At 48.1% G+C, this 71048-nt stretch overlaps 1 protein-coding gene across 2 annotated transcripts; it reads left to right on the top strand.

Moving 5' to 3' along the window:
- Positions 1 to 38482: 38482 nt before the first annotated feature.
- ZIC3 (Zic family member 3) lies at positions 38483 to 49009 on the top strand. Of its 2 annotated transcripts, none has more exons than XM_026479695.2 (3): positions 38483 to 39539; positions 40662 to 40825; positions 48860 to 49009. In XM_026479695.2, the coding sequence occupies exons 1-3, from the start codon at positions 38483 to 38485 to the stop codon at positions 49007 to 49009; spliced, it is 1371 nt and encodes a 456-aa protein (XP_026335480.1). The 2 variants fall into 2 exon arrangements, with proteins under 2 accessions (XP_026335480.1, XP_026335479.1); XM_026479694.3 differs by lacking the exon at positions 48860 to 49009 and adding an exon at positions 41650 to 41829.
- The last annotated feature ends 22039 nt before the right edge of the window (positions 49010 to 71048 follow it).

Raw genomic sequence — 71048 nt, 5'->3', positions numbered from 1 at the left:
CGACCTGCCAGGTGCTCTTCTAACAGCTGCCGACGTGTGTCAGCTCGTGTAAGTCTCCATCCAACCCCGGAAGTTCGGTCCTGTTATCATCCCCATTTTGCGAATCGGAAAAGCAGGGGTTCGAGAAGCATGGCTTACCTGAAAGCACACAGAGGGAGGCCTGTGAGCTCACTTTGAGCACTGAATTGCCCTAGAGCACCGTGCTCTGGCTGTTGTCTAGCCGTGTCCCTCCCACGGCGCGGGGCATCTGCAGGGCCAAGGGAACTCCCTGCACCCTGCTTCTAGACAGAACCCAGAGAAGCCGGGATCCCAGAGAGTCCTGTTCAAATGACTGCCAATGCACTTCTCGGGCCCGAGGGGGACTCGGCCTTGTGTCTGTCCACGTCAAGGCAGCTGGCCAAGCTGACAGTGTGAGCGCCCTAGCTCTGAGGAGTGATGGAGGGATGGCCGTCTGCGGGGGCTTCGGATGAATTTGGGATGCTCTGGCAGAAGGGAGGCGTGGTACCCAGGGTGGGAAGGGGAAAGGGGCAGGCTAGAGGTCAGAGGACTGGCTCTCCCCGTGTGGCCGTGGTCCAGCCTCGAGTTCCGAGGAGCACAAAACTTGTAAATTCCAACCTGGCCTTTCAGTTTGTCATAAAGGTACATTTGTCGGGAGAGGAGGATAGAACAGGTCGTATTGGCCCGTTTGCTAGCTTTTCCCTGCTGACTCTTGTCCCAGCCTCTCGGATGTTTGGCCTGCACCCAGATACACACAGAATACAATTGGACTGTCCTCCCCCAGGGATCTCCTCGAATGCCACTTCTTCCAGGAATTCCTTCCTAAGGGCAGGAACCAGAACTAGTCTGCCTCTCCCCTTCTCTTGCGTCAGCCTTTCCCCCAGCCTGCCCGGCCACACTGCCTAAGCTCCCCCTCGCTTCCCCCCAAGACTGTGAATGAAGAACTGAACCTCGCCCGCCTGCCAGCCGCTCCGAGCCCAGCACCGTGTCTCCCCACATGCGTGCCTGGAGATGTTCGCTGAGTGAAAGATGGGAGAGTAAAGGCAATGCCCTTGCACCGGGCAAGGAACGAACCTGAAGCAGTCAGGAAAGTCCTTGGCATAAAGACGGGTGAACTGACAAGGGTTTCCTCTCTCCCCCCTTTTTAATGGGAGATGGCCACCATACAGAGAGCCGCGGGAGGATCTTGAACTCGCAGCCACACTGGTGTCCTCCCCACCCACCCCCGCCCCGCTCTCCACCCCCATCCTGGATGACTTTGAAGCCAGCCTCAAACACAGCTTTTCAACTGTCACGACGTCGGCCTGCAAAGCGAGAATTCGGTACCAGCAGGCCCAGTTGAGCAAGCAGGGGGGCAGATTCACCCCGGCGCCGGCAGAGGCCGTGGGCCCGGGCTCAGGCAGACAGGGCAGCCTGTGTGCGAGCGGCGAGCGGGGAGGCAGGGGAGGCAGGGGAGGCAGGGGAGGCAGGGGAGGCAGGGGAGGCAGCGTCCTCCTCCCACCCTGCGGCTCCGGGCGAGGAGCTGGGGCCAGCCTGGGGCCGAGGCCGGGCCGTCCTTCTCCGCTCGCTGCAAAGCCCGGACTCGGGGACTTTAGACACCTTTGTGCACATCCGTGCTGACTTGTCTTAATTCCGTCAAAGCCTTCTCTCTCCCCTGGAGCTGTCTGGGAACTCTGGTTCATTGTTGCTGGCAGTTTTTTACTTCCTTTGTGCTTAACTTGTTGAAATACGAAAGGGGTTGGACAGTGTCAGACAATATGGCCCCCGTCACGCCACATTTTACATTGAAATCATCTTTAAGGGCTTTGCTCCTTGACACAGATGGTCTCCATATCCTAGGAGATGGTCTTTTGGCACGAAAATGAAAAAGCTCTGCCCCCTGTGAATCAAGAAACTTGGCGAGTTGATTCGGGCTCAAGTCAAACGAACACGTCATTGTCCCCGGGCCTCTTCGTTTGCTCCTCCTGTCGGAGCGGGTTTGACTCCTCTATTAAACGCGCGGCCCTGTTTGCTCTGCTCTTTCCCACCTCGCGCTGGGCCCCCACCTGCACTGAGGTTCCGCCCCTTTTCTAAGGCCCCCCCGCCCCGGCCCGAGGCCACGCCCCCTCCCCGGGCCCTCTCCGGGACCCTGTGCTTCCCCGTCCTGTGTGCGGCTGGTGGCTGGGCCGGCCCTCCCCAGCCTGTTGCCAGTGGCTCTAGCTCCGCGATGGCCACCTCTTGGGAGCCTCGCTTTCTTCTTTAGTGAGCTTTTTGGCTTCTTTAGTAATTAATGCCTCCCTTACCGTGGGAGGAGTGAGCACATCTCTAATCACCCATTCCGTTTCTGCTCCTGGGGCTTAGACAGCGCCTGGTTGTACTTATTCCCTTTCCCCCTATTTAGGTCCCACTGATGCTTTCCCGCTCTTTCTCACGGATTTTCCAGCCACTGGGCCAAACTGACATCAGACACTTCGTTCTCCTGGAAAACATTCCTTTTCCACCTCACTGGTGTATTCCACACTTCGCCTTCTTAGCATAGATGCCTCTGTAATGTGGCCAGGGACTTGGGAACAAGATCTGTAAAGGCTGGTCCTCACTACTAAGCTCCGGGAGGACAGGGATGGCATCTGAGCAGTATATTGTCCCAAAGGAATTAGGATAAATGAAGGAGTGAACATCCTAGAATCAATTTAGTTTGGCACTTCTTCTATTCTTCCACAAGTTGACCTCTTAGTACTCTCTTCTAGTTTTATCTTGTTTATTATTATGACTCAACCAATTGTTTCTTTTGGAAAAATTCCCCCTTTTCCACAATTCCATAGACTTCACGTCAGACACTTCTTGATTTTGTTTGTTCTTCAGCTATTATGTTTGTCTAGATATTGCTTCTTAAATCCGCAGTTTTAGGGGATCAGTGGATACTTGTTTTCACAGGGAATTTTTTTCCGTCTGACTTTTATAGTATAACCGATTGGATCAGCTGTGCTGCAATGTAAAACATGCTTTATGTAAATTAATCATTCGATACTGTTTTTTCGTAGTCTCTATAACCCTCTAAGTTCTCTTATTTGTATGCAGGTATGCCAGTGCATATATGTGTGAGTTGCATTATAAGAATTATGAAAAGTACAAATTCAAGGAGTTATATGGACCTGAGAATGAATGATGTTTGAATTTCTCTCTTTTTTTTTAAAGATTATATTTATTTATTTGACAGAGAGAGAGACAGCCAGCGAGAGAGGGAACGCAAGCAGGGGGAGTGGGAGAGGAAGAAGCAGGCTCCTAGCGGAGGAGCCCGATGTGGGGCTCGATCCCATAACACCAGGATCACGCCCTGAGCCGAAGGCAGACGCTTAACCGCTATGCCACCCAGGTGCCCCTGAATTTCTCTCTTGCTCCCTTTCTTGTTTTAAGATATTAAGTTGAACTTTCCAAGTTTAAGAGATTCCAAGAGGAGCAACCCTGGTGATCTCAGAAGCATCCATTTCAAAGGTTTCTTTTCCCTAATAAAGACTAAATGCAGGCGGTTGGAATCCAGCTACTGCATTTTATGTTCAAAGGTCAGACTTGGACTAAAATCCTCGCCGTGCTCATCATTCAACCTGTGATATTGAGAAACATGCCTTACCTTTCTAAGCCTCAATTTCTTCAGCTATGAAACGGGATCAGCAAACGTGCTTACGTTCTATGCACCGATACAAAGAAATGACAAAGATTAGCATATAGAATAAAGATCCCCCTTAAATGAATTCCAAGAAAACTAACAACCCAAAAGAAAAATGGGCAACGTAGATGACGGATGGAGCAGCGATTCACAGAAGAGCAAGTGTGGACGGTGAATAGGTAGAGGGTACGGCACTACCTCTCCCTAGTGACTGCGGAAATACAGACGAAGACCACGAGAACTACGTGGGCGCCCGTGATCCAGCTGGCAAAAATATTAGAGTCTGGCCATGTAAAACGGGGTCAGGAGATAGAGAAATCGATCTTTTCCCATGTTACAAATGGACTTGTACGTGTGCAGACTGTTTTGGCTGTATCTCGTAGCAGATGTTCATAGCACGTGAGCCAGCAAGCCCGCTTCTCGATGCCTGTAAGAAGACACGTACAGGGTTGTCCACTGCAACATTGTAATAGCAAAGAACTGAAGACGTGAGAGCACAGACCTGGAGAGAAAACGCCCAGCAGCAGGAGGATGGCTGCATGACGGTAGCACATTTACACAAAGCAATACTACCTAGCGGTGGGTCTGGACAAACTGAAGCTCCACGCCACAACCTGGATGCATCTCCAAAACCTAATTTTGACCAAAAACCCACCTGCAGCAGGAAACACCTGGTGTGAAGGCATCTCCGTAAGGTTCAAAAACATGGAAAACAATACTGTATCCATGCAAGGTATTACTTCGGTCTATGTTGTGCAGACAGAAAGCCTGCAGTAAGATTATAAAGACACGCATGGGAATGATACACAGCAAATTCTAGAAAATAGTTCGCTCTCTGGAGTGGGAAGAAGGGAGAGAAATGTGACCACGGAGGAGCACACAGGAGCTTTCAACGACCTCTCTCCTGTTTTATTTCTTGAGCTGGGTGATGGGTACAGTTGTGAATTATCTTATTGTCTCTGTGTCTGAATACGTTCTGAAATGCTTAAATGTTGTAAGGCTTAAATGAGGAAATGGATTGAAAATATTCAGCACAGTGTTGGGCCCCTAGTGAGTGCTCTATCAATGTCAGTTCACTGCCACCCTGACCCCCTCCCTTCTTCCCCCACCACAGCCTTTAAATTGCAGGTGTAAGCCTTGGTCAGTATCCTTTGGTGGTGACATAAGACTCCGAACACTTGAGCCTGCTTTAGACAGTCTCGCCTTCCCCTGCCGCTTCCCTCCCCCACCCCCATATTCTGAGGACGTTTGTCCCTTAGAACTGCAGAAAGTAAGTTTTTATGAGACTTACACCAACTTTACTTTCCTGCCTTACTTGAAGATTGAAAGTCATCACATCTCCTCTGAAAGGGCCCCCAATGTACACGGCCCAGTGCCCCTGATACTGTTTGTGAAATGTCTTGGTTACCTGTTGCCGTGTAACAAACTATCTGTAAACTTAGTGGCTTACAGAAACACCCACGTGAGCTGCTCATGACTTTTGCACTTGGACTGGGCTCATCTGGGTGGTTCTTCTGCTGGCCTTGACAGTGGTTTCTGGTGGGGCCGCATTCGGCTGTTGGGGCAGCTAGGGGCCTGGCTCAGCTCCCACGCCGCCATGGCTGAGACTCTGTTGCTCTCCATGGAGTCTGAGGGCTTCTCCCTCTCCACATGTTTTCTGCAGCAGGGTAGCTGAACATCTCCCACGGAGGCTCAAAACTTCCAAGAGCACGAAACCAAACACCAGCCAGACCCTAAAAGCCAGAACTAGCACAGGGTCGTTTCTGCTGCATTTTATTGGTTAACTCAAGCCCCAGCCCCAGCCCCGATGTGAAGACAGAGAGCTAGACAGATGGGACTCATCCACCCAGCCTGGTGTCTCGAGAGAATAGAGCTGGGCCCTCTTGTCTGGCCCCCTGGACCACGGAGGATGACAAACCGCAGACAGCACAGACCAGAACACCACCTGCCGTTCCACACGTCCTTCCCTTCACTCCAGGCTCACGGACACACTTCTCTTGATTTAGAAACTCTCTTTCAATGCCGCACGCATATATATTGCACGATGACTGGGTGCTAGGCACTGCGCCGTCCCCTGGGAACTCCAGAATGAATAGCAGTGGTTCACATCGTTGAGGAGTTCATAGCGCAGCCAACAAAGAAGTGGGGTTAGAACCTATCTTCCCAGCTGACATGAGGTGACCTCACGGACCAAAGCAAAAGCTGGGAGACATCCCGGCTAGATGACGGCCACAATAGCCACTTGACCTAACAGGCTGAGCCCTCGGTCACAAAAGGGCATCTGATTAGTCTAACAAGGCGTCATTTTTGTAAGGGCACAAGGCTGTTACCAGCCGGTGGCTTCATTGTTTTTTATCAATGTTGTTTTAGATTCTGCAACCATAAGCTAGCTACCTGTGCCCTAGAGGACCTAATACCGCTTGCCTTGCTCATAATAGGTGCCAAACATCGATTTTTAAGTCGAATTGGATTACTCAGTGATTTCCGTTAATGTCTAAGAAATGTTGTTTTACTCCATGGGATACTTAGAACAGTACCATAAAAAAATACCCAGTAAGCCTCTAAAGACACATAGATACACACCCATTCATACATGTATACTATATAAAATAGCTATTGGTCCTAGATTATTTTAGTTTGCTTTTAGCCAACTGCATTTTTTAAAGTTCCCAGACACTTCCAGCAGCAAATAGGCACCACTTGTACCCCACAGCTAATCACTCTTAATTCTTCCAGCAGTCATTTTGATAATATCAGACATAATGAAATCACTTATCAGTACCGTGGGTCTAATTCCCTCTATGCAAAATAGTCCATTTTAATTCAGGTTTGGAACCCTTGCCAGAGCTCTTGAGGCTGCTCTTTCTATAGGGTCATTACGGAAGGAAGTTTATTTTTATGATAATAAATTCTTACACAAATAGATCTCGCACAGTAACACACAACCCCAGCTAGCTTTTCCCAACAGTTGTCAGGGGGTGCCATCCTGCTCCATATGACCTGACTGAACGAGAAGCTGGCAGTTTCTGAACAACACCAAGTGTACCGATGCGAGTTGTGAAGGTGACTCCTGGGTCCCTGAGAATCTGTCACCGCGACAAGGATTTAGGTTAAAAGGAATCTTAGTAAATCAGATATGAAGAGGGATGCCGGGCTGGCTCAGTCCATAGAGCATGTGACTCTTGACCTCAGGGTTGTGAGTTTGAGCCCCACATGGGGTGTAGAGATTGCTCAAAAATTAAAATCTGTTTTTTAAAAAATCAGATACGAAGAGACTGAGGGCAGAGCTGTTCCTATCTCTAATGTAAATAAAGATCGGAGCACAGCACTTTTTTTAAGGCATGATTTTTCTTGGTGGCTCGTCTGGCATCATTAAGGCCCTTCGTGTGGTTTTCATCCACCGTTGGGATACTCAAGAGTGTTATGCTATTTTCACTCTTGAAAGCGACATGAGCTTGGTTAATGGAAGACACAAGGTGAATCCCCAAGGATCTGCAACTAAAAGCATTACTTACGAGAGAAATCAGTCTTCTATTTGGGTTGGAGAAAATCAGCAGAAGACAGGTGCTGAGTGGCCAGGAAATGGAAAGGAAGTTGAAGAAAGGAGCATAGGGAGGGAATGAGTCAAAGCCATCCCCATGGTCTTGACCCTTCTTCACAATGGGATCCTTTCTCTTGTCCGGGCTCTTCCTTGCACACACGGAAGCTGACAGCCTAAAACCGCAGGAAGAAGAGTGGCAATGCTGTTAGTAGCTAACGGGAAAAAATGTCCAGGCTTGCCCCTGGATGAGCCAGGTGCTCTGTCTTTTCGCATAAAACTTGGAAAATAAGGACAGGCACAGTACGAAAAATAGCTTTGTCTTTAAGTATCTAAAGAGAAAAAAAGACCAAATGACAATCTTAAACTTGCTGTGAAAGTGTGTTTTATTCATTCCATGTTCCTGTCTTGGTACATCTCAACCTCACAAATGAATTCGTGCTCTATCGGTCCCTATTCAGGTCAGAATCCTTGGACTGAATTCACAGGGAAAAAAATTCAGCCCTAACTCTCTTGAATATGTTGTTGTTGTTTCACTCAACCAGACCTGTGATTCATTAACTGCTTGTCATGTTTTGATATGCGGATCAGGAATTGATCAATAGCTGGCAAAATTTAATAAAAGGAGCTCATTTCTGGAGAAACGAGCTCGTTGCCATGCCAACTATCGATCTTCCCTGATGGAGGAGGCTCGGCAGTCAGTCACAGAACGGGCCCTGTTAGGCAGGCCCTACTGTCCGTCCAGAGGAAATCACTGGGTCGCCAACCTCAGATGCATTCCCATGAATGACTTCAGGTTCACGGCGGCGAGGACTTGGGTACACATGTTGCAGGAAAGGCTCTGCCTCACGATTGCATGAGACACATCCGTTCCATCGAGCACCCGAGAGTCTTGTCAGATGGCTGTCTGGAAGGCACCATCATTGAAATATGGCGCCGTGTTCTGCTTGTGCAGTGTTTAGCGTCTTATAGCCAGAAAGAGAGAGAGAGAGAGAGAGAGAGAAGGAACAGCTTAATCTAAATCCGCTTCGTGTTTATGAAATGTAAATGCAAAGAAATCTGTTTACTCTGTGTCATTCTGTGCTCACTTCCTAGGTGTGAGGAAGCTTAATGGTGCCTTTATCAAAGAGGGATCTGGGGCTGTCCTTCGTTGCGTAACATAAAGGCCAGGGGGAAAAGAGAGGGAAGAATAATCAAAGAATTCTTTGAACTTTTTGAAACTCTGAAAACTCCTTTAAAGTTAAGAAGTCATCAGAATATTTGAAAATGTCACAGATTCTAATTTGAGAAATTCCATTGGCTTGTATAGGAGTGAAGACAAATTTAAACATAGGGATGTGTTTTACTATATCACTACCAAGTGAATAAAGTTCTTTTGATATTTGTTCAACAAACCCTTGTTTGAGTGCCCACAACGTAGAAGGCAAAGCTCACAAATGGAAGACTGCTACATGCTGCCCATGGTTCTGGAATCGTCCTGCCTGCCCTATGTACGGAGATGAGAGGCAGTTGTCCTGTTTAAGCTTTGTCCAGCAAGCTTCAAGTCTCGTGGGCCTGATGTTTCCCTCCCCAGGAACCGAAACTCAGGAACCAGTTCACGATGGTGAGACAGGCCCACACTCAACACAGAACTAACGCTCACATATACGGTCAATTGTTTTTTGGCAAAAGAGCCAAAACCATTTAATGGGGAAAGGACATTCTTTTTTTTTTCTTAAAGATTTTATTTATTTATTTGACAGAGAGAGACAGCCAGCAAGAGAGGGAACACAAGCAGGGGGAGTGGGAGAGGAAGAAGCAGGCTCCCAGCGGAGCAGGGAGCCCGATGAGGGGCTCGATCCCAAAACCCTGGGATCATGACCTGAGCCGAAGGCAGACACTTAACGACTGAGCCACCCAGGCTCCCCGGGAAAGGACACTCTTTTCAACAAATGGTACTGGGAAAACTGGATACTCACATGCAAAAGAATGAAATGGAAGCCTTACCTTATATTTTATATCAAAATTAAAAGATCAAAGACCTAAAGGTAAGACCTAAAACTATAAAACACTGAGAAGAAAACATTAGAGGAAATCCTCATTACATCTAAACTGGCAACAACTTCATGGATAGGATATCAAAAGCACAGACAGAAAAAGAAAAAAAAATGGAGATGCCTGACTGGCTAAGTTGGTAGAGCATGTGACTCTTGATCTTGGGGTCATGGGTTCGAGCCCCACATTAAGTGTAGAAATGACTGAAATAAAATAAAACTTTAAAAATACATTAAAAATTTTTTAAAAAGAAAAAGATAGATAAATGGGATTTCACCGAAATTAAGAACTTTTGTGCATTAAAGGATACTATCAAGGGGTGCCTGGGTGGCTCAGTCGGTGAGGTGTCTGCCTTCAGCTCAGGTCATGTACCCAGGGTCCTGGGATGGAGCCCCTCATCAGGCTCCCTGCTCAGCGGGGAGTCTGCTTCTCCCTCTCACTCTCCCTCTGTGCTCTCTCTCTCAAATAAATAAATAAAATCTTTTTTTAAAAAAGGATACTATCAAGAAAGCAAAAAGACAACCTACTTGATGGGAGAACATATTGGCAAATCATATATCTGGGAAGTCTTTAATACCTGGAGTATATCAAGAACGCCTATAATTCAACAACAAAAAATAAACAACCCAATTCAAAAATGGGCAAAGGACTGAATATACATATTTCCAAAGTAGATACACAAATGGCCAATAAGCACGTGAAAAGACGTGCAACATCATAATTAGCTAGTGAAATGCAAATTAAAACCACAATAAGATACCACTTCAAATGTACTATGAGCACTATAATAACTAAACACACACACACACACACACACACACACACACACACACGCAGAGGAAACAAGTGTTGATGAGGATGTGAAGAAATTGGAACCCTCATAGATTGCTGGTGGAAATGTTAAATGGTACGCCACTGTGGAAAACAGTTTAGTGGTTCCTCGAAAGGCTGAGCACGGAACTACCATATGACCCGGCAATTCCACTCCAAAAGAATTGAAAGCAGAGACTCAAATAGATATTAGTACATAGCAGTATTATTCACAATAGCCCAAAGGTGGAAGAAATTCAAGTGTCCATCAACAGATGAATGGAGAAACCAAGTGTGATATATACATAATGATGGCATAGTATTCAGCCATAAAAAGGAATGGAATTTGTTACATTGCTACAACATGGATGAACCTTGGGACACTTTGCTAAGTAAAATAAGTGATACACAAAAAGACAAATAGTAGGGGCGCCTGGGTGGCACAGCGGTTGAGCGTCTGCCTTCGGCTCAGGGCGTGATCCCGGCGTTCTGGGATCGAGCCCCACATCAGGCTCCTCCGCTATGAGCCTGCTTCTTCCTCTCCCACTCCCCCTGCTTGTGTTCCCTCTCTCGCTGGCTGTCTCTCTCTCTCTCTGTCAAATAAATAAATAAAATCTTTAAAAAAAAAAAGACAAATAGTATACAATTCCACTTATATGAAGTACCTAGAATAGTCAAATTCATAGAAACAGAAGGTCGAACAGTGGTTACCGGGGCTGGAGTGAGAGGGTAAATGTGGGATTATTTAATGAAGACAGAGTTTCAGTTTGGGAAGATGAAAAAGTTCTGGAGATGGGTGGTGGTGATGGCTGCACAACAGTGGGAATGTTTGGGACGCCTGGGTGGCTCAGTCGGCTAAGCATCTGCCTTGGGCTCAGATCGTGATCCCACTGTCTTGGGATTGAGCCCCGCATCGGGCTCCCTGCTTGGTAGGGAGCCTGCTTCTCCCTCTGCCTGTGCTTCCCCTGCTTGTGCTCTCTGTCTCTCTCTAACAAACAAATAAATAAAATCTTAAAAAAAAGAACACGAATGTACTTAATAGCACTAAATTGTATGTTTAAAAATGGTTAAAATGGTAAGTATTACGTTGTGTGTATTTTACCACAATAAAAAAAAACCTTGAGAGATTTCCTGATTAAAAAAATAAAACCCAGAACCAGAATCATCTGCTATCATTCCCTTTTCTAATTAATATCGTCAGCAAAGACACATTTCTCTACTTCTGTCCCAGCGTCCCATGGTGCTCTAATTGTCTGCTGCTTTCTCTGTCTCCCCCACCGCTGTGGGCATCCTGAGGGCAGAGGCCGGCTTTTCTTTCTGACAGCGAGCTAGATGGGAATGTGGGCTTTGGGTTCAGATAGGCCTTTGAGTCCAACTCCAAATCTGGCTCTAACGAGCCGGGGGCCTGAAGCAAGTTCTTAACCTTCTCTGTGACTGTGCTTTCTCACATGCAAACTGGAGATTGTTTTCTATGAGCGATCCCAGGGGCCTGGGTGGCTCAGTGTGTGAAGCGTGTGCCCTTGGCTCCGGTCATATCTCAGGGTCCTGGGATCGAGTCCTGCGTCGGGCTCTCTGCTCAGCGGGGAGTCTGCTTCTTCCTCTTCCTCTGTGTGCTCTCTCTCGTAAATAAAGAAAATCTTTACAAAAAATAAAAAATAAATGAGGCGATCCCTGTAAAGTGCCTGGAATCATAAGCATTCAAATCGTCTTAGTTATAATAACATTAATTTTAACAATTAAAATGAAACGATTTTTAATGTGAAAAACTAATAACTTTGATAAGTATAATGATTTATATTATAATTATTATGCCCATCACCTAATGCAGGCCTAGCGTATAGCTGGATAGTGGCTGTGTCACAGGGGATATGTTTCTACCACACTGCAGTTGCCAATCGCAATCAACTCTTTCCTGGCCTGTCTCCCCACTAGACTGGCAGTTCCTTGAGGGTGAAACTGTCTTACCTTAGTATCTGGAGCATGTTGTCTAGTGCTTGGTACACGGAAGAAAATCAATACATTTCCCCCCAGAGCTCTTCTCCAGACCCGGGAGGTCTCGTGATTATTTTTAATGAGAAATGGCATTTCCTTGTTCATGCTTCCTAATTAGAATGTAGCAGTACAGAAAGTCATGTTGTATTTGCCTATTTACTTGTTTGCCTCTGTCCTCTAGACCGTGAGTGCCTGGAGACAAGGGACTGTCCTTCATTCATCTTTGTGTCCCAACATCGAGCAGGGCCTGACATATACTAGCAGGTGCTCAGTGCATGTATAATGTATGAAAGAAGTGGACTGAAATCGGATCAAATGTTTGCATTTTCCTTTATTAAAGAATTCTTACACTGGGGAGGGCCAAGTCCTGGAAGAGTGCTTGGCATAGAGTGGGCACTCGGTGAACACTCTTGAATGAATGAATGAACCTATTCCCTCCCTATACAGATGGTCAGTGTGAGGTTTGGGCTTTTCCTTTCCAGAGAAGGACACCGTAGAACGTTTCTTACTCAACATCTTGTAAGCGTGTTTAAATGATCTCCTTCTTATCATGAACTTAGGCTTATACAAATAAATAGGAATCTGTCCATGTTTTCAGGTGATAGAATGGAGGACGTCGGAGATGATGAGGGATTGAGGGGATACCAACAGGGAAAATAATAAAAACCCCAAGAATTCTCCGTCTCAAGGACATTAAAACAGCAGACAAAGAGGAAGAGAAAGAAAAAACAAGGAATGGAGGAGAGAGAAAACGCCTGGATGTTTGCACTTTTCTTTAGAATGATGGTGCTGTCTTACCATGCTGCTCTCTGGCTCCCCTGCGGTCTCCTCCTGCTGCAGGCCCTTAGAAATTGTTTTCAAGCTTGCTGGCTAGTTCACACGCTCTCGCTGTTTGCAGTGTGGGGAGTCTAAGTTAAAAACAGTCCAGTGACTTGAGTCTCTCCTGCATAATTGTCTCTGCCTTCTGAGTTCTATATTGAGTGCTCCCGACTTCCTTTAAAAAAAGCACTACGAGGGATGCCTGGGTGGCTCAGTCGGTTAGGCGTCTGCCTTTGGCTCAGGTCATCATCCTGGGGCCCTGCGACCAAGCCCCGCGTGGGGCTCCCTGCTCAGCGGGGAGTCTGCTTGTTCCTCTCCCTCTGCACGCCCCCCCCATGTGCTTTCTCTCTCAAATAAATAAGAAATCTGTTCAAAATAAGTAAGTAAAATATCACTACGAGATTGCCTCGAGTGGATGCCTTCCTTGGAACGCACTTGACCATCAGGAGCAGTGAGTCACTCTGTCCTAGAGTATGTGGCTCTTCCCCACCCCCAGCAAATCCCCCGATGTGCGGCGCAGCCAGGGGGCAGTTACAAGCAGCAGTATGGGGCTCAGCCCAAACTTGCTGCTCCTGGTTACGCAGGGCTGTCAGCTGTGTCTGCAGGCAGCCCCGCGTGGCATCCATTCTCCATGGCTGATCTTGCGATCCATCCACGGTCGGGTCAGGCCTCACAGGGACCCAGAATTTAGCTCCAGTGACAGGTTAAATCCTGCTAGAACAAACTGTGTGGGCTGGTGCCAAATTCCTTTGCTGTACAGGAACTCGACTATAATAAATAGTGCTTGAGATCCAGCCGTCAGTGGGACTTCCTGCCATATGGAGGTGTGTGTGTGTGTGTGTGTGTGTGTGTGTGTGTGCGTGTATGTGTGTGTGATGATATTTTGTAACACCAGTTGACCTGCATCATTTGGGGCCCCGCCGGGCTTTCTTTCTAAGCATGAGTGTCTGAAGAGGGCTGGTTACTCAGGCGATGGCTTTGAAAGGGTCCTTTCATCCTTCAGTACTTGGTAGCAAAGGTAGTGGCGAGATACACAGAAGTGGGACTTGCCCGTTTGCACAAAGAAGAGGCCTGTAAGGATCTCTAATTAGAAAAGGCAAACGAGGTGTCAGTTTGTCAAAATATGCCCAAGTAAGACAACAACGCTGAAACCTTTAGGGAGTTACAAAGAAATTACACAAATGGCATATCCTTCTGTCTCACGGGCTCCGGGACTGCTGAGCCCATTACCGCTCTGCTCAGAACTCCCGCATCTACGAGACCTTGTCTTTGCTCTATGCCATTTAGCACCTGAACATCATCTATTTTTTTTAAAAGATTTTATTTATTTATTCGACAGAGATAGAGACAGCCAGTGAGAGAGGGAACACAAGCAGGGGGAGTGGGAGAGGAAGAAGCAGGCTCATAGCGGAGGAGCCTGATGTGGGGCTCGATCCCATAACGCCGGGATCACACTCTGAGCCGAAGGCAGACGCTTAACCGCTGTGCCACCCAGGCGCCCCCTGAACATCATCTATTGTCCCAATAAGGACAGCTCTTGGATCCGGGCGCAAGGCACACGCTGGGCTACATTCTGAGGACACAGTGAGGAGGACCCAGTTTTTATCCTTCTGTGTGGTGCTCCCGGGCTGATGAGGAGGAGAACCCGGGAGTTGTGATCTGTTGTGATTTGTGGTGCAGAGAGGGCACACTCGAGATACTTGACATTACTCATTGCTTTCTTTTCAGATACACAACCAAGCCAATACCAACACGGAACCTACATGCACGCTTTCTTTTGATTTGGGTATCTACTCTGCGCTTCCTTAAAAACGGGGTTGAACACAGGGAGCCCCACTGCAGTCATCATTTCAGCCAAAGCCTCCCCTGTGTTTTTAGCTCCTAATTTTAAATGTCTGAGAAGTTCTCTTATAGACACCGAAAAGAGATTTAAAAAAAAAAAAAGAGCTTTAAAACATTTCCTCAGCACGGAGTAGGTGCTGGGTGCCGTGGTAACACTTCCGTCAGTATTATTCCTTTTTACAAATGGGAAAAGGGAGGCTCCAGAGATTGAAATCACGGCCAAGGTGACACAGTCAGTAAGCGGTGGGTCTGAGAAGGACCCTGCGCTTCTTATCAACTTACAGTGTAACGTCATTACCAGTTGGTATTTCTCCTCCCGCGACTGGCACAGGGCATCCCAGATGGGAACTCGAAATGCCTTTTACCTAAGGAAATAGGTGAGAAGCGGTAGGTAGGCGTGATGGGGGCAACGTAGAAAAGAGGCAGGGGATTAAATCACAGAGAGAGAAACCAAGTCAGAAACAGCTGAAGGAGCCGAGATGCCCTTCAACAGATGACTGGATTAAGAAGTTGTGGTCCATATATACAATGGAATATTACTCAGCCATCAGAAAGAACGAGTTCTCAACATTTGCTACAACATGGACAGCACTGGAGGAGATAATGCTAAGTGAAATGAGTCAAGCAGAGAAAGACAACTATCATATGATTTCTCTCAACTATGGAACATAAGAACTAGGATGATCAGTAGGGGAAGAAAGGGATAAAGAAAGGGGGGTAATCAGAAGGGGGAATGAAACATGAGAGACTACGAACTATGAGAAACAAATTGAGGGCCTCAGAGGGGAGGGGGGTGGGAGAATGGGATAGACTGGTGATGGGTAGTAAGGAGGGCACGTATTGCATGGTGCACTGGGTGTTATACGCAACTAATGAATCATCAGCCTTACATTGGAAACCGGGGATGTACTGTATGGTGACTAACATCATATAATAAAAAATCATTAAAAAAAAAAAGAAACAGCTGGGGCGCCTGGGTGGCACAGCGGTTAAGCGTCTGCCTTCGGCTCAGGGCGTGATCCCGGAGTTCTGGGATCGAGCCCCACGTCAGGCTCTTCCTCTATGAGCCTGCTTCTTCCTCTCCCACTCCCCCTGCTTGTGTTCCCTCTCTCGCTGGCTGTCTCTCTCTCTGCCAAATAAATAAATAAAATCTTTAAAAAAAAAAAAAAGAAAAAAGAAACAGCTGACCAACGGGAAACATGCCTCCTCCTTCCTCCACCCACCGAACAGATTCCTGTGTTTACAAAGTGGACAGAGCCATTCCAGGTGTCAGTGATTGCAAATTGGGACCCTGGAAATTTAAAGAAGCCCTGCCTCTTCCAAGCTGGATGGGAAGGGACTGTTCCCAGCCAAGTACACTTCTCCAAAATTATATTCACAGCAACTATCTGGGTGTGCAGCCTGCAAAGCCGTGCCCGCTAAACTCCCATGGCCAAGGTCACGTGATTCTACTTGGCACCAAGGGCAAAACCATGGTATATTTAGAACCTTTGCCCTCACCACATTGTTTCTTCTTCTCCTCAGCAAGTCCAAAGCAGAGGTGAGCCCAAGCGTATATTCTTTTTTTTTTTTTTAAGATTTTTCCTATTTATTTGAGAGAGCAAAAGCGAGAGCAAGAGTGAGAGCACGTGTAAGGGAGAGGGGCAGGGGGAGAGGGAGAAGCAGCCTCCCCGCTGAGCAGGGAGCCTGATTCAGGGGCTCAATCCCAGGACCCCAGAATCATGACCCGAGCCAAATGGCAGACGCTTCACCGACTGAGCCGCCCAGGCGCCCCGCGTGGATATATTCTTCTTGAATCCAGTGAGGCTGCCTTTCAGAATACCCTACTGTTCGGTTGAATAGAAACAAGAGCCAAACTACAGTCACCTCATGCCAAAACAGTTGAAAATTCTCTTTCGTTTCTCCACACACATGTTCAGACTTTTTGACACAAGGAAATGTAACAGCTATTAAAGCACAACTGAAAATATGTTGTGACTCAAGTGAGGATCACTTAAAGTTAGGGAGTCACTGATTCCAGAACGAGCTATTTGAAGTGCATAGTGCAGAGATTTCAGAACTTAAATTATTCTTAATTGTGGCAATATTTCTTGGGGGTCGATATTTTCACTTAGGTGGAGGGGCATTTGGGGACAATAGAGTTACTTAGCCCACAACTCACAAGCTAAAATGGATGTGCTCCTGCCCGAGATACCAGTCACTATCAGATGGCTCTAGAAGGTCTGGGAGACAGGTGCACCCTCCCTTGGAAAGGATGGAGAGAAAAGATCCCACCTGATTTTTCACCAGGGAAGTTTCTGGGGGAATTAACACCATTCCCTGCAGTCAGGCTAACCAAGGCCAAGCATAACCACGGGAATTTAGAATCATTTCCCCAAAGCATAAAATGCCGTCCGGGATAGGCTCAGTTACAGTATATATAGACCCTTCGACGATGGTTAACAGATTGAGCTGGAACCTGGGATCATCAGGACCCTAGGACAGAAGCCAGGGCATCCTTCCCAGGCCACTGCAACCTGCTTCTAGTTTCTCTGTTAGGCTGATCTGAACTCTTGAAGTAATGGATCATCATAGCGATTTCTCACCTCTCAGGAAAAGTCCTCTCTGCTCAGAAATAATCCAAAGAGCCTAGAAATAGCATGTCCCCTCTCCCCTCAGCCCCATTCTAGCTCCACCCGACTATTCTCTCAATGCTGTCAAACTGGATCTTGACTGTGTACAGGACAGATCCTTAGGGAGGAGAGGGCTTGTAGGGATCATGGAGCCCAGCTGTCTCAGAATTACGCCTGAGTTCAGTAGAAAGCCAGACAGCTTAAGGGACTTGTCCAAGGTCACTTGGCCAGTTTAGGGTACCCCACTCAGATGTCCAGTGTTCCACTCCACCACCTTCTTTGTCTTCAGATTTCATTTCCAGGGGCTCCTGGCCAGCTCAGTCAGTAGAACGTTCGATTCTTGATCTCAGGGCTGTGAGTTTGAGCCCCACGTTGGGCGTAGAGATTACTTCAAATAAATAAATAAAATTAAAAACTTTTAAAAAATCACATTTTCAGGACTGCTACAGGCAGAGCTGAGACCCAGGACTGACTCCAGGCACCAGGAGTCACTGTCATGCTTCTGGCTGCTGTGTTAGGGGTGGGAGTTGAGCTGTTGAGAATTGAGCAGCGATTAAGGAAGGGAAAAGGAATGGGGTTGGAGGAGCTCCACACATTTTCCCAACCCCCCACCGTGCAAGTAGCTCAAGGCCAGCCCAGTGGGTCCCCTCTCCCCACCTTCTCCTTCCAGTTCCTCGGGTGGCATTTTGCGACCCCTCCCACACATCTGGGCAGCCACTGAACATCCTCTTCTCCTCACTACACCTGAGAATGCATTGGAATGGAAATGAAGGGGAGGGCAGAGTCTTTGTGTTGGTCCACATCCCCTTGGGGCAGGGTTTTTGGCTGCCCTGGGCAATGATAGGCCACTGGAAAAGGGAACGTTGGCCGCTTGTTGGAAGGCAGTGCCAGCGTGGCTCTGGCTAGGGTCTTTACTGACAGTCTCGGTTAGGGCATCTCCAGGCGGCAATGGAATTCTCTTTGGGGATCTGAGGGACAAAAAGCACTTGTTATCAGTTGGTATGGATGCGGGTAGGATAAAGTGCTGTGATCAGAAACTCTTGTTTGGAAGGGGTTTTAAAAGTAACTTTCTACTTTTTCTCCAAGCCCCCACAAACAAGGTGAAGCACATTAACCCCTTCTAGCCATTTTGCCTGCTTTGACACATTACAAAAGAAGACACTTCATCAGAGATTATCTGTTAGCCACTGAGTGGCCACTACTATGTGTCACTCACTCTATTTCATTTAATTTACTTGAACACTCTAAAGATACGCACCATTTTAACCTCCTTTCACAGATGTGGAAACTAAGGTTTAGAGTTCATAAGTCACTCGTCCCGGGTGAAGAAGCTAGTTCGTGGCAAGGTGCAGAGATTCAACCCTTCCTGAAGCCCTTTGACCACGCCTGTTCACTGACCACAGGACTTCTGAGAAAGAGAGTGAGGGAATGAAGTGTGTGTATGGTGGAGGGAGAGACACACAGAGAGAGAGGTTTCTTATTGGGGTGGAGAAGTCAGACTGGATTCCCCATTATCTCAGTTTGCACAGAGGGTGGGAGCCAGTTAAAAGTTTGTAAGCAATGGGACATTTTGAGGTGAAGCCAGATGGGCCACTGTCCCCCAAGCCAGGTAGACTAACAGTGGAAGCCATTGCTTCCCCCATAGCACCCTTGAGTTCTTGTCCCAAAGCCCCTCAGGACCTGGGTGTGCCCAGCAAGCTTGTCAGGACTAGAGCAGTATTTATTCACTTACTTAGTCGGTCCTCCACACCCCTCCTGGAGACACTCCGGTGAGCAGAAGACTTCAGGCTTTTCCTGCTTTCACCTTTCCAAAGCAAAAAGGTTGTGCCCATTTGGCCGCGCTGAGTGCCGGCTGCTTGGACGCAGAGGCTCGGAGGCCCGTGGTGGTGCGAGCATGCACACCGCCGCAATTCCCTCCCGGACGCTCCCTGTGCGCAAGTCTTCTGGAATGTCTACCCGCAACTGAGTGCAGGACCTCCAGTTTACACCTGACCCCGCATTTTGCAGACCCCAAACTGCGTGTGGCCCCAGGTGAGTTTGAAACAGCAATCAGAGTAGCTGGGCGCTCTGGAACGGAAGGCATTTTCCAAACAGCCTCAGTCACCTGGAGCAGCCACCCACAGGCAGCCAGGAGCGCCGTGTAAGTCTCCCAGGGACTCTGCGCCAGCCAGCCCCGCCTCTGCGGGCTCCCGACTGGGCCCGGTCCTGCTCCAGACAAGATCAGAGGACTTCCCGGCTGCGGTCCCTACAAGCTCGCCTCCCACTGCTTGGGCTACTGGCATCCTGCCCAGCACCCCTGAGGACAAGGACCCTCCAATCTTGCCTTAGCCCCCCCAGGATCAGCTCATTTCAACAGTGCATTGTATTTGACAGTATCAAAGACGTTTTCTCCCCTGATTCTGACGTCCACCCAGAGGAAGAGGTAGGTGATTGTCATTGTTCCCAATTTAAAGAGGAGAGAAACAGAGGCGATGTGACTCCCCCAAGGACTCCAGACCTATACCTCATATGCCAGGCAGTTGCTGATGTCAGACTCGGTGGCCAGTTGTGTCCCCCACCCAAAGCCTCTCCAATTTGGGCACCCCTCCCTTCCAGCCTGGGGAGGAATAGAAGAGGTTAGGGACCAACAACACCAGTAAGAGAGGAGGCTTCATACTTGGGTCAAGTTTGGTGTGGCTTACTAGATTGTAAACGCTTGGAAGCAAGACACTTCAGCCCCATGCCTCAGTTTCCTTATATGTAAGTTGGGGGCTAACAGCACCCACCTCAAAGGGGTGTGGAGGGGATTTCTTGAGACGGTTTGCATTCAGCACCTTGTATTTAATAGGTGCTCAATAAATCGGGGCTTTCTTGCTTTCCTGGAACGCTCTGAACACTAGGTCGTGCAAAGTTGTTAAGTCATTTTCTAAGTGACTGACAAGTCCAAGGTGAGGTGGGGAAGCTGAGGGAGGAGTAAACTTTGATCTGGCAGGGGGCAGATGTTCACTGTGACAACCAGTTGGCACAGATGTAAGTCTAAAAGAATTCCAGATGCAAGGGGCCAGTCGGTGCTCTGGGCAAACAGGGCTGAACCAGCGAACGGCTTTTTCCGGGGTGGGGGAGGGCGGACTTAGGCGGAGAGGAGCCAGATTGAGGGCAGTGGGAGGAGGGGCAGTCGCGCCCCAACCTCTGAGGACCGTCAGGCCTCAAAGCGCAGAGCACCGAGTGTTTGCCGCAGGCGAGCTTGGTCATGATCGTCGACCCCGGAGAGAGCGTGGGACACGTTCTTCCCACCTGCCTCTTGGAGGGGGTTGGGGGGTGGGGGTGTTCGGGGGTGTGCGGTCTAGTGCGCAGCGCCGAGGCTCGGGAAAGTGAGACTGGGGGAAGACGCCGAGAGGCACAGCGGTCGGGGCCGCGGTGGAACGGCCGGGTAGTGGGGGCCATGAGGTGCGGGACCAGCATCCTGCGGGGCGGGGGCTCACCGGACCGGTGGAATCTTCACCTGTTGCCTCTCTCCGGCGGGCAGGGCAGAAGAGGTCCCACGGAGAAATGGTCACAGCGCCGGGAAAGGAGCTGTTATGTCTGGTGTGCTCTACCTGCGCGGTTTACCAGCTTCTCGGCCAGCCCTGGAGAGAGTCAGGACCTCGTCGGCAGCTCTTGGACTGCCCGGAGCTGAGGTCATCCTTGGTTTCTTAGCAGGAGCTTGGGTCGTCTAGTTTTTACAATCCCCAGGCAGCCCAGAAGCAAAGAGGCTCTTCTGTCTCCCAGGGAGGGGGGCACGGGCAGCCCCTTTGGGACAAAGTTCGGGGAAGGCAAGGAAAGGGGGGGAGGCGAGCCCCTGCTGCTGCAGAGGACCGTCTCTGGCCCTCGGGATCGCCGGGCTCAGGTACTAGGGTGGGGTGGGGGGGCTGCACCGCCAAGCCCCCAATTGCTTGCTGCAGTGGGACACTTACGGCGTGGCCGGGGCTTGGGACAGGGAAGGTGATAGAAGATGCAACCATTTAGAGGACAGTCGGCTCAGGAAGTTTTTAGACTTGGGGGGCCGGGTAAGAGGAATAGGCAGGAGCCCATCCATTTGCCCAACAAACATATGGTCTGTCCCTGTCCAGGGCAAGAGCCCAGGCACTGTGCCGGATGCACTAGAGGGAGGCTTCCTTTCACAATGGGGGAAATTGAGGCCTGGAGAGGGGCCAGGATTGGCCCAACGTCAACTCCGAGGAGCCTAGCTGAGGCTGGAAGCCAGCTCCTCATTCCCAGTTTGAATGATGTGTGACGCTGCCTCTTCTTTCAGAGGTAGACACCACACACCCAGTCATCCCCACAGCCTTCCCACCCTTCAAGTGAAGGGAGATATCGAAAGGGCAGAGGCCACCTCGCCTGTCCCGGCAGCAGCCAGTCTTCCGCGCTCCCTGGTCCGAGGCCTGGAGGGCCGGACGCTCCTCCGGGTTTGGCCTAAGACAACAGCGGGCTCCCGGGCGGTGGCGGTGCAGGCGGGCTCTGCGAGCCGGGGAGAGCGCGGCTGCTGGAGGTGAACGCTCACGAAGGCTACTCGAGCAGGGTTGTGGCTTCTCTCTGGGCTCCCTGGCTGGGCCTTGGGGCCCTCAGCAAGGACTGGTTGAGTCCCCAAGTCGTGGAAACAGCCCAGGAAGGACTTGCGTGGGGGAAATTAGTCCGGGCCCCGGGTGGCGGGCGGCGACCGCTTGGGTCAGACCCGGCGCTGGCTTGTCTTCCTTTGGGCTCTTCTGCCAACGGTTCGGGTAGCCAGAAGCTTCCCCGAGCACAGCGGCTTGCCACCCGCGGGCGCACCAGGGCTTATCTCCCTGTCGCGGCGGTTAGCAAGCCGCCCATTAGAGCCGTCGAGTTCACGCTCAAATTGCTTTATGCCTGGAAACAGAAACCTAAGCGTTCACCCTGGATTCCTGGAGCCACGATGCAATATAAAAGAAGGGTAATAACGTGTTAGCTGTAGGCAACAATTCCCTGCATCAAAAGAACCCTTTACTTAACAGACTTTTTTCCATTTGTACGTACATATATACCAAGAATTCACTGAGCTCCCCATTGAACCCAGCATTTCAGAAATTTCCGTGTAATCTGCTACTCAGAGACAGACACCGGCGCGGTCCGGGAGTCACAGCAAAATCGCAGCCCCTGTCGCTTGCTAAACCCAGGCAGGTGAAACCGGTCGCTCCCGCATCCCATGATGGACAGGCTCCTGCCCCCCCCCCCGCCCCCGGCGTTTGCAGTGGGGCCACTTTTCATACTTGGGAACGTCTCCGAAGGCTGTGGCAAAAGCCCACCCGTTGTCTTACAAAGCTCAGAAGGGGAACACGATCCCAAGACAGGCTCCCAGGTAGGCTCCTCAGGTCTCCCCAGGTTCACCGGGCTGCAGCAACTTTCCTCCCTTCGGAGGTGGAGGGGGCAGGGGCGCCCCTACGCGCTGGAGTCCGGGGAGCGAACTCTAAAGAAGCTACCAACTGTCGGGGCCTGCTCTCCACGGGGCGGGACCATAGGGAGAAGGGAGCCCCTGGGAGCCACGGAGAACCAGGCAAGATTGAGCGAGGATTCCAGCGGATGGGAGTCCCAGCCACTGCGTGGGCCTGGAGCTGGAGGCCTGGCTGTAAGGGGTTTGAGGGATTCTTCTTCCTTCGATTTAGGGTCAGCCTGAGGATCTGTAAGTCACTGAAGAGTTCCCTGGGAAGGGAGGGCAGCGATTTCCCTTCAAACGAGAGAAAGCCTGAGGGGCCAGCAAAAATTTGGGGGAGGTGAGCATTCCCTTCCCCTCGCCCTTGGTTCCTAGATGGACCCAGGCCCTTGCCAACAAGTGATAAGTCCTTTGGGGAATGCCAGAGAAAGAAACTGGCAGGTGAGGGAGAGAGGCACGTGAGCTCTGGAGGCAGCGCCGTGGTAGTCGTGTGGAAATTGAATCTACGCACGGAGGGCGCGTGTGATCGGAGTGTAGGGGATGTGTGATCAGAGTGTAGGGGATGTATGTACTAGTGTGTAAGAGAGAGAGAAATAAGAGACAGGGGCAGAATGGACGGATGGATCACACCCGACGACTATTTCAAAATGCAGGGTTTGGTCTCTTCTACAAACTCATAAATCTCACACAGCTTTCACTTATTCATCCCTTGAGACCTTAGCCAAACGCACTCTCCTAGTTCAAGTTCGAAGTGGAACTGGAAACAAAAGCAGGCAACGATTCTGGCGCTGCCGGAAAGGAGGACCACAAAGCCTCCTCCCTCGTCTCCCCTCCCGGAGCCGGGAAGCCAATGTGAAGATCAAAAGCTTCCTCATCACCCTGGCGGGGCGCGCCCCCAGCCCTGACAGAGGCTGACTCAAGGGGGGGGGCAAGGGGGGGTCTGTGGGACTCTGGAGCAGCGCGGTTCCTGCCAACCTTTCCTTGCATCCCGGGAAGGCACGGGCGTGGGTCATTTTCCCCGTGGGTTCTCGGAGTGGTGTACGTATTTGTATTAGGCCTTTCAGGGCCACCGCACCTGCCCCACGGCTCCGTGGTCCATTAGGCCAGTAAGCTCTGGACCGAGTAACTGTGGGCTCCGCCAGCCCAGGGCCACCAATTCGGTCCTACCGGAGGGCGTCTCCAGCTGGGCCTCTCTTTCGGGGCTGGGGTTCTGCAAGCGCTCCCAGGGCCTACGTGGTTTCGTGGCCCCTCTGGGCGGGGACGGCCTTTCTTGGAAGCCTGGGGTTAGTTCTCCCGAGCCTCTGGGTGTGATCGGGACAAGGAGAGGAGAACAGAGGAGAAACCTGCTGCTTGCTAGGAACCAACGTGCTAGCCGGCCTGGGACTAGCCCGGGCAGGCGAGACAGGAACCTCTTACACGGGAGCGATCGGCCCTGACTCCTCCCCCAGCCCCACACTCCTGCGTCCCACTTGCTCCGGGGAGGAGGCGCCTCTCGAGAGGCCCCACGACTCCCTGTGGTCTAGGCGCAGCAGCAGGCTGCTCTGGGTCTTGCTTTCCCAGGGCAGATGGGCCAGGAGGGCGACTAGTGCGCCTCGCCGATCCAGGCCATTGGCTGCGAAGCGAACGCACGGCCATGATCAGCCGGATCCCCAGCATTGACCCGAGTTGACGTCGGGATACCCCCGCGAAGTGACCGCCACGTGAGAAAGCCTGGGCCGCGCACAATGCGCCGGCGCCTGGTTAGGGCCGGGCGGGTGCTCAGGGAGCCAGGCCTGCACTGTCCGCGGCCTCATCATTCATTTCCCTGGACGTGCTGGTAAAAATGCATCAAAACAGGCTGCGGAGCGCGGTATAAAAGCACAGCGGGATGAGCTGCTTTCCAAAAAGAATCTCGGTGATTGGACCGGGCTCGGCGTGATTGACAAGAGCTTAGTTTGGTAAAGGGAAGACACGCAAGCTTTCACAGCGGGATCCCTTTTCTAAAATATATCACACTAGCCTTTGAAAAGCGCCGCACACTATAAGGAAATAGCGTTTCACGGCTCGCTTTATGGTGCGATGACATTTCTTTAAAACACAGAGAAGATCAAAAAAAGGGAGAGAGAGAAATAAAATGTGTTGCAAACACAATGTTTTAATTAGTTTATTCTGCGCGTTGCTTTTATCTGACGTATACATTGCGGGTTCCCCTTTAATTAAACAGCCCCTCTCGAGCGGCGGCGGAGGGCAGGAAGGGAGGCGAGGCGCTGTGCCCCTCCGTTCCCTTCAGGAAAAACGCGAGGGCTGGCTGGCCCCAGAGCCGAGCTCGCAGGCCCCTGAGCCCTTTGGGCCGCGAGCAGCAGCCTGGGGCTTTGGGCCTTCGAGAAGCCGCGGGACCCGAGCGCCCCAAGGAGGCAGAGGGGAGGGAGGAAGAGGAGAGGAAGGGGAGGAGGTTTCCCCTCCAGGGAACCGAAGGGAATGGAGGCCGGCCTAGGAGCTTGGGCTCGGCGCCAACCTCCAATCCCCTCCCCTTCGGTCTCCCCCCACTGCGCCCCCGCCAGCAGCCGACGTCCCTCCTCCCCCGGCCCTCTCGGGTCCCCAGGCCGGTTGGGGGGGAACAACAAGCACCCCAGGAGCTCTAGGGGCTTGGGGCTCCGACTTCCGGCTACTTGGCCCTCCCTGGGTCCCAAAGTAGCGGATCCTCTGATTCCAGACCAACAGGAAGGGGAGACTTCGCCAGCATCTGCCCTCTGAAAGCGCGGGCGCCCCAGGCGCTGTCATAAGTGGCGCCTCCAGAAAGGAGAGGGAGAAGCTAATGGTAGGATGTGCTGTGAGCCTAAGCAAGGCCTATTCTTACACACACACACACACACACACACACACACACACTCAGCGCTTACTTTGGGGGAAGCTGTGCAGCCTTCAGCTCCACCAGTACCCACCCTCTCCCTCCCACACCCGCCACCGGCCCGGCCTCGGCCTCAGCCCGGCCCTGGAGCCTGGGGCAGCGACAGCCCCACAGCCGGGGCAGCTCTCCATCCTTGCAGCCCCGGCTGGTAGGCAGTGATGCTAGGCTTGTTGTAGGAGGCCTTAACCTCATGGGGCATTGTTTGCTCATTCAGCTGGGGAGATCAGAAAACCCAAAATAGAAACCTGTGGAATCCGGGGAGGGAAGGAGGGAGATAAGAGGCGCACCCCAGAACCTAACTCAGTAAATCGGTGGACTAGTCATAACGCCTCTCTTCTCCCTTCCACCTGTGTTCCTCCTTCTGAAAGTGGAAATGGAAGGCAAGGTTTCCTGCCTGGGAACTGGGATGGGGGTGAGGCCAGCCCCCACAAGGCTGGGATGCCTCCTTTCTCCAAGGAAAATTTCCTTCTGACATCTTCCCACTCAAGGACAGGAGACAGAAGGCAGGGCTGAGCTGCGGGAGAGCTCTGGGGCCTGGTCAGGCAAAGAGGTCTGCAGTGTTGCCTGTCTTTGGGAAAGGGAAAGACCCATTGCTTCTCCCACCAAATATTTTTAAGGATTGGAGTTTAAAAATTGAGATTTGTCTGAAATTTGTGGTCTTCAAAATCAAGGACTCCTTTTTCAATCCTGTACACTGTCTCACACATAACAGCGCATGTCAGCAGCACAGGATGGGTTTGGATGGAACTTGTAAAACAGCTGCAAAGCTCATTTGATAATCATCAGAATGATTCATTTAATATGTGGTGTCTATGAATCAGGAAGTTCAGCAATACAGAGCTTGTGCACGATGTGCTTTCTCCATTGTACTATCCTCCAAAGGTTCTTTTTCATTAAATCATTTGTTGGGGACCCTACATTATAAAAACAATCAGGAAAGATTAAGTGATATGTGTGATGACAAAGTAGGGCCAGATCAGTTTCCAGAGCAGTTTGCTGCCCCACTTTTTTGACCTTACACCCCAAATCGTGATTGGGACCTAGCAACCTGTAGAATGACACCATGACGTGAGAAATGCAGCACCTGCAGGGACTGAGCCCTAAAGCACTATCCCAGAGCTAATCGTGTGTGTGTTGTACGTGTGTGTGCACGTACGTATTTCGGGGAGTTGTGGAATTGAGAAATTAAGAAGAATAATAAGCATCCAATTGTTACCAAGTAATCTTTAAAATTGTTTGAAAGGGGCCAGAATGTAAGTAATATTAAACGGAGCCCTTGGTCCTGAAGGCAAAAGTTGCAGAAGGGGACAAAAGGAAAATATAATGGAAGAAGCCACTCCCGGAACTGGAAAAATAAGGACTCAAGCTGATTTCTTTTTTCCTCACAAAAAGATAAACTCTTCTATAAAAGTTCCATCTGGGTATTCATTTCAGCAAATAAAGAAGCTCTCTGCTAGTTATCCCAAACTTCCAAGTGATAAAATCCTATTCATGAAAGGTTTGTTCCAGAACTTCAAATCCTGCCATTTGTGTTCAGGGTGTTAAGTTGTTTTGCTGCTTCGTGTTCAAGTCCTATCCCGTTTACTCTTGTATCCCCCACAAGACCTAAGGCAGTGTCTTGCACGTAGGAGGCAAACTGTAAATATTTTCTGGATAGAGTGAAACCGTATTGGTCCTGTAAAAACCAGAGGTTTTTCTAAAGGGGAAAAAAGGCTAAGTTTCAAATCATGCTGCAGCTTGAGCTGCAACCACTTGTCCCATCTCTCTCTGCCCTCCCGTAACTTCCAGGAGATGTCCCTGGAGCCTGAGACAACTGCGTGTTCCCTGCACAGCGCTGTTCCTTGTACTTATCTGGGACCTGAGAGGCATATGGTTCCCCTCATCAGTCCTGGGGAGTCCAGCTAGGGTGAGGGGTGGAAGGGGACAGCAAAGACAGTCAACCCTCATCCCCTTCTCCTGTCTTTTGGAAGGAGATCAGGACTGGGCTGGGTGAAATGGACAGAAGTGGGATTAGGACAGCCTTTTTCTTTTTCTTTTTCTTTTTTTTTTTTAAAGATTTTATTTATTTATTTCTTTGACAGAGACAGCCAGCGAGAGAGAGAACACAAGCAGGGGGAGTGGGAGAGGAAGAAGCAGGCTCCCAGCAGAGGAGCCTGATGTGGGGCTCGATCCCAGAACGCTGGGATCACGCCCTGAGACAAAGGCAGACGCCTAAGGACTGCGCCACCCAGGCGCCCCATAGGACAGCCTTTTTCTTCGAGCAGCTGCATCCCTCACTATTTTCCAGTGGAGACTTTTCTACAGCAGCTTCAGTGTAGCTCTTTCGTTGAACTCAAACCCGTGGGACCAGTCTTAGGAGCAAACCATTTCTTGACCAGAAGCCCTTGATTTCTTCTGCCTCAGACCAGGACATGGCAAGGGTTCGTTTCTAGAAAGTAGAGAGTGAGGCAGGCGTTGAAGGTGAGGTTTTCTTTCATGGGAACCTCTGGTGAGCAGAGGGAACAGGGAGGGATAGCAGTGTGGAGTGGAGACCCAAGTGTCCTCTCAGAGCACACCAAGGTAATGTTCTCTTCCACCTGGGTAGTGATGCCAGGGCCAAGAACGTAAGCCTGGGATGATTGCAGGGTGGGGAGCAAAGAGGCTCCAGATAGTAACCTGCTCTAGTCCCGTTCCCTGACTAGAATCCCCTGGGAGCTGGGGATTCCAGTGCTTCCGGAGCAGGCAGGCAGCTCTTCCCAAGTTGGAGAAGGAGGTGAGTTTTCTGTATATAGAATACTATATATTGCACTTTAACTCTCTGATTCAGAACCACAAAAATAAGACATCAGGCCAGAGTTAGAGTTTTTAAGGGTGTGCACAAGGAAAATGGGTTCTCCTCCACACCTAGGGGGCATACTAGAAGCTGGGGAGGACAAGCAGATGCGTACCCGCCTCTCAGTGGTTAAGGGCTATACATAAACCACCGAGCGGGCTCCTTGCTTCAGGGGCCAGTGGAGGCTCCCTTGGCTTCAGGAAACCAGTCCTGGAAGAAGGAGGGAAGGAAAGGTAAGAGAAAATTAGTGAGCTTTTGGTAAAGGGATATTTAGGGGATGGGGGTAGAAGGGTCTTCTGGAGTGTTCTTGAGGCCACTGAGCTGAGGACAGTTTGGGCCCTTGGAACTAGTGCTGAGGGAGTAGCAAAAAAGATGTTCTAGGCCACGTTTTTCCCCCTTCATTTGATAGGTAGATGGGAAGAATGTCTATCCAGAAATGTGTGATGGGTGGGGAGGCAGGGGAAGAGCAAAATGGATGTCTCCTGATAAAATGTGCTTCACAAGGCCCTTGGTCCTGAGGAAAACGTGGCCTTTAGCCCTAGACAGCTGCAAGAGGGGGCTTTTGCGCAGCTGGTGTTGACTCCTGCCTATGTTGAGGTTGAGGTCAGGAGAAGGACAGGGCTAGGCAGAGGGACGGCCCTCAAGGCCCCACCTGGAGTGTTCTTGCTCAGATCAGGCTTTTCAATACTTGAAGGACTGCCTATTAAATTGAGAGAAAGGGGGAGAGAAGATAAAGTGTAGAGGTCTTGGGGGCCAGGTTGGAGTGGAACCCAGACCATGGGAGAGGGGAAGGGGCCCTGGGGTGCGTACACTGAGAAAATTAGGTAAGGATTCACAGGGCAGTCCTGCTGGGGCAGTGATAAGTCAATGCACTGAACTTAGAGGCGGACAGTGCATGGGTCTTCAGCAGTCCGATGTACTGTAGACGCTAGCTCAGAGGCAAGCATTCAGGGCAGGTGCTATGAGGGAAGTGCTAGGGCCCTCGTGAGGGAAGCACATGGGCTCTGTGAGGAAAATGCAAGGGCCCTCCTGAGGAAAGTGCACAGTCACTGTGGGAGAAATCCCAGGGGCCCTGTGAGGGAAGCTCAAGGGTGCTTGAGGGAAGTACATGGGTGCTGTGAGGGAAATGCTTGGGGCTTCCCTCAAGGGGTTAGGGGCCTGCTGGGGGTGGGGGAGGCAGGAGCTTGAGGGGATGGGGTTGGGGGGGGTGTGGCTAATCCCTGAGTTCTGTTGCCCCCTCCCAACCTTCAAGAGCTGAGGGTTTCTCATGGCAGGGCCAGGAGACGCTCACTTTAAAAATATATATATATTTTATTTATTTGTTTGAGAGAGAGTGAGAGAGCACCCGAAGGGGGGGCAGGGGGAGGGGCAGAATCCCCGCTGAGCAGGGAGCCTAATGACTACTGCAGGGCTTGATCCCAGGACATGACCTGAGCCAAAGGCAGATGCTTCAACCACTGAGCCACCCAGGCGCCTGGAGAGGCTCACTTTAAATTTTATGTCGCCCACCACAATCTCACCAAGATGGCTCCTGGAGGGCCCTCTGGAAGAGAAGTGGCCCCTGGCGCCCTCAGTGAGCTGGAACGGGAATGTCACCCAGAGCCTTTCTTGGGCTTGCGTTCCTTTCTTGGCCTTACTGGGGTCACCCGATTCCCAAGCTGATTTTCCACAAATGGCCCCTGAAAAACCCAAGGTGCAAGAAATGCCTCTTTCTCCCCCCTCCCAGGGCATGTGACAGCTTGTAAGGCCACATCTCCATTAGGAGACAATTTAGCCCACCTAGGCTCATCTAGGCCAGACTCCTGAACTGTAGGGTTACCAGATAAGATACAGGATGTCCAGTTAAATTCAAATTTCAAATAAACATCAAATAATCTTTTAATACAGTACCTCCCATGCAATATTTGGGACATCTTTATGCTAAAAAAAAAAAACCCTTGGGGCATCTGGGTGGCTCAGTATGTTAAGCATATGACTCTTGATTTCAGCTCAGGTCATGATCTCAGTGTTGTGGGATCAAGCCCAGCATGGAGCCCCACATCAGGCTCCGTGCTCAGAGGGGAGTCTGCTTGAGGATTCTCTCTCCCTCTCCCTCTGGGCCCCACTCCCAGGGCTCTCTCTTTCTCTCTCAAATAAATAAGTAAATCTTTAAAAAAGTGTTGTTTATTTGAAACTCAAATTTACCTGAGTGTCCCAGATTTATGTGGTAAATCTGGTAACCCTCCTTGAGTGGAGTGTCTCCTTGTATCTGGAGGAACAGTTGGTCTGTCAGCCTATGCCAAGTTCAAAAGGCGAAGAGTCGAAGAGTCGTTGGCCAAAGTTGAGTCTGAGGGCCCAAGACTGAGAGCAGCGGGAAGTGAAACTTTTAAAGGTAACACTTGGTAACATCCATCTGACAGGAGTTGAGGAGGGAGAGGGAGAGACATATCTAAGAGGACAAGGTGACGGGGGGCCTGGCTGGCTCAGTCAATAGAGCATGCAACTCTGAGGACGCAGCTCGTGATCTCAGGGTTGTGAGTTCGAGCCCCACACTGGCCATAGAGCTTACTTTAAAAAACATGAGGACAAACTAAGGCCGTAGCTGAACAACTGGGCTGTTGGGAGCACCTGGGGATCTTTATATTAACCTACTTTTGTAGTTTAAAGGAGGGGCATTCAGGGGCACTGGGGTGGCTCAGTTGGTTGAGCATCCAACTCTTTGATTTTGGCTTAGGGCATGACCTCAGGGTTGTGAGATCGAGCCCCATATCAGGCTCTATGCTCAGCGTGGAGCCTGCTTGGGAGTCTCTCTCTTTCTCTCCCTCTGCCCCTCCCCCTACACACTCTCTCTCTCTCTCAATAAAAAAAATCTTTAAGGAGGGGCATTCAGAGAGGGACCCTAAAAATCCCTGTCCAAGTGCATTCGCTGATGGCATTTTTCTGTGGGAGAAAGAGAGGGGGCGTTTTGGGGAGAAGAGATGGGGGGGTTCCAGGCCCTTACTGAGGAGGGACAGTTGAATTGGCGGAGAAGCGACCGACGTCTCTGTTCCTCAAAGCCCCTCAGGCCTGGGGAATTGGGGTCACTTCCCTTGGGCTTCCTGAAGGCAGGCTGCTCATTGGACTTAGCCTGGACTCACATGCTTGGCTTAGTTTGGGGGCTGTGGTTGCCCCTCAGGGCTCAGTCACGCAGAAAGGGTCAATAAAGTATGTATCCCAGGCCAAAGAAGAAAGACAATAAAACCACCCTCCGGGTCAGAGGTCACCTAGTCACTGATTGAGATATTCACAACTCTTTTTCCCCTCTCCTCTCTTCTTGTCCCCTCTAGCTCTGGAGGGCTGGTCCTCCCTTGCCTCTTTACTTTGCGCCTTTCTCCAAAGCCAGAGTTATCCCCAGAAATCAATGAGGTGTGAGGCTGAAAAAAAATGTCCTGTAAAATGAAGCTTGAAAAAACTGGAGAGGGATGGTGGATGAAACCCCCGCAGTTAAGAATACCGAGCCTCAGGGCGCCTGGCTGGCTCAGTTGGTGGAACCTGTGACTCTTGCTCTCTGGGGTTGTGAGTTCGAGCCCCAGGTTGGGTGTGGGGTTACTTAAAAATAAAATCTTAAAAAAAAAAAAAAAAAGAAAGAAAACCTAGCCTTCGCAGGGGCTGCCGCCCAGCTACTCCAGGAATCAGCAAGCTTTTTCTGTAAAGGGTCAGATAGAAAATATTTTAGGCCTTGCGGGCCACATTCAGTCCCTGAAGCATAGTCCCCCTCACCCCTTTCTTCTCCTCCTCATTTTTCTGCTTCTAACTCCTTGAAGAATTAAAGCACATACACACACACAGTCTTCGCTCTGGGGGCCGTACAAATGCAACACAGGCTATGGGCTAGATTTGGCTTGCCAGTTGCCAAATCACATTCAAACTAGAAGTTAGTCTAATTTACCCCTACTCTGTCTTGCTTGGAGGTGGGGAAAGCAAAGGGGGAGAAGGGGGAGGCTGTACTTTGTTTTCATATCAAAGCCCATTCCTCCCATCCCCTCACTGGGAAAGGACTACACGGGTCGCTCCAAACCCAATACAAAAACTCAGGCAATTCGATTTTACAAAATACCCTTCTTGAACTGTATGAAGTTCCTTGGGAGTTGAATGGGCTGGGGACAGCATTTTTTTAGGTGGCAGGAATGCGCCCTCTCAGCGTGGGCAAAAGAGAAGATCACTGGGGTCCTGCAGCCTCTGCCCCCAGGGAGGAAGGAAGGAGGAAGAGGGAATGGTGGAAAGGGCCTGGACTAGGGGAATGGAGCTTGGCGACAGATGGACCATGGGGGCCCCAGACCTAAGTACCGCGGTTGACATTCACCGCCAGAATCCTCAATGTGGCCCAGAGGTGCCCCTCCTGTCACTTTGGGAGCAGGATCCTGTCCCAAAGCAGAGAAATGAAGCATAGTCTAGCCGCTTTATTTTGGAGCTGAGATCATTCACATTTCAGAACGAATGGGGCATTTGGCAGCTGGAAAGAACTTGGGGTCCTGAGTAAATGTGTGCTCCAGAATGTCAGGCAAGCTTCACACCCCAAATCCATTGTCCTTCACCTATCTCTTCAGGTCTCTGGGGAAGGGCCTGTGAACACCGATCAAATGCATCATTGTGTATTGGGTCTCCCTCTCCCCTTGCCTGGGCACTCCCCACCTACAAGGGGTTCTGATCCCGAAGGGGAAGTCCTCTTCCAATGTGACTTGTCCGGCTGGCACTCAGAGCCACTGCCAGTGTGCCTTAGAGCGTGGAGGCTAACAGCTAGGCACCCCCAGAGCAGTAAAGATGCTGGCAGCAGGACCTGGTGGGCCACAACCACGGCTCACTAAGAGCCTTGCTCCCGGACTCCGAGAGCACTGCCCACGGCCCACAGCTTCGCTCCATTTCCTGTATTCCTGGGGCTCTCCTCATAATCCCAAACTGGATTCTGATAGCTCTGGTTCAATTCCCTGCCTTCCTTCTCCAAGTTCAATCCTATTTACTTCACTTTAGCCAGAGTCTGAAGTTCAAATTATATATATATATAGAGAGAGAGAGAGAGAGAGAGAGAGATCTCTATATAAAATCTGCACAGCCTTGATTGACAAGTACAATGAAAATGTCTCATTCCTGTCTGGTTTGCATTTCATTACATTGGTCAGCAATGTGTCTTGGACTGGAGGACAAAGGCAAAACAGATTTCTTAAAAGGGTTGATTAACAATATCTATTTGCTCATTCTATATTGTATTTTCAGGGCATTTAGGGCTTATAAAATATGTGTCGAATGATGAGAGTGTGGTGAAAACTCTAATGTGGCCAATCAAATCTGGAGCCCAAATGAGCGGGTGGCGAGTGTGTCCGCAGGTCCCGGGGCTCCGGAGATCGATAGTTGAGCTCAGCCCCTGAAGCCAATTAAGAGCTTTATCTTAGCATAAAAATAAAGAGGAGTTAAAAACGCATTCCTTTCCCAGCTTTCTTGCCCTTCATTTTTTATCGCGATGTGCAGTTTTTCTTTTAAAAAGATCTGGGACTCTGAAGAAAGGGTGGGGATTTATGTAAAGTGTCGTTTACCAGGAAGAAAAAAATGCGAATAATGGTGAGTTTCAAGGACATGTTTCAACGAGAAACACTCTGTGCTCCAGTAGGAAGAGGCAGGGGCACCAAATTCAGCGTCTTGGAATAATTCCCTTCCTGGATTCAAAGATTCATTTATTGAAATAAATCAGGAAGCATTGGCAGAACGGAAATCCGCTTGCTGGGTTTAAAGGGTCTTTAAAATGTTGCGAGTGTTAGATTGCAAGTCTTTTCTAAATACAAAACAGAAGAAAAGACCGCAGTGTTTCCCTTGGACTTAAAGAAAATTGCTAGGTCTCCGACTTAGGATAATTTCATGTCCGCCACAGAAAATGTGTTTAGAAAGAAATCCTGCCCGATAGCACAGCGTGCTGTACATGTTTTGTTTTTTTGAGGAGGCTGGAGGGAGGAAAAAAGTGATGCAGAGTGGGGTCTGGGTTGTACGGAGTAACCAGTTCGTCCCTACTGCCTGTCTGGACGTTCTGTTTCCGTCCTGCTTCTCTAAGATGGATCCTAAAACTCAGGCTCAAAAGCTTTGCTTGTTTGGCAATGACCAGTTTCACTGATTTTATTTATTGCTTCAGATTTGGGCATGAGAATAAATCTTTTTCCTATTTACTGTTTGAACTCAGTGTGAGGGAACGGATCCCATTATATTTCCTATCCATACAGACATGTGGATATTTAGACCAGACCACATACAACTGGGGGACGCATAAAAGAGATTTATTGGTTAATTTACGCTGCCTAATACACATGTAAACCCCAGTAAGCCAAGGCTGCCGAAGGAGCCTCAGTTATAGCGTAAAATAAGACCCACGACCCCTGGGTCCAGTTGCCCTGCCTTGGCCAGCCCAGTGATTCCTTTCTCCACCTGAGAAACGAGGGAAGGAGAACTCCTGCCTTCCCTCTCCAACAGGAGTGCAGGCAAAACTTTTCTTTGCTTTTCTTTTTCCGCCACCACTCTGCTTTCAGACACAGCTCCTCAAAGCCCTCTGTGCCCCGAAGTTCTTCCCAGGGTCTCCTCCGAAAAGCAAGTTGAGGGGTGAGGGCTGCAGGTAATCAGGGAAACTTCGCTGTATCATTATTACCATTATTGCCTAATAGGAGTGGTTTGCTTTGGGGGAGGGGGCTTTGTTTTCATGTGCGGTAAACTTGCTGTATCTGGGGTATTTCGCCTTCTGTTTCCAGGGTCAGGGTTCCCCCTCCCGAAAAGGAAACCTCCACCCAAACCAACCAAAATAGAATCCGAAGTGGTCTGCCTCTGTCCTGCTGTTCACAAAGCCCCCAGCCTCGTCCTCTCGGACCATCTGGGGACCCTGCGCCTCCTTGAGCAACGACACCCCCCCTTAGAGTCGCACACTCGGGCTGGGCCGGGCTGTCCCAGGAAGGGCTCCACCGCCCGGGGTTTTGGCCTGGCTGAACCGCCTCAGGTCGGCCCCTTAACAAGCATCCCCCCTCCCCACTTCTCGGTTGATGATCTAATTGAATTATGCCTTTTTGTTCCAGGGACTACAGAGCACGTGCTGGAGGCAATTAATTATCGGAATGTGGCCATATCAAAACGGACACTGGGCACCGGGTAGGTCAGCAGCCGCAACATCCCCCTGCCCCGCGCTCAGGACCCCTCCCCCAGAAGGGGCCGGCTGGGCTCCCTCGGCCGCCTTCCTCCCTCGGCCCCTCGCCCCGCTGCCCGCCCTGACTCCCAAACGCGCAAGGCCCCAGGTTCTCGGGGGTACCTGGCCCGGATCCCCGCAAACCCTCGCATCAGCGCTGGCGGTGCGAGGGCCTGACAGCCCCCCTCCCAGCCCCCCCCTCCCAGCCTCGGGAACCGCTCTCCTCTGCACTGGCGACCGGGGGAAATCCAAACTTTTTCTATGCAACTCCGCGCCCAGGGTCCGTGGGGGTCGGTGGGAGGTGAAGAGAGGTAGAGGGAAGGAAGGATAGAAAAGGCAAAGTGAAAAGAAAGGGGGAAAGAAAGAAAAGCAATCCTTTTAGTAAACCTGACTCCAGGGAATTCATTTGCATGATTTAGGCATATTTGTTCTTCTCTGAGCCCCCCCCCCCCCCCGCAAAGAAACCTTCTCCTGAGCGACACTGAAACCGTTCTTGGAGAGCCTATTTTCAGTAGATGTAATCATTGAAGTCAGTAGGGAACTCACCTTCCAACCTGGGGAGAGAGCTGTGGATGGAGAGGGAGAATTGGGACAAATTTGATGGGAGGGGGTGACTACGGTAAGTGTGCTACCGGCAGGGTTTCCCCCCAGCAAAATGGTAAAGAAAGAAGGTGAAGTCTTGGCCAGGCCAGGCGGATTGGGGGGCAGGAAGTGAAAGGCTGCAGTTATAAAGCGCTGCTTGAGGCTGTCTCTCCAAGCGCCTCTGAACTTGATCAGATGTTCTGTTTCCTACAGAGAGATGGCGGCCAGGCTGTGAGGCTGACTCAAGGCGCAGACTTTGGGGGCTCGGCCCTGTTCGGGATGTGACAATCACAGCCATCTTTCCGTGGGCCTTTTCTTTCCACTCCCACTCTCCTGCATTCTTTGCAAATGCCCTGCCGGACAAAAAATGAGTGGATTTATAGCCCTGTCTGAACCTGGCCATTAAGTCCAGAAAGACCTAGCACCAGGCCGGTGGGGGTGGGGGTGGGGGTGGGGTAGGGGTGTGTGTGATTCAACACACAACTCTGGAAAGTAAATCCTCAAGGGGTAAGAATTCCCTGAGGTCACTGTGTGCTTCTCTGGGTAGGAGTGGAAGAGAGCAAAGCGTTGGCTGTTCAGAGGGAAGAAAATACCACCTCACAATCCCTATTCCTGCCCCCCCACTTTTGCATTTGAAAATGTTGAGAATTCGAAGCCGATTACCCTTTGGGTTGGAAGGTTGATCCAGTGTGTGTCTAGTGAGTTTGCTATGTAGTGCGTTTAGTGTGTTGTGTGCGTGTTTTGTGGGCGCAGGCTAAGTGTATTGTGTGTGTTTAGTATTTGTACTTGGTTTGCTGTGTTGTGTGCGTGTGTTTACTCTGTTGTGTGTTCGGTTTGTTACGTGCCTATGTTTTTACTGTTTTGTGTGAAGTTTGTTGTGTTACTGGGTTGTGTGTGCTTACTGTTCTTAGTTCTGAGTGTTAACTGTGCTGCGTGATGTTCTCAGCTACCGGCTTGCGTTACTGTGTGTATGTTTGCTGAGTTGTGGCTGGTGTGTCATATATGGGGGGGGGGGGGCAGGGGCAGCGGCGAGTATAGCCACCACTCACAAACTAAAGAGTCAACGTTTGGCTCAGACGGAAGTAAGGGAAATCGGCTCTAATTGTAATCGTTTCTCCTCGTTTGGGCCACGGACGGCCAGCAGCAGCTCGGGGCCCGCACGGCGAGCTGGCCGGCCTGGGTCCGTGCTCTCAGAGTCATCAGGGCCCACGGTGGCGTATGAGGAGGACGCGGCTAATGGGCCGTGAATCTGGAACTGCTACGCTCGCCCCAGGATCGGCGCCCTGCGGCCGCTGAGAGGGCGCTTTCTCAGGCCGGTGAGGCGGCGGGGGCCCAGGCCGGGCTGGACGTCCAGCGCCGCGCCGACGGTGGGAACGATCCTCGCGGGGCAAAGAGTGCGTTTGGCCAAAGCGGGTAAAGAGCGTGAGGGGTGCCTGCCCGCCTCGGGCCGGAGGGAAGCCAGGGAGAGGCCCGGCTCCGCCCCGCCGGCCGCTGACTCGAGCCTGGCTCCAGTTCCCCTCAGCAGCGCAAGCTCCGCGGAGCCCACTCGCGGGCGCCCGGCAGCCGCCGCCGCCTCACCTGCCAGGCGCCCGGCCACGGCCCAATCAGCAGCGGTCGCTCGGCTGCGGCTGCCATGTTCCCCGCGCCGCGCTGCCAATCAGTGTGGCGGCGGCCAATGGGCTGCAGGGCCGGGGGTCAGGTGACCGCAGGCCAGCTGGCTCCCCATTGGCGCGCGCTGCGCGGCCTCCCGCTCGGTTTATGTGAGAGGAGTGAGTGATTGACTTTATCAGTCCAAGGACATTACTCTGGAGGCGAAGAGGCTGGGACTCGCGCGGCGAGCGGCGAGGACCGAGCCTGCCTCCAGCCCGCTGCCTGCCCGCCGGCCACGAGCCGGCTCTGCTACTAAGTGCAGCCCAGCCGGGAGGCCCGTGCCGAGGGAGCCTCCTGGCCCCGCGGTGCTGCGCTCTCGGGGAGAGGAGGGGTGCTCGGGACCGGATTGGCCAACTCCGCCCTCCACTTATTATTTTGCTTATTTTTCTTTGTGCGCGCCTGTTAGTTTGTTAAACCAGATTTAGTCCCAGAGTCTTTTCTCCTCCCTTCTCCCCGCTCCTTCTTCCCCCCTCCTCCCCCCCTCCTGCTCCTCTACTTCCCCTCCTCCCTCCTATCCCTCTGCAGGAGACTCTCACAACGACGGAAAGTTGCAGCCCCTGGCACCGCCTTGGGGGTCTCTCGGCAGTGTCCAACCGCCGCCACCCCTCGCCGACTACGGCACTTCGGAGATCTCCTCCTTCGCCCGCACCCTCGCTCAATTCAGCGGTATCGCCTGTGCCCAGAACGCCCCACCCATGACGATGCTCCTGGACGGAGGCCCGCAGTTCCCTGGGCTGGGAGTGGGCAGCTTCGGCGCGCCGCGCCACCACGAGATGTCCAACCGCGAGCCGGCGGGCATGGGGCTGAATCCCTTCGGGGATTCGCCCCACGCCGCCGCTGCCGCTGCCGCCGCCGCCTTCAAGCTGAGCCCCGCCGCGGCTCACGATCTGTCTTCGGGCCAGAGCTCTGCGTTCACGCCGCAGGGCTCGGGTTACGCCAACGCCCTGGGCCATCATCACCACCACCATCACCACCATCACCACGCCAGCCAGGTGCCCAGCTACGGCGGTGCCGCCTCCGCCGCCTTCAACTCCACGCGCGACTTTCTGTTCCGCCAGCGCGGCTCCGGGCTCGGCGAGGCGGCCTCGGGTGGCGGGCAGCACGGGCTCTTTGCCGGCTCGGCGAGCAGCCTGCACGCTCCAGCTGGCATTCCCGAGCCTCCCGGCTACCTGCTCTTCCCCGGGCTGCATGAGCAGGGTGCCGGGCACCCGTCCCCCACAGGGCACGTGGACAACAACCAGGTCCACCTGGGGCTGCGCGGGGAGCTGTTCGGCCGCGCCGACCCGTACCGCCCGGTGGGCAGCCCGCGCACGGACCCCTACACGGCCGGCGCGCAGTTCCCTAACTACAGCCCCATGAACATGAACATGGGCGTGAATGTGGCGGCCCACCACGGGCCCGGCGCCTTCTTCCGTTATATGCGGCAGCCCATCAAACAGGAGCTGTCGTGCAAGTGGATCGACGAGGCTCAGCTGAGCCGGCCCAAGAAGAGCTGCGACCGGACCTTCAGCACCATGCACGAGCTGGTGACACATGTCACCATGGAGCATGTGGGGGGCCCGGAGCAGAACAACCACGTCTGCTACTGGGAGGAGTGCCCTCGCGAGGGCAAGTCCTTCAAAGCGAAGTACAAACTGGTCAACCACATTCGAGTGCACACGGGCGAGAAACCCTTCCCCTGCCCCTTCCCGGGCTGCGGGAAGATCTTTGCCCGCTCCGAGAACCTCAAGATCCACAAGAGGACCCACACAGGTAAGGGGGAAGGCAGGCGGGCGCGGGATTCACCGCGGCACCGCGCCACGAAGCCGACCTGCAGCGAGAGGGAGAGGGGTGGCGACCAAAGAGAGGGGCGGCGCCCCGCCGGGGCCGTACGGGAGAGAAGCGCTGTCAGTGTCCCTCCACCCCTCGCCCTCCCCGCCCCGCGGCGCTTTTGCCCAGTTCTAACTTCCCGGGCAGACGGCTCCGCGGTCTCAGGAACTAATTGGAACCTTCTCGCGCCCAGGAACAAACTGGCGCCGCCTCTTTTTGTCTCTCTTTTCTGGGTTACTAGGAAGGGACTCCGAATGTGATGAGAGCGGATTGCTTACAAGCGACTTAGCTCTCGGCACACATTCGGGGAAGGCAACCATAGAAATGCTAATGGAAACTAACTTTCGGTTACTTCCGCTCTTTTTTACCCTTGATTGGCACATCTCCTAATTAAATGACTGATACTTTTGTCAAACTATTTTTATTTGGAGTTCCAGGTTCAATTCAGCCCTTCGGGAGGAAAGCTAAAGTAGAAAAGGCACCTCAGTTTCGTGGCTTGTTCCGAACATCTTGTAAAAACTGTCCGGAGCCCCTGGGTTTATGTAGTTTTCTCTTTTCGAACGTTAAGCACGACGACCCATGCTTTTTAGTACTGGGTTTAGCAAAAGCGCCGCATTTCAAAGAGGCGAATTAAAAGGTACAAAGAAGGGACTGAACGTGATTGTCCCGTCCCCAGTCCATTGTCCCGCCCGGGCTGGGTTACGTCGCCGAGGTAGCGGCGGAGCGTGGCCACGCGTTGGGGGCCCTGGGCCGGGTGGGATGGAAGCACAAGTTAGGGGAAACTTTGGAGGAGCCAGAGGTTTCCCCATCCTGTGCGAGAACAAAGGGACGCGCAGGTTCAGGGGCCGGCCCTGCCCCACCCCCGCCCCGACCACCACTTCCCAGCCCAGCGGGCTCAACCGGCGCTCTCCATTTTTCTCCAGGGAAACGAGATGCCACAGCCGCCCCCAAGTCGGCGCTCCCTCTCCGGCCAGACCGCCGGGCGCTCCGTCTCCCGCTACTGGGCCCTAGGAAGCCCCGGGCCCTGACCATATTTTCCCCTCTCTGCGTTTTTGCCTCTTGCAGGTGAGAAACCGTTCAAATGTGAATTCGAAGGCTGCGACAGACGCTTCGCCAACAGCAGCGACCGCAAGAAGCACATGCATGTGCACACCTCGGACAAGCCCTATATCTGCAAAGTGTGCGACAAGTCCTACACGCACCCGAGCTCCCTGCGCAAGCACATGAAGGTAATTACCTCTTTATTAGCGGTCGGCGGTTTATAAACACTCGGCCCGACAGCGGGCCGCGGAACGGAAGCGCCCGCGCTGCCAACCCTGTATCTTCCACGTTATATCCGTTATATCCGATTTGCTCCAGCGGTGACACCTTGAACCCATTTTGGGCACCCGGGGGCGGGGGCGGGGGAGAGCACAGTGGGGAGGAGGAGGGAGCAGAGGGAACAATTGGTTGTTTACTGGGAAGCTCTAACCGAGCTCGCCAGGGCTTGAGGTTGTAGTGGCCGCCTCTTCCCGGCACAGCCGGCGGTGGGAGTCCGGAGTACCCGCGCCGAACCCGGGGGTGGGTGGTTCATTCGCTCTTCGGCTGCCGATCAAACAATAGGGCGGACGAGCGTGGTCTGATTCCCACGCATTTGTCTGCGACCTCGCAGCGCCCAGGGCGCCTGTGCCACCTCTCTCCGTACCTGCTTTCCCAAGCCAAAGCGGGGTTGGTGAAACCTGGGCCGGGAGGGAAGATTTTAGAGGCCCCCAAAGACTAAGTGCTTATCCCACTCCATCCGCGGAGAAAGGGCATGAGTAAGACAGGGTGCTGTATTCCTTTTCCGTAATGCCAGTCTTAGGGCTGAAACTGTTTGTTGGCGACCATCTCCGGGTTTTCTAGACATCGGTAATACGGAAATTAAAAACAAAAAAACCCCAAATCAGCAGCAGTTCTTGTTTAAGTGGGTCACTGGGCGGTCTTGCTCTTATAGTGCTCGAATTCTGCTCTTGTTTTTGCTTGCACAATGCCAGTTGGAATTATATTCATTATAATATATACATGTTAATTTTAGGTTCATGAATCTCAAGGGTCAGATTCCTCCCCTGCTGCCAGTTCAGGCTATGAATCTTCCACTCCACCCGCTATAGCTTCTGCAAACAGTAAAGATACCACTAAAACCCCTTCTGCAGTTCAAACTAGCACCAGCCACAACCCTGGACTTCCTCCCAATTTTAACGAATGGTACGTCTGAGGACAAACACAAACACAAACCCTGTTAACCATAGAATGGACCAAATGCATTTTAAAAAAGGAAACTGAGACCAATCAGATGGAAATGGAGTTTTTAAGGCAAGAGGCCATATATAGGGTTACATCTTGTTAATTGCAATTGTCCAGGAAGGTTTTGGGGCAAGATCCAAAAGTAGCCATGCCCTTTTCTCAGGATTAGAAAATATGTTTTGGCATTTGAAGGGTTTTCAAAAAAAAATCTTTTTCACTGCTTTTTTCTCCTTTTTTCTTGCTCTCTGCACACCCCATTCCTAAACTCCTTCAGCTCATTTTAACACTTGTCCTGTTTCTTGAGAGGAAGTTATAGAAGGCTTGGTGGTGGTGGTGATGTTAAACTGATGGAAATTCTTCGCCTTAGTGGTGATTGTTTAAACTCTCACAGTCTTAAACCGTGCCAAAGTCCTGTTATGTCTTGAACTTTTCCTCAAAGCATTACACTTGTGAATGTATTTTTGTCTAATGGGGTCGAAACTGTTGTTCAGTATTTTTTCAGGCTGAGGATGTGATGTTACTCTACACAGATTGTGACGTTTAGTATACAGTTGCCTTTTGTAATAACTTTTTTTTTTGTAAATACATATCCATTGATGCCATATTTATCGTTTGTAATTTAATTATTGCTACAAGTGCCGGGAACTGAACAATATTTATGGAAAAAAATGTTTTCTAACAAATGCTGTACAGCTTTTGATTATAACTGCTTTAGCATTAAATTTTATTGTTTTGAAAGAAGAACACAATTTACAGTTTTTGAACCACTGACTCCTTTCTCTTGTTTTGTAACAGCCTCCTTCTACAAAGAGGAGACGTAAGCAAATGAAATCTTGTTTGTTGGTATTTATAACTCACTCAGATCCCTTTTTTAATTGTTAAATTATTTTTCTATTACAGTGTAGATTCCTTACAGTGTCAGTTTCCATCTGGGGAGACCCTCCTTTCTTTATCTGTAGCTCAGATGGTTGTTTAACTGCGAGTTTAAATGTGTTTGTCCTGGATTTTTGGCATGCAAATCAAATATTACTGATCAGTTCAGTTAGTGGCCATGACATCTCAATCTTGTATTTCAAAGACTGAGAAGCTGGATTTAATCATCCCTGCCCTACATATATAAACATAAGGTAACCTAATGAGTTTTATGTCCCGTAGTTTTTTATTACCTTACATAAAAATGAACATTGTGGCAGGATGCATGTCTGTGTATTCTATCGAGAGATCACCCATATACATATATATGTTTGTATCTATGACTTATCTAATCTGCCTATCAAATCTATCTAGCTATCTATATATTTTCAAAAGTAAGCGTATGTCTGAAACAGTGGTGATGAGTAAGGCCAGTTGAGCCCGCTTACTTGTGGTTAAAGTGCTTCTTAAAAGAACCAGTCCATTTACAATTTTGGAAGGCAAAGGCTGACTTGTTCTGCTGTATATAGTTCAATTCATAATTATCAGTTATTCATAACATTTTCATAGCGGTGTAATAACTGCAGCGGTTCTGAAATGGTATGATGGAAAGAAAAACATTTGCAAAATATGTATTTTTAAAGTTCATGGTTTGTAGGCACAGATGTTAAGAGCATTGTTTCCATTAAAATCAATAACAATGAAAAATGGTTGTTTGCTTTGTGATAAAATATTAACAATCCATTTAATCTTCAGCGAAGCAACTCATTTGGACAAACAGTTCTTTTACATTTGTTATATGAAAAAACTGATTACTATATTGTGGGGTTGGACTGGGTAGAGTATTGACTTTTTTTTAACTAATTTAGGGTACCGTTTAATATTGAGAGCCCAGTCTCTGCATGAATAACCGGCTTGTGAATCAGCAAATAGAATGGTGGAGATAAGGAATTGTAAAGAATTTAGAAATGTAATGAATAGGCTTAAGTACCTCCTTCTCTTGAAGGGGCAGTGCTCTAGGTTTTTTTGGTGGCCGCCAATTTGGTATTATACATGATCATTTTGAATTATAGAATTTTGTTTATTGTTCTTTTTGAAGAAATAAAGTCTTGGCACATCTTATTTATGTTATAACATTTTTGTATTTAGTGCCTGATTTTTTTTCATGTTCAAATAAATCAACCTTAAATTGAAATGCTCAGAGAACTTCTGATAATTAAAAGAAACTTTGATTTCCTGGATACAGTTGAAGCAGTCTATTTTAAGTTATCTACTGATCTTTGTCAACAATTATTGACAGTTTCTAATTGCAAATTGCTTTGGATGCAGTTTTTTGTTTGTGGAGAATGGGGTTTTTTTGCACTTTCCTCCACCAGTAGACAAGGCAAGGGCCTGAATGCCATGAACAGAGAGATTGGGATGACTTCACAAGTGATGAGCAGGTAACCTGGTCAGTCCACCACTCCTACCCCAGACATTCCAATCTTGACCTTGACATTGAGGGTGCTGGACCAAATTCCTGTTTCAGGATTTTTCCTTCATTTCAAACCAGAGGCCGTTTTAAATGCTCAGCAGGTTTGCAGAAAGTGTATATTCATAATATTGGTGCTGAATGTCTTCCAACCTAAGTCTGAATAGTGTTTTTAGTCTGAAATATGCATTGAACTTCCACAGTTTACTGTTTTCTCCATGAATTTCCTCTCCACCCCCAACTTAACCTAATCTTAAGTGGGCGTTGACTGGTGGGTTGGTTGCAGGAGTCTCTCAGAAACTTGCTTCTCCTCCCTGCCAGTAAAAATACTAAATATCTCTTTAGGAGACGTAAAGAAGAGTTTGATTTTTCCTTAGCAGGCTTGGTTTTATTCTACCATAAAATTTTACAGTAAAGCACTGTTGTCCTAAGAGGGGAAGATACCAATTAATAATGATGATAAGTAACATTAAGTAAAAACTTTGCTGCCCCTCTGCGTGATTTCCTCTAATTCTGGTGTAGCATCATGTTTCTCAAATAGCCTATGTCCTCTGCCCTGTCATTTGTTGGCAAAGAAAAGTTTATTTTAGTAGAAAACTTTTCACAGATTTTCTTCCTGTAATCTGACTCTGGGAGTGCACATTTATATTCTTGAATTTTCAGTAAATACCTTAAAGAATAAGCACCCCCCCAAACAAAAAACCTTGCAACCCTAAAGATGGATCAGCTGGAAACCATGAATGTCAACTGGGCTCTTAGTGATCTACCTGTTATTTTCCTTCTTGCACCTGGTAAGACCTTTGTTAAAAGTCCATTATCTTTTCGAAAATGGGTGGTTTAGTTTAAGATTTCCACTGTTGGGTGGGGAAAGGGGAGGGGTCTATTTCCCAGCCGGCAGAAGTCTGGCCTTCATCCAGTTTGGAAGGTTAAAGATCAGGGTCCAGGCTAAGCGGGGCAGTGGGTCTCAGCTACTGCGAAGGTTGGAGAGCGAGCAGGGACCGCCTCCGCTCACAAAGCCTCCCTGGAAAGTAGTGCTCAGGACCTTCTCGCCCCTCCCCCCTTCTTGCCGCCTGCTGTCCCCTTGCCGCTGCGCCCCTGGCACCCTCTCCTCCCCCGATAAGCTCCCCCCGCCCCCGCAAACAGGAGAGAAGTCGAAGGGCCTCTTGCCACTCAAGTTTCTATAAGAATAGCCACTGGCGTGCCCATGCCCCGAAGGGCGGGTTCTCTGCCTGGCAGCTAGGCTGCTTTTCTCTCTGGCTGGCTGACCCTCGAGGCTTTGCCCCGGGGATGAGGCCAGGCGTTTCGGAAGTCAGGGCTCCCGCTCCGCGCTCCTCGGGCCCCTCGTCGGGGCGCCCAGGGTCCCTGTGCACACACGAAGCTTTTGCAAGTCCTGGTCGAAGCTCGGGCCGGGGGGAGGGGACCTCGTTTCCTAGGGTCAATTCTCTCGCGGTCTCGGCCCGCTGACCCTTTGACCTCCACCTACAGGGCCCTTGGCGGCCGTAAGCCGGCGGTCGCCCGGGTTCCGCGGACGCTTCGCGCCCCATCGCCTCCCGGCCTCATTAGGCCGGCGGGGCTGTAAAGCAGGAATCAGCCGCTGCCTAATCCGGACCTGGGGTCAATACGAGCCCAAACAATGGTGAGCTCCGAAGGCCACAGCGTAGCGGTGGCCGCAAACTTTGTGTTCCATTCATTTTCTCCAGGCGGTGGGGGTGGGAGGAGGGAGGGAGGCACTCGGACGCCCGGAGGCCGCTCCCGGCTGCCGCTGCCGGGGCTCCTAGGCGGGCGTCCTCTAGCTCGGCCCTCCCGGTTTCTTCGCAGGGCTTGGGGCGGGAGGGGAGTGAGGCCCGAGGCCTGGTTGGCGGCCCGTGTGGGGGTGCGAGTGTCCGAGGGCCGGCCCGGAGGGGGCCGCCCCCGCGCCGGGAGCACACTTTGAAGTGGGTTTTTAGCGCGCACGTGCGAGAGCCGGGCCGGGGCCCGAGCAGGGACCCGCTGCGAGGAAAGAGTAGGCTCGGCCGGGGCCCCAACCCCTCCCCTGCTCCCCGTCGCTCGGGCCTTTTCAAGCCCGCCGGCCCCCCCCCTCCGCCCCCACTCCCGCGCAGGCGCACACCCCGCAGCCGTCGAGCCGCTCCGGCGGCCAGGGGGTGGGGGGGGAGAGTTGAAAGCGGCTTTGCAGCGCTGCGGCCTCGGCGGCGCGGGGAGGGAGGGAGGGGAGGAGAGGGGTGTGGGGAAGGGGGGTGGTTTTGGGGCGGCTCTCGAGTGGTGAATATGGCGGCCGGATGCGAACCCCCGCGGAGCGCAGCAAAGCGCTGACTGAGGGCTGCCGAACTGTTGTGTGCTTTAAACTCCCTGGTTCTTCCTCGGCTCCGAGCGCCTCGCGGGAGAATGTAGGTCGTGGCGGCCGAACGCAAAATTGTGGAAAAAAAAACGGAAGCGAAGAAGTTCTTCCAGGGCATTCTGGGCGTGGGAAGTTGGCGAGCCTTCTGGGGGTTGGGGCTCCCGGGGGACTTGGACTTGAAGCCCGCTGGAGGCCGCCCCACCCTCCCGTCCCGACTGAAAAACCTCTGCTCCGGGCCCTCAGGGGTGGGGGATGCCATTTTGAGTTCTTGTGCTGGGCCGGGAGTCCGCGGCAAGTCCGACCCCCTCAAAATGCCACAGAGAGGACGCTGTCTTCTCCAGGACAATGGCGGGGCCCGGGAGGGGAGCACGCAGGTACCATTTCCATATAAAACGTGCCATTGCGAGTTCGAACCCTACACGTTGTTCGGGCCCCGTTTTCTTCATATCTCATTTAACCGTGGGCCTTTGAGAAATGGCACTGTCGTAGCTTTTGTGTGTGCTGTAACAGCTGGTGATCCTAAGCTAAGGGCGGGGGGGAGGGTCACAGTCCCGAAAACTTTCATTCAGCTTTTGCTTAACTGCCTAAATCCTGGCCGGTGAAAGAACCCCTGGTAGCTCTGGGATCTCGAGCTCATGTTTTTTTTTTTTTTTCTGCAGAAAAAGGTTGTAGATTCACCTTTGGATGTGTGTTTCGGGAGGACCAAAAAAAAGGGGGGGGGATAAAAAGATGTAGCTGTTGACCCCCGCCTCCCAGGAAAATAAGCGGCACAAATTCTTTCAGGTTGCGTCTTCGTGGAGACCAACAGCTAAACGAAAAGGCAGCCTTCTCGGGGCTGCCCACTGTCGAGCATTTGGGCACCTGAGGGTGTGGGGCAGTTCCCGGGGGGCCACCTTGGGAAGGGTCCCAGGTGGGTGGGCAGGTCATTAACAAAGCTGGCCTAGATCTGGGGGGAAATCTGCAAAACAGTGCCTTTATCTGCAGAGAACAATTGATGGGGTTGTCTTTCCTCCTTTTCAGTGCACAAAGAAGACGGCTTTGGAGCAAGAATTTGGAATATGCATTTAAGTTGTCGTGCTTTGCATTGGAAACCCCTGGGCAATTAAAATAATAAGCATGCCTTGTAGTATTTTCTGTCCTTTTCTTATGTGTAATTCCTGCAAGTCAAAGGGGCTGTAGCCCCTTCTGCAGTTTGGAAACTTGTTTTGAAATTGCCACCAAACAGATCTTTTTTCCCCCTTTGGTTGAAGTTTCCTTCCAGGGCTTAGCCACTCCCCCCACCCCCTCACTGGAATGGAGTATTGACATCTTTGAGAGATCAAAGGAGGTAGATGGTGTTTGGTCTCTACTTTTATTTTTCCATGCTGTAGTTTGAACCCTGAGCTTTGAGCTTTTCCCTGGTTAAATCTCTCGGTACTGAAAGTGTGAAAAATGAAAAGTTCATTAACTTGAAAAACCTTTAGCCAATGGTTAGGCAGTTTGTCTCTCTAAGAACTACAGAGCCTGGATTGTCTCTTAAATTGACATTAAAATCAAGCTAAAGATGCACTGGTGAATTGTCTCCCCTGGATACCTGCGGTGTTCTTTGGGTCATTTGATATGGTAAAACTGGTAGATTTGCATTGGAGTTATGTGAATGGAATTTCTGCAAAACTGGATGAGTGATAAGTTGGTAGAACTCTTATATTTGTTTGAGGAATCTGAAGGGCACTGCTTTTCCCACTGAGACTTGGTTTCTGTCATAACCATTGAAATTTAGAGCTTGAAAAACACTGAGTTTGCAGGAGGCATTAAAAGGGGGAGTGGTTCAGAGTACTTGGACTCCTAATAACACAGGAGCAAAACTTCTTTGAACAGGATTCAAGAAACTCTGGTTTCAACAAAATCTCATAAAATGAAAGAAAATATCTTTCTTTAAAAATCATACAACAAAGCAAACAATTTTGCATATTTTTAATGTGATGACAGTTCAACCTGTTGACTAATCTGATGCATAGAGAGAAATGTGAGTTTACGGTAACTGTAGAAATAGCCGGCACCAGATGGCAAGTTTATTATGTTCCATCCCTAATAGGATGTGTATGCTGGCTAACATGTTGCATTGAAACACAATGTATGTGAAGACCATTGGAACGTATGGTGTTAAAAAGAAAAGATTCCATTGTGTTCTATTATAAACTAGCATTTAAAACAACGTATCCAGTAACATTTTAAGAAATTTTTCTAAGAGTAAATATAGCCTGTTTTGACCTATCTGCAGTTCACTTTTTGTTTTTTTGCCAGTGTTGTCCTGCTTGGTATCCGGGACAGTCTCTAATTCCTGACGAAGAACTTGATACTGACGTTGGTATGCAGCAGCCAGCCCTCCATAACACTACCTATCCTAAATGCAGGGTTAATGCCGAACCTACTGTGCAAGAAATGATTTACTGATGAGGTTTCAAAGAAAACCACATCAATTTGGATGTCTGTTACCTTGAAGTGATCATTTTAAGAGTAGTAGCTTCTTCCCTAGGTATAAAAAGACTATTTTCTTCTTTTGGTGTATTTCAGTCTGTGTTGAGCAATCGTCTGTGAAATGAAAAAGCAAAAATGCTACCCCCCCGCCCCCCCACCCCCCACCCCCGCCCCTGCACGCCCTGCCACTTTAGGATTATAAATGGGAAGATGGAGGTGAAGACTGGCCTAATTCATAACCCAGTGTGTATTATCTCATGCATTGTGTTGACCTTGTTGAAAATCTCTTTCAAATATCTGCATTCCACATGTAGAGCTCAAGTGTTTAAAACTAGAAACACGAATGCTTGTTTTGCTATTCTGTATATTTGTGTTCAAAAAGCAGTACCCAGGATCCCTACAATTGTTGTTTGACTTAAATAAAACCATTAAAATGTTTTGTGATCATTGTTTTATTACGGTGACAACTTGACAACTCTAACTCCTAAATAATGTTGATTAACCTGTTGAATTGAGACCATTTATATTCTCGTCACACTTTTCCTGGTATAGCTGGGCTTTCACTGAGAAATAAACCTGCAAAAAAACCAAACCAAACCAACCCACTGAACAAACTCCAACCCCCTGTGTTGAGCTCACAGTGTTTTTCCAGAGGGACTCGGGGCCAGGTGCTGGGGAAGTCAGGGGAAAAATTCAGAGTGGAGGATTGATAGGGGCGATTAGAAGGAAGGACAGGAGGCAGGAGTTTGGAGGACCAAGAGCTTGTGGACACCACTCTTTGGGTGAGAAAGACAAAGCTAAAGATGGCCTCGAAGAGGAAAGGAGGGCCTCTGGAGAGCAGACATAGCACATTACATGTCTATTATTCAGGAGTCCCAAAGTGGTTCTTGGGGTAGACAACTTAGCAACCATTGATTAGGACACTTACAGAATCATGGAATATAGGTGTTATTAAAACACAAGTTGTTGTTAATTAACTGTAGTGTTAGAGAAGATGAAGACACTTCAGAGAAATTCTTCGAATTCCAGATACTTGATTTCTCATTTTAAATTTAATGTCTGTAATCTAATGTAATCTGCCAGTGGCCATCATTCTATTTATTTGACGTGATTACGCCGTGATGAGGTATTGTAAATTGCAGCCTGATAGAGTATATTGCTATTGGTTCTTTAGATCCAGTTTTATTAAAATTTCTAAGTAGACTGATGATACTGTAATTTTTAAGTAGTGGGAAAACGGCTCATCTCCCTCTGATTTTTGTTGTTCATTTACGTCAAGAGTAAGAGTACAGGCCAGTCAAGAAAGACTATATCATTCTTTGATTCTCAGCTCCCGAAAACTGGACATTTTTATATCCTCCTATAACAATGCCAGTAGAATTTTTTGTTTTGTTTTTGTTTTTAAGAACAAGAATTGTGTTCTTTCAGACAGGCAGTGGAGTATTATAATGGGATTACTTAAAAAGCCCTTGGATAGGTAGGCTACAAAGTTGTGCATGAGCCAGCTGCACTGTGATAATAATACCTCCTAGGGTGATTCTGAGGATTAACAAAAAAAGTCCATAAAAAACCTGGCACACAGTCATCCCTGAACAAATGAGAATGCCCCTCTTTTCCTCTTGCAGGTAGCTATTGTTGCTTTTGGGTAGTTTCCTAGTTTTACTATTATGGATTATTTTGCTAAAAACATGCAGTGATTTGTACTGGGGTGTAAATGAATGCAGTTTTCAGAAAATAGATGGAGACTTAGGGTATCTAAGAAATACTGCATTTCATAAGCATAATTGCTAGATTGGGCATGTGGGTTTATGAACATAGCTATGAATATTTAAACACGTAAAATTAAAGCGTTATTAAATGCCTGTTGTTCGTTATCTTCCAATGAATACACTTACTCTTAGATAAAAATAAGTTATGTACTTAAAATCTGTAAACATAGTAATTTAGTGGTTTACTTTTAATTTGATAAAATTTTACTCTACTCAACAGCTTGATTCTTACTATATTTAAAGCAAATGACAATTTTACAATGTGAAAATTGGCATTCACGTTTAACAAAAAGATTAAATCGTACGATGTCTTAAATTATTCAGTTTCCCCCTACTAAATTTATGTTAGTATTATGCGGATGTGACTGTAGAATAATGAGACCGATTTTCTTATGGGGCTTAGAAGCTAGCTTTGGAAGCAATTCTCAAAGAAGGATCCCCAAAATGTTTTGACTGATGTCAGCATCCTTAGAATAAGTTTAGGGACTCCCTAGGTGATGGCCTCACCTAAGATAAAAACAACGCCACTGGTCTTAAGACTTTACAGCCATACTTTGGGTTTTCTTATGTTTTAAAAGGATACCTTGATTATTTTATGTTAAAACTGAGGCCTGACTGAAAGTGAAGAAATGCTCTATCACAGCATTATGAAATGCATTTTTCCCCCTCAGTGATAGGTCTATTCATGCAGTAAAACCAAACAGAAGCACCAAACACACTAAGCTCTTCCCAGATGAACGGATTGGGAAGTGTTTCCTTCCTTCACACTCAATTCTGGGGACTTGGAGCTTCCCAGAGAGGTTGTACTGCTGAATGATAATGGCTTTTGTACAGAGGTCTGGAGGACTTTTCATTATTCCTTCCTAAACTGGTTTATCTTTTTTGTCTGTTTCTTTCTGACTTTGCCCTATCAGATGCGGGGGTCGGCCGTGTCAAATTTGTTTTGAGTGTTGGTTGTCGACTACTTAGTAAGAGCAAGGTCATCTTAAATGACCAGTTTCAAACCTGATGTCTAGTGCAGCGCTGTAGTGCCTCCCATGGCCAGATCCTCCTATAGGTGACATTAGTCTAGAGTCCCAAGGATCAAATCAGTCAGCTTGGCCTTCCAGGTCTTCCCTTAAAATAGGAAGTGGGGAATGCGGGGGCAAACAGGAGAACACCCTCTTTGATTCTGAAAAAATTGTTCCTGCTCCTGTTGCCTTTCCTTAGGGGACAAAAAAAAAGTCCTCTTTGTTTTTAATCAGGTCATCAGAAACTTCATTGGTGAAGAGGAGAAAAATGTTACTGCCAGCAATTCCCTCTGTCAATGTCCCAGAATCAATAATAGGCAATTTGTGATACAGATGAATAAAATGCACTGTAACATTTGTGCATAGGACTTGTTTACCGATGATTCACTAATGTTACACAGCCAGAACTTACACGGAAGAGATCACTCGTGCTCTATTTTTGCAACTGATCACCAACAGAGTATGTAATCGGTTGGCCACCTGATAACATTCCTTTGGGGACTTCCCTAGTCTTTATAAACAATATTTAGCCAGGGTATTCCCTGAGATGTGACATCTTGGTGGTGGTGATAACCCCAAATGAAAGGTGTTTCCTTAACTTCTGGCCACTGACGTAGGAAATGAAGACGTTCGGTTGAGCAACCTCAGTGATTTCAATTGATTCATCAATCGTCAGTATCTAGCAGCCATGATGTTTCACTTTGCTAACAAGCTGGTACCCGCATCTGATGCCAACAACCCTGGGCTTTCAAATGACATGTTTGATAAAGAAATCTTTTCAAAATCATTATGCACTTCAGCATTTGTCTTTTCTTCCGGCCCCGCAACTGTGCCTCTGTTCCATCAGGCGTCTATTCCTTGATCATTTCTGAGCCTTCCGTGGTTTTTGAGCCTGATTTGCGGGTATATCAAGGATGTGAAATGAAGCTTCTTCCATTGAGTGTTATGTTGTTGAACACTGAAACACCATGTTTCTGTCCTGGGCACTAGATTTAATCTTGTGAATGAGACGGCAGGGAAGCCTTCTCACTATACTTACTGATAAGACATTGTTGGGAAAGCAGTTGAGTGGGGGAGGGGAGAGAAACCCTTATTTAGGAAAAACATGAAGGACGACTCTTTTTGGGTTGTCTTTGCTCTGGGTACTTGAAACTTCATACTACTTTTATAAGTGTTAAAAGTTTCAGTGCTTTAAGGCATTCTGTCTGAACTGGTGAAATGAAAATTCACACTGTAACCAGTGTGAATGGAGGCGGTTCTTTAGTGAGCCCTGTTTAACTGCACAATTTGCTTTTGTATTTTTAAAATTGAGAAAGTCTTAATCTCTAGTTTGCTTGTGTCCGGACTGGCTCCATTAGATTCCCTGTAATTGCATATTGACTAATTGTATAACACAACTATTTGAACACTGAATTTAAGCCCAAATGCTTCTGTGTGGGCTTAAACTGTAATCACTTTGGATAAGTGAATAGTTGGAATATACTACTTGAAAATCAGGACTCAGGACAAGAACCCCTTCCCTATTTTCAAAAAAAAAGGGGGGGGGGTAGAAAAGAAAAAAGAAAAATCTAGAAACAACTTTGAATTTATAAATTAACCAATCTGGTTTTCTATTGGGCAAATACTAAATCAGAAAATGGTCATTGCTAAACGCAAAATCCTGATACACAATAAATATTTTATCACATCTTCTACACTTGCTCCTTTTAAGTGTTTTAAATTGAGCAGCCACATATAATATAAATATGTTAATTAAAATTAAATCATTTTGAAAAGGTAATTGTGCAATTGTTTTCAATTTGCATTCATTTCTTTAAATGTGTGGCCTCCGGCAGTTTTTGTTGGGGGTGGGGGAGGATTCATTCTGTAGCCTGCGCTAATTGAAACTTATTTTGTGCATGTACGGTGTTCAATAAAGGAATCATGGCTTGTGTGTTCACGCATATACGTTAAATTAGATTAAACCTACGTGTTCACAGTAGTCTGGTGTTCAAAACTGAAGTTCCTGGTAGAATCGGGAGAGAGCATTCTTTAGCTAAAATAGAGGGTTAAAACCCATTTCTTCCATGTGAGAAAAATACTGCAACTGCCGTGCGTGGCTCGAGTGTTTATGTTTGATTTTTACATGTACTGTCTAGAATGGAAGAAGCGGAGGACAGCACTGATCCTCAGGCTGAGCGTTAGTCTCAAGCGCAGGTCCTGTGTCCTGGCCCTTCCCCCTCTTAAACGGTTAAATTCAGTGCACAACCTGACCACCATCCCACCATTCCAAGAACTTCTCTGCTTTAAGCTTTGAGGAATGTTCTCAGGCGAGACTTTTCACTGCATTCCTCCTTGATTTCGTTAGGCATTCTAAAAGTCAGAGGATAGCTATATCTAATTCAGGCCAAAACTTCAGTCATTTCAGAAAACATTCAATACGAATCGCGAAGTTATTGTATATATTTAACCTAGTTGAGTCCTTAAATTAACTGGGTGTTCTGGCATTGTGCAGGGACAAAATGATGTGGGGAGTCAGGAAATTATACAGATAACTGGGTGTGAAAGAAACTGAGTTTTGCACCTACCCTGTGCCTGGCTTGGCACAATGTCCACCAATTAATGAGTATCAAATGAATGGATGAATAACTCAAGGTTTGCTTGCATGGAATATACTGCGTAACTTAATAGACATTTTATCTTTGCTTGTTTAGATATTTTCACAGAACTATGAGGCTCGTGGGGCTGCCTGATGGGTGTGGCTTGTGGATCACCTGTATGAAAATTTCTTGGCTGGCTCAGCCCGTGGCTCAGTGTGCAATTCTTGATCTCAGGCTCGAGAGTTCAAGCCCCATGTTGGGCGTGGAGCCTACCTAAGCAACAACATTTCTTGGACCCAGGTTAGGTAAACTAAGTCCAGCTTCTCAGTGTCAGAGCCTGGGGTTGGATATGCCTTTCAAACAAGCGTTCTGGATGAATCTGATTTGTATTGAAAGTTTTAGAACTATTTCATAGGGAATGGCAAAAATCAAAAGTCTTGAAACTCTTTACTACCAGTTTACCTACTTGTTCAGCAGTGGTCTTTTAAGATTCAAGATATCACAATGGTCTGCTCAATTAATAAACTCCTAAATGACTTTTGTCCGAGGCAATTTTTTTTTCCAGTGTGGACAATTGTCTCAATTTTCTCTACTTCATTTTGCCAATGGAGAACTGCCAACCATCCAGAGACACATAGATGTAGATCTGAGGACAAATTGGTATGTACATGCAGGGGGTAGATTCCTCAGCGTGTGTTTGTTTGATTTAATGTTTACCTTAAATGCAAAACCCAAGTCTTTTTGTATTTCTGATCATTTCCCATTCATTATGCCAAAAGTCCTCCTCCGGGTTTCTGCAGCTTTCTGTGTCAATGATCATGACATATTAAAAATGGTAACGTTATAAATACTGTGCTGTCTTAAGAATTCTGGCACTTCCTGAATTGGAAAATAATGCTCTCGCTTTTTCTGTAATGAGAACAATAATTCTTTTTACCTATCCCATATTTCTTTTAGATAGGCATTCCAACAACTTTATTTGGAGCAAAAAGCCAAGTTAACTTTGAGCATTATGGGTGCCAAAGGATTGCCTTTCCATTATATTAAAAGATGATACCTGTTAGAATGCGGCAAGTAGAGACACTTAGTTGATCTGCGTTTTGTGAGCCATCGAGTGCTCTCTGTTGAGTCTTTGCAATACAGGCGGTTCCCAACAAATAATGAGTTCCGTTCCAAAATGTTCTTTTGAGGTTTTAGGTTATTATTATTTCTTTAGGTTATTATTTTTAAAAATTCATTCATTCATTTATTTTTAAAGTAAACTCTACCCCCAGCATGGGGCTCAAACTCACAACCCTGAGATCAAGAGGCTTATGACCTACTGACTGAGCCAGCCGTGAGGGTCTAGGTTATTTTATTTTATTTTTTAATGATTTTATTTATTTATTTGAGAGAGCGCATGAGCCGGGGGAGGAGCAGAAGGAGAGGGAGAAGCAGGCTCCCCACTGAGCAGGGAGCCCCACTTGATCCCAGCACCCTGAGATCCTGACCTGAGCTGAAGGCAGATGCTTCACCGACTGAGCCACCCAGGCGCCCCAATTTTAGGTTATTTTAAACACGTAATTTATTTCTCCCTACAATCAGTGCTAGAGTCTGTGGATTACCTCACAGAAAGTGGTTTTTTTTTTTTTTTTTTGTTTTCTTGCCATTTCTTCTACTTCAGCTTTAATTCAACAGTGTAGTCGGATGATGGAACCCTAGTAAGGTGCGGTGACCTAACTTTGGATACCAAAGGCACACCTCGGCTCTCCTTCCCCAGCTACCCAGACAAAAGGAGGGTGGTAATTGGAGAGGTAGGAAAAGAGAAGACCACCCCCTCTTCTTCTGTGTCACCCTCTTTTCCCGTCCCCTTGGGGTTTGGGTGGGGCTGAAGAGAGCTCTAGAATTGGAATGGGCCTTGAATTGGGTTTCTGACATAGGAGCCAACTTCTTTTTGTTGTGGTGGTGGTGGTGCTTTTTTTTTTTCCTTTTTCTTTTTCTTTTTTGGATCCAGCTTTTAACTGCAGATAGAGAGTGGAGAAAGGGAATAAATTGGCATGTGTGTTGGAATTTGTAGGGCCGGAATTTTGTACACAGGCATCCTCCCTGTTTTCAGAGTCCCCCCGCCCCTTTTCCTATTCTGCTTTGCAAAGCTCTCAATTTATCTCAGTTTAAAGCTTTGGTTTCCAAGTCAGACACAAAGTAAACCAACCGAATCTACCCCAAATTAGATAATAGTGAAAGAGCGAAGGGAAAGTATTTTAGCAGTAAGCAATTATTTTTTCACTCCACAGAAGCGGAGTGTCTCCTTGACTTAACTTTTGCATTTTTGTTTTAGCAGTAACCAATTATTTTTCACTCCAAAAAAGAAAAACTGCATTCTCAATTTTGTGTCTGTTTTTGTCCCATGTGCTTTCGAAACATGCACATTTCTTCAAAACAGCACGTTAATTCATATCAAGCCTCTTCTGTGTTGAGGACAAACTACAATAATGTTTACATAAATAGTCTTTGCAGAAAAGAATTGCACAAAATCAGAAAGCCCTATTTTTGTCTGTGGCTTCTGGCTTTTTTAGCTCTTTTTCTCTCTTTTTCTTAAGTCACCATTTCCTGAGAACGTTTGGAGTGCAGTAGTGACTTAGATGGCAAGTTTGCTAAATCTGGCTCCTCTAATAAAAGTAGCCCGAGCTGTCACATTTGTAGTTGTTGCGGGTCTTAATTTCTGGCTCATTCTGTAAAACTTCCAATTTCTGGTGCTATTTTTAGTACTGATTTTTGTGGTTCTTCAGTGTCAGATTTTCGACTGAAGGGGCCAGAACAATATTTCGTGAAACAGAGAATGTAATAAATGTAATAAATAATAAATAAATAAATAAATAAATAAATGTAATAAATTTGTAATAAGCGCTTGTCATAGAACTCCAGCCTGCTGGGAAAGAGAACACAGGTGCGACAAAGGAGGACCTAATAGCTTTGGGCCTCATGTCTACATTCCTACATAGTAAGCGATGCAATTGCAAGGCCACCCTTCCAGGCTGCTGTAATGAAAGGTTCTTACTCTTTCTTGGCCTTTGGGTTCTGGAGAGGATGAAGGAGGTAGCGGGTAGCTAATATTGCCTTCTCAGTAACCCTGCCATCTTCCCCGTGCTGGTGCCTCCAAGTAGATTGCCTTGGCAGTTTGTGAACTTCCCTGGATTTTTAAAGACTCCCCTTATTGTTCCATAAAATGCCGTTTCCTTTGTCTTTTCAGTTCCCTTTCTGCCAGTTTCAGAATAGGGCTTAAAAGTAAGATGAAAAGCCTGATACTTTCCATCATAAAAAGTTGTAACGACAGGTCGCACTAATTAAAGTGTAACAATGGGAAGATTAGTCTTTCAGTTAGCTTTGTGTTGAATCCACACAGTACGTTCAAAAGCCCTAACTCAGAACATATTGGAGCGTAACATCTTTAAAATATAAACATTCACACATGGATTTTATTACACCCTGCACACTAAATAGAGGCACGGTACAGTAAAGCTTTCAGAATGCAGTAAGTGGGAGAGCTTCCCAATGCAGCGCAACCCTTTTTGTGACCAACCATTCCGCTACCGCAATCAGAGAGACCGCGCGCACCGTGGTGCCCGGCCCTGTGCTCGTTTTGTCTGATGCGGTTTACTCTGGATTCTTTGGCGTCAGACAAGTAGAGCATGTGTGGTTTTTGCTGTGTGTGTTTCCTTCCCTCAATGAAAGAGCATCAGTAATCCCAAATATGCGAAGCCATTGAAAGGCATTTGATGTGTAAATCATGGGACTGCAGAGGGTCTTCGTCCTCTGTCAGCCAGGGTCATAGGATCCCCATGGTCTGTGCAGCATCTGGCCACGCGCTTTTCAGGAGATACAGAAATCAAATTAAGCGAAAGAGATCTGGAAAAATCCAGCTGGAGGAGGGCTGATAGGAGGGGTCAGAGAATAAGTAGGAGAGAAAATACTCACATTCCCATCAGGTTTTGAAAAAAAAAAAAAGTTGATGTGTTTAGATGTTTTTAAAATTAGTGATTATGTCCTCCTTAAGAAAAGAAGTACATACAATTCTTTCTTTTTGTTTAAACTTGTACATGTGGTCCAAATTGCTAACTTGAATGCAAGTTAAATATCTCTTATTTCCTTCCTTTATTCTTTCTTTCTTTCTTTCTTTCTTTCTTTCTTTCTTTCTTTCTTTCTTTTCTTCCTTCCTTCCTTCCTTTCTTTCTCTCTCTTCCTTCCTTCCTTCCTCCTTCCTTCCTTTCTTTAAAGATTTTCCACTTTTTAAAAAGTAGTCTCTATACCCATCATGGAGCTCGAACTCACAATACTGAGATCGACTCCACCGACTTAGCCAGCCAGGTTCCCCTCTCTTATTTCCTTTAACACGCTGTTTTCAAAAGAGGTTCCTGATTCCCACTTTGTCATCTTTAATTTCAGTATCGTTCTCTTAGGCCCTATTCAAGCTCAAGTGTCTGAGCTTCAGGCAGAAACGTTAGGGCAGGTTTGACTATACTCCAGCCCCGAACGTAGAATACTGTGGCTGTGCTCCAAGTTGGGGTCATGACAAATTCTAACTTTTACATGTTTGTGTTCTTTAGAAACAAATTCAACACCCAACAGAAGAGTCCCGTGTCAGGTGACTGTAGCTCGGTCACAAGGGGAGAGAGGAGACCAGAATCAGAAGAGACATGAGAAAAGGAAACGCCAAGCAAAAGTATGTTCATTTTGTATAATATTGAGAGGTTACCTTTTCTTCCCTTCCTCGGCTCCAGAAATTGGCTGAGGAGGATTGTGCTGACATTTCTTCCCAATGTTTTCATGATCAGTCCACTCCACTGTCTTGCCAGTCTACCTCCTTCCTTCAAGTTCTAACTACTGCCTCACCTGGACTGTTGTCTTTCCCTACTAACTGGTCCTCCCCGCCTGCAGGCTCTCATCACTCTTCACTTTCCACCCGACCATCCGATTAATCTTCCTAACACCTAACGCCGATCCTGTCCCTTCTGCGCGCAGGAGCCTTGAGTGGTGCCCCATGGCTTATCAAATTAAGTACACATTGCATAGGTTGACACGTAAGACCCTCCTCCCTTAGGCCCGACCTTATTTTGCAGTATACCTTTGCACACATCTCATGGGCCAGTCAAGAGACTCCTTGGGAAGTAGTTAGAAATAATAGGCAGGAGACCGTTCTTTGGGAGCCAGCTCAGACTTGCTTCTGGGTGACCCAGCTGTGTGACCTCAGGCCATCTGCTTACCTTTCTGAGTTGATGTAATGGGGTTAATGCCGACACCTGCCATCTAGGGCTGTTGTGAGGGCTAACCAAATGATACCAACTTTTCATCGACATTGTTGGGAGCAGCAGGAAGTTTTCGATGATTCCTGTCAACCACTCACTGGTTACTTGTGTGACAAGCACAGATCAAGCTAGTGCTGGAGGGGAAGACAGAAGTGGCTCTGGGGTAGTCTGAAGAAGCCAGAGAGATGCGCGCATTGGCACTCTTTAAGGAGTTCATGATCAAGTGGGGGTGGTAACAGATATTTATGCCGAGATTTAAATGATAAAAGAATTCGTAAGTTCAGGGCAATAATACAAGAATACTGTCAAGTCTTAAGACCCTGTATCTGAGTGATTGCCAGATGAACGGGCTAGGTAACAACGGTCGTGATTCATTGGAAAAAGGCATCCTGGTGGTCCAAGGATGGTCAGGGAGGGCTTCCAGGAAGAAGAGGGATTTGAGCTGGATAGGCTTTAGATAGGAAGAAAAGTGTGAGGGGCCTGGAAGGGACACACTTCAAGGGGAGCAAGTCCTGGCTTTGTTGAGGGGAACTCCGCCTCAATGAGCAACTTTTGTCATAAACAGCCTTTGTTCGGGAGGAAACCTACTTCAGAGTGAGATGCTAATCAATCTGTTTGGTGATGTAAATTGGGTTTAAACAAACTACTCTCCAATAGAGTTAAAGAATTTCCCTTTTTCTAAAGATGGATTAAGCTCGGATTCCCCCCACCCCAAAATGGGTATGGCTTTTTGCCCTGGGATTTTCTCTCAGTAGATTTGGAATTGAGATTAGTCTGTGGCAGGAGAGGTGTGCAGCTTTGAGCTTTCCTTAGCCTTAAATGGGAGGAAAGGCTGTGACAGGGAACTGAGTCGGACCTGCTGTCTAGCCTAGATGAATGATGGCCCCGTTGGTATTATTTGAGACAAAATGCACCAGCCTTTGGAGAATGGACTGTGGACCCCTGACTATCTGTGTGGGTCATGGTATCTGGAGATGAGGAGTGGGATTTCCCCAGGAAGAAATAAAGAATCTCAGCGTCAACCACTCTGGGGTGGGAAAGCGGGCCAGTGATCTTAGCTGGCAGGAAAGGAGGAGTTTCTCCTTTTCCTGGTGCCAAGGGGAGCTGGGTCTGGGATCCTCGGCGTGAGACTTCCTGAAGATTCCTGTTGATGTCCATTTTGAGCTGGCACCTGCCAGAGGACACTGCCAGGCGGTGGGTTGGGAATTGAGTGTGGACTGTAAGTTATAAGCTCGTCGTTGGGAGCTCCTACCTCGGTTAGCTCTGTGCCACCCTCCAAGCATCTGTAAAGTTCTGTTTATAGTTCTAGAGTGAAGGAATTAGGAGGAGCAGCGTTCTCTCCTGAAGGTCAGAGTAGGGGTGCCGTCTGAAGTAGTTTCTCCCGAAGTCTCTTCCCACCGGAGACTGATTCAGTGGGTCCGGGGTGAGGTTCTGGAACCTGAATTCGTAGCAACCTCAGGTGATTCTGACACACAGTCAGGCTTGGGATCCACTTCTCTAGGCTGAAAAGATCACCACCACCCCTTAGCGGGTGTTTCTATGAAATGTTAGGCTACCTTGAACTCGATGGAGAGAAGTTGTAAAGGCGGAGCGGGATACTGAGACTCCCCGATGTTAGACTTTTTCAGTCACTGTGATAGTTTGCAACAAGAAAAAGTTCACGGTGGCGTAAAACAAAACCACACACGGTAAAGATGAAACAAAATAGAGATGGGGAATCCTGCCCTGGCCACCTCCCTCGAGGTGCTGCCAGAACCAAATGAGGGGCGGGTGGGAGGAGGGCAGGGCTTGATGAGCGTAAACTGGCATACTGGTCCGGTTTCAAGTGCTCCGAAGCGATGATCCTGACTTTTATCATCCAAAAAGAGTTTATGAAAGTGGGATTTAAAAAATGTTATGAGAAAACGATTGATTGATTGATTGATTTGTGGGGGAGCAGAGGGAGAGGGAGAGAGAGAATCTTAAGCATGCTCCACGCCCAGCACGGAGCCCAGTGCAGGGCTCCATCTCAGCCCTCTGAGATCATGACCTGAGCCGAAATCAAAAGCCGGGCACTTAACTGACTGAGCCACCCAAGTGCCCCGAGAAAACACGTTTGTGTACATTAAATCTCATATTACACTTGACCCTTGAACGACATGGGTTTGAACTATGTGCGTCCACTTACACGCGGATTTGTTTTGATAAATATAGTATAGTGCTACTATGCATGTACTTTCTCTTTCCTAGGATTTTCTTTTTTTTTTTTTAAAGATTTTATTTATTTATTTGAAAAAGAGAGAGAGACACAGAGAGCATGGGAGGGGGTGGGGGGAAAGGCAGAGGGAAAGGGAGAAGCAGACTCCCCGCTGAGCACAGAGCCCGACGTGGGCCTCGATCCCAGGACCCCAGGATCATGACCTGAGCTGAAGGCAGACGCTTCACAAACTGAGCCACCCAGGCGCCCCTCTTTCCTAGGATTTTCTTAATAACATTTTCTTTTTGCTTGCTTACTTTATTGTAAGAATACAGATTTATAATACCCATAACATACAAACTGGTGTTAATCGACTGTTCGTGTTATCGGTAAGGCTTTTTAAAAAATTTTTGAGGAGTCAAAAGTTATATGTGGATTTTCAACTGTGCAGGAGTAGAGGTGTCAGTGCCCCTGATGCCCTTTGTTAGAAGGTCAACTGTACCCTGTAGGGGATGAAGACCCTTTTGTTGGGCAAGTAATCACTCCCTGTTTCTCCTTTGTGTAGATGAAGAATTACTTATGGTAATTTCCTTGAGTGAGACACATATAACAGAAATGTCCTTGAAATTCCAAAAAGGTTTACTTGGAAGTAGTTTGTGAAAGTTTGACACCTGCTACAGTTTGGAGTCTTGTATTGTTGTATCTGCCAGTAGAGTACCACGCATTTCAGACCATCAGCTTTCCTTTCTTATGTATGTCACATTTGAACAATGGCTAGGTGTCATAGGAAGTTAACCCAATTTGTATGATTTGAAAGTATTTCCTTTACTAACACTATTGAGGAATACATGGTTACCTTTTGCTTTTTGTAAGGATGTAGAGCATTTCCATATTCTTTCAGGTATTTTATTTTATTTATTTATTTTTAAAGATTTTATTTATTTATTTGACAGAGAGAGAGAGAGAGAGAGCAAGCACACAAACAGGGGGAGTGGCAGGCAGATGCAGAGGGAGAAGCAGGCTCTCTGCTGAGCAGGGAGCCCAATGTGGAACTTGATCCCAGGACCCTGAGATCATGACCTGAGCAGAAGGCAGATACTTAACCGACTGAGCCACTCAGGCGTCCTTCTTTCAGGCATTTTAAAAGAAAGCCCAGTTTCTCCTACCATTTGAGCCTCTATTGTGAACCTTTCACACTACCAGGTTTACTTGACCTTGGGTCTGGTGGACTGAAACCCCAATGTGAACACTTCTCTTTCCCAGGGGCTTTAACTTCAAAGCCTCCGGGAGCCATTTGAATGGTCATATTGTTAAGCACTAAGAAACAAACACTCATAAACTGTCTTCTGACCATCCTTCCACCACACTCCTGCATGCTGTGCATTTGTCCCCGTAGTCCTAGCCGCACTGCCCTGTGCCATGCCTTGTGGAGAAGGCATTTAGGTGCATCGTTTTACTTCCCCAGTCCTCCCCTTAGGAGAACTGCATTAGGGAACTCTCTCTCTCTGGCCTAGCAGATGGGCACAAAGAAACTCTGTTTGAGGTGAGAGCTGACCTTTCTCGAAACTTGAGATCCACTCCTACTTGGATTTGAACTTTGAAGACTCAGAGATAGGAAGTTTCCATACAAGGATCAAAACACGTCAGGGCAGGACCCATTGATTTGGGCTGGCAACCCTGGGAGGTAGGATTACTTGGCTCAACAGCTCAGAACGGCGTGTACCCTGAGCCCTGAAAAACTGCCTCGCGGTGTCAGCTGACGGGTGCCGACGGTGACTGTAAAGAACGTGAGGATAAATCAGGGCAACCTATCTCCACCCCCCGGAAAAGCAAATCAAAGCATGTCCTAGTGAATATCATCCTTCATTCAGCAGCTAATGTCCGTAAGAGACTGTTAGGGTCACAGCAGTGTGGCAAGCACAAAGAAATGTAATCATGGTGGTGTCCGCAGGGGGCTGCTGCCTGGTGAACACGGTGGTATCCAGTGGGAGCGACAGGGACTGAGAGCAGGAAATGAAGACAGAAATGGTGTGTGCCACGTGGTTGCAGGCCTGGACAGCCAACAGGGACTCAATCATGAGCAAAAGTGAGATGCCACTTGGAGACTCCCAGAAGTACGTGAGGGGCGCTTTGCAGGAGGACAGGGTCCCACAGAAGCAGATAGGGACAAGGGTCAGGGAAGCATTGGTTCTTGTGACTTTACTCCACACGTGTGCTGGCAAAGCCTGAGGAAATTCAGGTTACATAGTCAGTCAGCATAAGGGACCTGGCTTCCACTAGGAAGGAGCTTCCCCAGAGCTCTCAGGGAGGTACCCACCTGGCCCTAAAAGAGAGATTATAAAAAGTAACCCATGGGGAGTTTGATGAGGAAGACATTGCTGGGGCCCAGAAAAATAAGTGGGTTCTCACAGTGGGGCAGATGGGTACTGAAGAAGAACTAGACTTCAGAGAGCTGGGAAGGCAGGAAGGGGCTTCCAGGGAGGGATCCCCGTGGCCAGAGGTCAGCCCATCATCATGCGGGGGCCTGAGAATTCGCCATGTGGGGCCCTGGGAGTTATGCCTGGACTGGGCCAGCCTATGGAAGGGTGCCTGACTGCCCAGCCTTCCTCTGGAGTTGGAATGTCTACCAGTGGAAAGGACGGAAGGCCTTGGGCTGGCGCATGGCTGGGGAGTAGGAGGACCCCGTAGAGGACAGGGGGAGGTTTTGTGGCTTGGGAAGAGAACCCACGGGCTGAGAGAGCTGCTAGAAGGCAACCGTGGGAACTGGGGGATGAGGTGTTGAAGGCCTGGACTACCAGTAAGAGAAAGTAGAAATGAAAAAAAAAAAAAAAAAAAGAAGACAAAACTAATAGGCGGGGAGAAAGAATTGATTGGACTAGCCAGAATTGACAGACTGGAAATTGGCTCTGGACTGGCTCCCCAGAGGTCAGTCAGAGGGAATGGAGATTGGAGCCTGAGCCACTGGGAGACAGATTGACAGAGAAAGAGAGGAGCTCCTTAACATTAGAAGTACCTTTCTAAGTAAGATTGAGAACACATTTTGGTTGTCAGAACTACTACATAATATAGCCCTGCCTTCCCTTCTGCCCCCACCCCCACCCCCACCGACACAACTCTGGTCCAGGTCAAATTTCTACAATATATTTATTTTTACTTATTTATTTGAGAGAGAGAGAGAGCACGTGCGGCAGGGAGGGGCCGAGGGAGAGGGAGAGAGAGAATTCTTAAGCAGACTCCCCACTGAGCACAGAGCCTGACGCAGGGCTTCATTCCCCCGACCCTGAGAGCGTGACCTGAGCTGAAATCAGGAGTCGGAGGCGTAGCCACCCAGGTGCCCCTCTACAATTTATAAACATGTATTGGTGTTTTGCTTTTAATACAAATGGGAGTGTGATATACATATTGCCCTGCAGCTTGCTTTGATAAAGAATATATCATGTAGCTTTCAGTTATTGCGTATTCCTTTTCCTCAATCTTTTTAACAGCTACATAGCAGTCCACTGTATGGCTGTACCATCGTCTGTTTCACCGGTGCTCCACTGAGACACGTTTCTCTTGTTTCCAAATATATATTCTTCTGGCCAAGCCTTCCATTAATATCATGTTCATATACTTGGGCAGATGATGAGGATGAATTCTTAGGAGAGCAATGACTGGATCAAAGGATACGCCTTTGATATTTATTGCAAAATCGCTCTTCAGAATGTTTACCCGATTTAATTCTTCCACTAACAGGTTCATCAAGACCTCTTTGTGGATGTCTGTGGCAATTTGTCAACCTGCTCTTCCTACAACTGCAATAAATACTAGTTTGCCCCACTGGAAGGGATTATATTAGTCAACAGAATCCTAATGAATGAAGGGTTTCTTAATTAAAATAACCAGAAAGTCATTACTTGTAAATATATAAACAAGTTGATTATAGCAAGAGGCTGAATACTTCTAATAAGCATGTGTGGATATTAAATTAACCATGGTTCACAAACCATCCATGGATGCATGGTTGATTGGAAATAACCACTTCACAGTGGTTACCCGATTCCTCTCTGCCAACTGCCAAATGGCATTCCTGTTTGTTTGATTCTTACGGCTTGACATAACTCAGGATACTCCCAAACACATGTATGTGTCAGGTAAAACATGTGGGCTTGTCTTTTTCACGGATATTTAAGAAACGGAAATGCTTGCTGGAAGATTAGGGGACGAGGTTTTCTGTCCTTTTTGATTCAACACACGTTTGTTCAGCATGTATGATATCCGGGGGAGGCACCTTATTCGTTGCTTTGGAGACTACGCGGATGAGTGAAACCTGGTTCTTACCCTCAAAGTGCTCACAGGGAACAGACAGGAACATGGGATGAGTAAAAAACTAAATATAAAAATGGCTAAAAAACCAAGACGGGATGAGAAAAGTGCTTAAAGAGAGGCCTCCGAAAACTACTGATGTTTCAAAAGACAGAAGACACATCTGCTTAAAGGGGAAAAAGGGGAAAGGCTTCATATGGGGCACATGCCTCTGAGAGGGGGCTTTCAAGAATGGGTAGGACTTTTGGCCGAGACACTCCACTTTCAGAACCTCAAGGCTACCAGGCTGTGGGAAGCCAAGGCCACATGGAGAGGCCCTATTATAGGTGCTTCTGTCAACAGCTCAGTTGAGAAGTTTCCAGGCAACCCAGCCCACGTGCCAGATGTGAGTGAAATTTGCAGTGGAGCAATTTGCAGTGAGTGAAGACGCCTTTGGACATTTACAGCTTCTAGCCATTGAATCACCTGAGTCGTTCAGGTCTTCCCAGCTGATCCCTGACAGTGTGGAGGAGAGATAAGTTGTGCCTGCTGTGTTCTGTCTGCATTTCTGACTCACAGAATTCATGAGCATTAAAAAAATGGTTGTTACGTGCACACACACATGGATAGGATTCCACAGGTAAGCTGGAAATAGGGAGATCATTTCCAGCAAGGGAAACCACATGAGCAGAGTCCCTGAGCTGGGGGAGTGTGACTGTGTTCACAGAACAAAGAACAGTTCAGAACAGTCCAGGTGGGCTGGCATCAAGGATTTGAAGAGGGGAGGGTTAAGAGATTAGACTACGTCTGAGAATGGAAAAAATTAAACGTCAGGCTGTTGTTTTTGAGCCAGGAAGAGAAGCACATGAAATGTGTGGCAGAAATTCAATTTTATATTACCTTCTTCTTGCAATTCATCTTTTAAATTAATAAAAAGTTCAACCAGCCATTCATTCCATAATTTTTTTGTTGAATGCTTCTACAAATGTAAAATGACAAAATATATTTAAATTACCTGCTCAGTTTAAATAAGCTATTTGTTTCCTATCCCTTGCATTTAGTTGTGTGACGCCTCCCATGAAAATGACTTTCTGTCTTCCGCTTATTTTGTGGAGGGGAAAGAAAGGGTCATACTACTGGGATAGTAGCTAGGCTCTGTCCATGACACAAATGCAACTCTAGTTAGTAAAAATAAAAATACTATTGTATAAAAATGAAAGATTGATTTTTCAGTTCATTTTCTATGTGGAGTCATATTTTTCACTATTGGGACTTAAACATGCAATTTTCTTTTCTCTCTTTTCGTTTAGATTTTATTTGAGAGAGAGACAGAGGGAGAGAACATGGGCAGGGGGGAGAGACAGAGGGAGAGGGAGAAGCAGACCCCCCCACCACCACGCTGAGCAGGGAGCTGATACAGGACTCCATCCCAGGACCCTGGGACAATGACCTGAGCCGAAGGCAGACGCTTCACCCACTGACCGACCCAGGTGCCCCTAAAACGTGCAATTTAATGAAATCTTGAAAGGCTTTATGGAAGTGCTTTGGAAATTATAAAAGCACGATTCAAATGCCAGTTATTATGGGGTGCCTGGGTGGCACAGCGGTTAAGCGTCTGCCTTCGGCTCAGGGCGTGATCCCGGCGTTCTGGGATCGAGCCCCACATCAGGCTCCTCTGCTATGAGCCTGCTTCTTCCTCTCCCACTCCCCCTGCTTGTGTTCCCTCTCTCGCTGGCTGTCTCTATCTCTGTCAAATAAATAAATAAAATCTTTAAAAAAACAAAAACAAAAACAAATGCCAGCTATTATTGCTATAACTGAGTTGTATTCCAGAAGCACAGACTTCAACATCATATTGCCTATATTTCTTCCTTCCATCACTTTGGAAGGGGCACCTGGCTGGCTCCGTCGGTGGAGCATGTGACTCTCGATCTCAGGGTTGTGAGTTCGAGCCCCATGTTGGGCATGGAGATTACTTGAAAAAATAAATCACTTTGGAATTAGTGCCTTGCTGAAGAGAACGTTACCTCAAAATAAAAAATAAACATACACATGAATAAATCCTAGATAAGAATTAAATACATTCAGTGTAATCATGGAAATAAACATGTGCAACAATACCATGAACAAGAACAATAAATGCTGATCAGTAAAACTCATACTTTGAAATGTAGTGAATGCAAATATTCAATTTAGTTTCCGTACCTTTGATTTGACACTTAATTCAAATTCATACATTCAGTAGGATACATATAGGTGCTGGCATGTATAAGTAGAATTTGGCTGTTTAAAGCCATGTGAGAACTTTTGTGCTAAAATTCAAAAGCACATGATTTATAAAATCGCCTTCTTGCTTGATAATCATACAAAGATAATCACAAAACAGGGGCGCCTGGGTGGCTTAGTCGGTTAAGCATCTACCTGCAGCTCAGGTCATGATCGCAGGGTACTGGGATCGAGCCCCACATTGTGCTCCTTGCTCAGGCAGGAGCCTGCTTCTCCCTCTGCCTGCCACTCCCCCCGCTTGTGCTCTCTCTCTGACAAATAAATAATGAATAAAATCTTAAAAAAATAAAATAAAACTCACAGCAACCCCAGGAGGTAAATACTATTAAGAGGAAAGTAAGGTTCAGGTGGTTTAAGTCATTTTTCTAAAGTCACCCAATTATTTGAGGATCCAAATAAAAACAGGGTCCAAAGAAAGGTGCCCTGTACCGTAGGTGCTGTGCTATTTACGATGTTAAATTACTTTAAAAAAAGAGCCTTTCACTGTGGGGACTTTAGAAGTTACCTAAAATAACTAAAATCAGAGAGACAGGTGTTAGTAAAACGGTAGGAGGATGCCAAAGACGTCTTCGCCTGTTTTGAAAGTTGCCCGGGTTCAGCCCTGTACCGGGCCACGTGGAGGAACTATGGCCCCAAGGGTGTAGAGTCAGTAAACATTATTTCTATCTCTCTGCCGTCCTACCTCTCAGCCCCTGATGGAGTTCAGGATATGCTGCCCCAAAATAGGGCACCCTGGCATATTGACTATTTCAAGCCAAAGGAATTTGAGAAGTGGCCAAGTGCGGGAAGGACTTTCTGGCCTTCCCCTGAAGCAGGTCATTGAGCCTCATGTGTGAGGTGCCCTCCCTATACCTAGAGAGAAGGAACGTCCTTATCTTCAAAGACAGAGGGATGCTGAAAGGATTCCAAATGACCAGACGTTGCGATTTTCCCCAGTTAACTACATTTAGCTTACACTCTTTTTTTTGTGCTCTCACATTTTTCCATGACTCTCCACTCTTCATCAAACCTAGCATGAAAACACTCAGATTTAACTGCTTCTTTGGGTCTTCATTTCCTTATGAAGGCTCCGTGTCATGTAAAACTTATATTAAATGAATTTGTATATTTTCCTCTTGTTAGTCTCCTTTTTGTTACAGGGGCCCCGGGCTATAACTTAGAAGGGTAGAGGAAAAGATTTTTCCTCCCCTACACACCATATGCAGGTGATGGAAAGTGTTGCATCAGAGCAGGAAAATGAACAGCCCAGCTTGCTGGCCAGAGGACTGTGAAGGAGGGCCCCAGAGAGGCAGAAATTTCTCAGGGACAGAGATCCTATAAAGCGGTGTGTGAACTCCCAGGCACACTTCTGAGTTGCATACCAAAGACCGCTAGACCACTGCGTGGTCTCAGAGTGGCCACTGAGTGATGTATATGCGAGACAGATCCAAGGAACGCCGAGAACACTCTGGAGACTGAAGTGACGTTGGAGCCACAGCACACAGAAGCTGGGTTGGAACTTGCAGCCTGTAGCCAGTTCTGTTACATCCTAAAGCAAAAACAAAACAACATAAAACAAGAAAACAAACACAAAGCCACAATATTTTCCTTGGAGATCAAACAAGACCCAGAGTCTCATACTCAAAATGTGCAGGACGCAGTTCAAAATCACTTAGCATATGAAAAATGAGGAGCCTCCATTCGTAAGGGAAAAAACAAAATGATCATCAGATTCCAACTCCAAGATGACATAGATGTTGGAATTATGACAAATACTTTGAAGCATCTTTTATAACCATGGTTCAATAAATACGGGCAAATACTCTGTCTTCTTCTCTTTTTCTGCTTTCTCTGGTTTTAATTAAGCATTTTATGTGGTTCTATTTTTTCTCCTCTGTTAGCATATCAATCATACTTCTTTTTTTTTTTTACCTTTTTTTAGTAGTTGCCTTAGAGTTTGCAATGTACATTTACAGTTAATTCAATTCAAGTAACAGTGTAGCAATACAAAGCTAGTGCAGGGACCTCCTAACAGAGTATTCCCAATTCCTCCCTCCCATCTCTTATAACGTTGCTGTCATTCATTTCACTTACCCATAGGCTATAATCACCAAATATGTTGTCGTGATTATTTTAACAAACTGTTTTATCAATAAGAACAAGAAAAAGAAAAGACTTTATTTTACCTTCATGTATTCCTTCTTTAACACTCTTCCTTTCTTTGTATAGATGTGTTTCTGACTTATATAATTTTCCCTTTCTCTGAAGAACTTAAATAGTTTAAGTGGCTAAACCACTTAAATAGATATGTAAAGGGATATAGTAAAAAACTCAATGGATAAATTAAAATGGAGTACTAAGCAATATTATTGTAATTAATATAGGGGCACCTGGCTGGCTCAGTGGGTAGAAACATGTGACTCTTGATCTCAGGGACATGAGTTCAAGCCCCATGTTGGGTATGGAGCCTACCTAAAAAAATACATACATATATATATATATATGTATCTCTCTCTATATATGTATATCTATGTGTGTGTGTGTGTATATATAATATATAAATAATTAAAACACCTGGGTGGCTCAGTCAGTTAAGCCTCCAACTCTTGGTTTTGGCTCAGGTCATGATCTCAGGGTCCTGGAATCGAGC

Source organism: Ursus arctos, chromosome X, assembly GCF_023065955.2.
Source record: "Ursus arctos isolate Adak ecotype North America chromosome X, UrsArc2.0, whole genome shotgun sequence".
Taxonomy (NCBI): domain Eukaryota; kingdom Metazoa; phylum Chordata; class Mammalia; order Carnivora; family Ursidae; genus Ursus; species Ursus arctos.
Note: the sequence above shows the minus strand (reverse complement) of the source record. Positions and strands in the feature narration are given on the sequence as shown.

Excerpts from the sequence above, each read along its gene's own strand:
- ZIC3 (XM_026479694.3), top strand. The coding sequence starts at position 38,483 with ATGACGATGCTCCTGGACGGAGGCCCGCAGTTCCCTGGGCTGGGAGTG. Across the intron at positions 39,540-40,661 it reads CCACAAGAGGACCCACACAG|GTGAGAAACCGTTCAAATGT; the intron begins GTAAGGGGGAAG and ends TGCCTCTTGCAG. Across the intron at positions 40,826-41,649 it reads CCCTGCGCAAGCACATGAAG|GTTCATGAATCTCAAGGGTC; the intron begins GTAATTACCTCT and ends TGTTAATTTTAG.